At 36.9% G+C, this 64,090-nt stretch overlaps 2 protein-coding genes across 2 annotated transcripts; one reads left to right on the top strand and one right to left on the bottom strand.

Annotated features, from left to right (window-relative positions):
- Positions 1 to 7,349: 7,349 nt before the first annotated feature.
- Positions 7,350 to 29,625, bottom strand: LOC121368076 (potential E3 ubiquitin-protein ligase ariadne-2-like). The gene is made up of 15 exons (XM_041492607.1): positions 29,583 to 29,625; positions 25,415 to 25,674; positions 24,419 to 24,486; positions 22,256 to 22,319; positions 21,432 to 21,582; positions 20,612 to 20,733; positions 19,598 to 19,707; positions 18,552 to 18,669; positions 17,641 to 17,691; positions 16,951 to 16,996; positions 15,499 to 15,626; positions 14,032 to 14,175; positions 11,449 to 11,517; positions 10,388 to 10,471; positions 7,350 to 8,419 (listed from the first exon to the last, which is right to left on the bottom strand). Exons 2-15 carry the CDS (start codon positions 25,649 to 25,651, stop codon positions 8,348 to 8,350), a joined length of 1,464 nt encoding a protein of 487 aa, XP_041348541.1. The 5' UTR covers positions 25,652 to 25,674; positions 29,583 to 29,625; the 3' UTR covers positions 7,350 to 8,347.
- A 1,140-nt stretch (positions 29,626 to 30,765) lies between these two features.
- LOC121368075 (RNA helicase Mov10l1-like) lies at positions 30,766 to 61,617 on the top strand. The gene is made up of 19 exons (XM_041492606.1): positions 30,766 to 30,813; positions 36,406 to 37,307; positions 37,793 to 37,873; positions 40,276 to 40,393; positions 41,368 to 41,466; positions 41,804 to 41,950; positions 43,764 to 43,855; positions 44,581 to 44,642; positions 45,380 to 45,742; positions 46,548 to 46,657; positions 47,444 to 47,521; positions 48,665 to 48,820; positions 49,918 to 49,983; positions 50,634 to 50,798; positions 52,517 to 52,690; positions 53,846 to 53,995; positions 54,776 to 54,883; positions 58,332 to 58,472; positions 59,803 to 61,617. Exons 2-19 carry the CDS (start codon positions 36,496 to 36,498, stop codon positions 60,616 to 60,618), a joined length of 3,738 nt encoding a protein of 1,245 aa, XP_041348540.1. The 5' UTR covers positions 30,766 to 30,813; positions 36,406 to 36,495; the 3' UTR covers positions 60,619 to 61,617.
- The last annotated feature ends 2,473 nt before the right edge of the window (positions 61,618 to 64,090 follow it).

Raw genomic sequence — 64,090 nt, 5'->3', positions numbered from 1 at the left:
TAATTAGATTGCTTCAACCCAGCCAGTGCTTGCATTGGTGATTGGTACACCAAAGACCATGGCATGTGTGACTTCCTGTCTGTGGAAAAGTGTGTGTATGTGTGTGTGTGTGTGTGTGTGTGTGTGCATACACACACACACACACACACACACACACATATATATATATATATATATATATATATATATATATACATGGGCGTATGGGGACTCTTTGATTTAGGGGGGCTGGAGGGGTTGATTTGCCCGAAATTTTACCCAGATAAAAACTGCCCGAATTTTTACCACTGTTTTGCCCGAATTTGGGGAGGGGGGGGGGGGGCGCAATTGACCTCACTGCCACCCCCCCCCCCCCGGGTCGTACGCCCATGTCAAAAATTTATAACCAAATAAGTTTCAGAGTGTATTAGATTGATGATGTAAACTACACCAAAACTTTTATTTATTGTTCCATATTTACAAAAAACCACAAATAAACGTCACTGTATACAAGAAAGTCACATGACATGCTGTCAAAGTTGAAGGTTGTCAAAGATGGATTTTACACATTAGAACATTCGTTTAATAGTGTGTGAATCCACCCCTGGCGCGAATACACTCGACACATCGTTGCCTCATGCTGTTGATCAGACGTCTGAAGAACTCTTGGGGAATGGCCTGCCACTCTGCCATAAGAAGTTGACCCAGATCATGAAGGTTGGCCAGAGGGGCATGGTTATCCCGAACTCTCCTGCCTAATTCGTCCCAGGCGTCCTCTATTGGGGCCAAGTCAGGCGAATATGCTGGCCAATCCATCCTGGCGATACCTTGTTGTCTGAGAAAGTCCGTTACCACCCTGGCGCGGTGGGGTCTGGCATTGTCATCCTGCAGAACTGCCCCGCCGCCAATCTGCTGAAGGCCTGGGAGAACCAACGGCCGGATAATCTCATTCAGATAGCGGATTCCATTCAGATTGCCATCCACCACATAGAGGGGGGTCCTGTGGTGGATAGAGATGCCGCTCCACACCATGACGCTGCCACCACCCAACCGGTGACGTTGTCTAACGTTAACGTCAGCGAAGCGCTCCCCAGGACGTCTGTAGACACGAACCCGACCGTCGTTGAACTGGAGACTAAACCTGGACTCATCAGTGAACATCACTCGACCCCACTAAACACGTTGCCATCGCTGATGAAGCGTGCACCAGTGACGTCTGGCCGTTCTGTGACGTGGTAAGAGTGGTGGTCGAACAGCCTGGCGACGGCAGCGTAGATTATTGGCTCTCAGACGATTGAATATGGTTTGATCAGACACTCGAGCTCCAGTCGCAGTCCGCAGATTGTCACGTAATCGGCGTGCAGTGGTTGTGCGTTGACGTAGAGCCATATTGGTGATGTAGCGGTCCTCTCTATTTGTAGTGCTTCGGGGTCTTCCCGAAGGTGGACGATTTCGAACAGAATTCGTTGCTTGGTACCGTTGCCATAGTCGGCCAACGACACTCTGACTGACACCAAGTCTCAGAGCAACATTTCTTTGCGTATTGCCATCCTGAAGCAAAGCAATAGCCCTTCCTCGATCTTCGATAGTCAGTTGAAGTCGTACCATTGTCGAATTTGGAGTGTACACCGTACACGAACGCAAGCTCCAATTATACGGAAATTCAGCATTGGGAACATGGAATACACGTGCAAAGCGTGCAAATGAAGCGCTTTGTGAAAAAGCAAGTTATGGGCACTTAGCAGACCTTTCGCTTTCGCCCTAATTTACGTGCAAATGTAAGCATGTTTTCGCCAGTAGAACTAGTCGACAGTGTCAATGACAGTGGATTTTAATTCATTTATGGGTCGCTTAGACCCACTTTCGTCAAAATGGAACAATACCATGCGTGACATTATGGTCTAGCTAATATAATTGACATTCAGAAAATAATGTCGAAAATATCGTCTGACCCTTAAATTCTTTTGAGTAGTATATATATATATATATATATATATATATATACACACACACACACATATACATACATAGAAATGGATAAAAAAAAAAGAGGGGGAAAATACCTTTTAAAAATAGAGCAGAACTCGCCTCCTTAACCATTACACATCAGAGGTACGTTCGTTTAAACAGGAAACGAAAAAATGTAGCTCATGGTATTAGAAATACCAGGATGACCAGACACACTTCGAATGTAAGGAAATGGATAATCTAAACAATAACAGCTAAGTAATGCATGATATTTATTATCAAACACGACTCTAATGGTGGAAAGGGGCGGGACGTAGCCCAGTGATAAAGCACTCGCTTGATGTGCGGTCGGTTTAGGATCGATCCCCGCCGGTGGCCCCATTGGGCTATTTCTCATTCCAGCTAGTGCTCCACAACTGGTGTAACAAAGGCTGTGGTATGTACTATCCTGTCTGTGGGATGGTGCATATAAAAGATTCCTTGCTGCTAATTGAAAAAGAGTAGCCCATTAAGTGACGACAGCGGGTTTCCTCTCTCACTATCTGAGTGGTCCTTAACCATACGACTGACGCCATATAACCGTAACTAAAATGTGTTGAGTGCATCGTAACATTTCCTTCCTTCCTATTGTCATGTTCACCAGGATTGACCCTACAAATTTTACCTTTAAAGTGGGCGGGATTTAGCTCAGTCGGTTGAGTGCTCGCCTGATGTGATTACGTCGCAGGATCGAACCACCTCTGTCGATCCATTCAACTGATTGGTTTTTTATCTCTCGTTCCAACCAGTACGTCGCAACTGATGTAATGCCGTTCAATGTGCTTTTCTGTCTGTGGGAAAATTATATATAAAAGATCCCTTGCTGCATTAGGAAAAATGTACTGGGTGTCCTCTGATGACTAAATGTTACCACATGTTTGATATCCAATAACCGATGATTAATTAAGCAATGTCTCTAGTGGTGTCATTGAACAAAACAAACTTTTACACTTTAACCTTTAATAACAAACACCAGCCGCAACATACGTTAATTCCATCAATGATCTAAACTGGAGGAACAGTATGACCGAAACAAAATATGCGGTGGGGGTGGGGTGGGGGGGCTGGGGGGGGGTCGTACAGGAAACTACTATAGTCCGTCCCATATGAAACGCCTTCCTTCATGCTATGGAGTTTACAAGTTATTTTTTTGAGCCGATTGATTTGTAAATTGCACACACAAATAGTATTTATTTGTTATTTCCAAAACACTTTTTCTTTTCTTCTTACGGCAAACCAAACTGAAATTATTTACAAAAAAATATATTTATAGAATGATGGGACGGACTATAGATAAGATACTACAAGGGGCCGTACAAATATTACGCAACGCTATTTTTGTCAAAATTAGGCACCTTCTCACCCCTTGTAATGCTCAATTATGCTAGACAATACACCCACAAAATATAACGTAACGCTTGGACACACGCACACTAAACATTCACAAACAAGTCATGCTATGGGTGCAACATAATTTTAACGTGCTGTTTTAAGATTTGGGAAAGCTCAGACCTATATGCATTTCAACTCGATTGATGTGTTTACTTCAAGTCATAACTACCAGCGTAAAACAGTGTAGCCATGTTACAGCATTTATAAACAACAACAATAATAAAATAAAATTAAAAACACAAACAAAATATTTTAGTAATAAGTTTGTTTGGTCTGGTTCGTTTAACGACACCACTAGAGCACACTGATTTATTAATCATCGGCTTTTGGATGTCAAACATATGGTCATTTTGGACCCACTGATGCAGATAGATCCTAGACCCACTCCCCAACCCCCCAAAAATATATAAAAACAATAAAGCCAACTTTTAATGACGGACAAATATATTTTCACATCAGATATACAGAATCCAAAACATGACCTTTGGTATGTTAAAGTATGATACGTTGTTAGTTAAAACATGTTACTATTATACTTGTAGAAAAGACTACTATCACAACAATTTTTTTTATTCAATACACCCTAACATATACAAAGTTCTGTTAGTTCCAAAAAAACAAAAACATTATGCGACAAGACATTATTCATAAAAATGGGGTTTCTTGTTGCACTCTTTCTAGTCACGATATTAAGAAATACATTATGTACATGGAATTACATATCTTTTAAGAGATCATCTGTCATATTTACTTTGAGGTTTTCAAAATTTATATCTATAATTTATGGTTTTTGGAATAGCTTCACTTATATTTTCTTAGTGAACCAAATAAATGGGTCAACTCTTTTTGTAAAATGCATACACTGTACTGCAATTTAATACACTATATTGTAGACGATTCCTTTGGTGTGATAATTATTTGATTTTATTGCAATTGTACATTTTTATATTTTGTTCGATACAATAAATACTAATCGACAATACTTTTTAAACATAAAAAAAGATATATTGAAAATGAGAGTGCATATAGTTTTAAAATTTTTTTTTTTAAATACAAACAATTTATTATATTATTATTGTTAGTTTTTACACCAAATATTGACTAGTACCATGTTATCAATACACACACATACAAAAAAAAAATTAAATAAATAAATTAAAAAAAAAATAATAATAAAAGAAAAGAAAAGAAAAGAAAAAAAATACTCCTAGCATAAACAATACAAGATATTTACATACATGTGAAATCTCTTTTTTTGTACACAATCATTACTACTATTAATAAATATCCATTCTGAGGTTCATAGGCTGGCAGTGCAATACTTCTTTAAAGTAATTCTACTTCCTGATTTGATTATAAATGAATTATTGCAACACAAAAAGCCCCAACACAAATATATCCCCTGAAATACTACAAATAATACTGCTTGTTAATAAGGCTCAGACCTGAACATATTTTAAATATTTAAGTTATTTTTGGCTTTATCCCATGATGCATCATTCTTTTATACCCATCTGCGTATATGTAACTGAAGTTAGGTGCAAATGCAGTTTTTACCATATGAATTCTCTAAAGTACTTTATCTGACCTAGAAGCACAATGTTATTAAAAAAAAGAAGAAAAAAAGAAGAAGACAAACCCACCCCCCAAAAAACATGATAATAACTCTTATAAATAGCATCACGATGAAAAATTGGTTTTTAATCAAGATTGCAGCTGTGTTTGTGTGTTGCATAAATAAAACATGTTAATTTTTTGTAATTGTTTTGTTTTTGTTTGGGGGAGGGGGGGTAGGGTTAAATGATGTGGTAGGAGTAGATTGGAGTTTTAATTAACCAGACAATCAATTTCTCTTTCTAAGCATATAACATACCATGTTGTTAATGTCCACTGCCAAAGGTCTTTAAGAAAAACTGTAACGATGACAAACTGGTGTCAAGGATTTTGGATCAATTTGTATAACTGTGTCAAAGAGTAAACACTGTGTAAGAGTAAACTTAAACTTATATGATGAAAGATTTTTCAAAAATGTAAATTACTCTTTTCTGAGATTTTCTGTTAAGGACCTTCTCCAAAGTGGAAATTAAAATTAATATAATATATACCCACCAAAAACAGTAGGATTCATAAGGCATAAACAGTACAAAGTAAAACATTATAAGAATTATCAAAAATTTTCATTAAGGACTTCAGTGCACAAAAATATGCTTAAGGTAAAATATATATTTGTTCATAAACAATATATAAAGGAAATCATGATTTAAAAAAAAAAAAAAAGTTAAGGAGTAACATCAACAAGCTATGACGTTTATAAGTTTGAAATATCCAGTGTTGCCATGATCATTTAATGCACCCAAAGATACATCTCATATTTTGGCGACCATAACCGATTCATCCGTGTGTGTGTGTGTGTGTGTGGAGAGAACAAATTATCTATATTATGTTAAAAAAATGATGCAAAGCTATTTGTGATCAAATCTGGATGGCATACATGTATATTCTGGAACAACTTTCCTTGCCTAACCATTCTGCTTTATGCAACCAATGAAACTCTCAGACAACTCTTGTGTGACGAGAGAACAATAGAGTGAAATGATTTCAAAGTGTTTGTGTGCAGGATGGGGGAGTCTACACTGGGCAAACAAAGTTTTTAGGAGAATCACGTCATTTAGTGGAAAAAAAAAAAAGCTTGGAAAGCAGCGTGAGGTTTTTTTTTTCAATTTCAATTGTGTGGTTTCTTACCCCAATGGTCAGAATATATCCTAAAATGTACCTCAACTATTTGTTTTGGATTTAACTTGATTTAACACTGGGCCAACCAACCGAATCGCAAAAATCACCAATTAACTTTTGTGTTCATCCATAATTTCAAATCCTGTTAACATCCAAAATTCAATTTAACACTGGGCCCAACCAACTGAAAAACAAAGATCACTCTCCACTCAATTTTGTGTTCACCCGTAATTTCAAAACCAATTTTTTGCTCCAAAATATATTTGTTGAATAAAGCAAAATGTCTATCCAATGCAGAAATCATATCACAAATTTATGTACGGCATTGTAAAGTTTAAAAAAATTACTTATCAAATATAACACAGCTGAGAAAAACATTAACTGCATGCACATTTTTAACACTTGCCCTGCCCATCTGCCAACAACCTATATTAAATTATGCTAGTACATGAATTAAAATTGAACTGAAATTAGTTTAATCCATTCTCACCTCTTGGAAAATAGTTAAGCAGAGAAAACTTTTGCTTAGTTTGTCATCTTGAAACAAAAGAATAGCTGGTTGCTTTAAACACCAAAGACCCCATTTAATTCAGCTTATTCTAACAGTAACATAGCACTATGTACACCATGATGAAAACCTTTCTGTCCAATAATACAAGATCTATATAATCCTAGTTTGTTAAATTATGCATCTTCCATTCCTAGTTTTGTATTAATGAAAGTATCACAGGTAGTCTCCTAATCCGTATCAGATTCTATGCAGAAAGAATGATTGTAACAATATAATGGGTAGCATAGCCAGTATAATGATGTTAGTTTTATTTCTCAAATTTGACTTGATGTCCATGGCTTTGAATTTGGGCATTTTAGCATTGTTTTACAGAAAATTGGTTATTTTCAGTTTCATTTGGTTAGAATTTAAAATAGGAATCCCATACATGTACTTGTATTTTTTCAAATTAATACATCTATTTTGCATTATGAAATCTTATAAAGGAGGGAAGGAGAGGGAAGGGTTGTTTGTCAAGAGATACTTATCGTTTTCAATATATATCTTTATATAAGATTGGGAAAATGTTTACTCCAAAATTAGGAATAGCCTTTGGGTGCTGATTATTGGAGTGTAGAAATATAGCTGATAAAACCCTGCAGATGTGAACTAATCATGTAAACAAATAAATATGGCTGTATATTTTCTAGCAGTGACCCCCCCCCCCCCCCCCCCCCCCCCCCCCCCCCCCCCCACCCCGCCCGAATTGATGATAGTCTTTAAACAAGAACATTTTCAATAGCAATTTTTGAGTGAAATTTGTCTAATGTTCTGAAAATGGAAACATTTATGCACTAGTTTATTGTTGTCGGGACATGCTAAATATTCATCATTTAAATGCTGATGTCATTTTCATTAAAAAAAAAAAGATACTGCGTCAAATACATGGCATTTAAATATCAAGTAATGGCTAATGGCCAATTTCGGTTCAGTATAGTTTATAAAAAACATGTATTAAGCTTAAACTTGTATGATAAAGAGATTATTACCTTCAAGTGTGTCAGTATCATTAAGGTAATAAATTAGGAACAAAAGATAATGTATATTCCTATGATATTGAAACACTATACTGTTACCTTTTCAAAAACATTTTAATTCAAAAACATATTTCCAGTATCTCAGTTAACAAGTCTTAAAATTATGCCATACTTTAACAAGAACGTGTTAACGAAAGTTATCAGCTGAAAATAGTTGGCAAGAAGTGAAAAACTGCATTAAAATAAAACCCACAACACTATCCTTAGGTTACAAGCAAATGGAAGACATCATAACATATGGTATAATTTGTTGTGTAAACCGAACCACCTGAGAATGAGCAGTAGTCTGGAGGCACACACACAAAAATTTATAACAAAAAATCCCATAATGTACTGTAAAGACTGTGCCTTCTATACTACCTTGTTTTAATGTCGAATAGCTCATTTCAAAATTACAGCAATATGAAAAATAAAAACACAGGATGAGACAAACTTTCGACTACAAAAAATGATCGATCTTCATACGAATCAAAACGGCAAAAAAGGAAAACGAAAATGTCACTATATCCTAGAAAGAAATTGATTAGTACAACAAGCAGTCGATGAGTATTGAGCGCAGTTAGGAGTTGAAACTTTTCCGATACCACTTCATCAATGTGAGGGAGAAGACCCGAGTTGTGCCAGTACTGTGTGGTGTGTGGGTGGGTTGTTATTTAATGAGGAAATCCTTCAGCAGGGTGAGGCGCCTCTTCTCAGCAATATCCATCTGATTCTCCAGGTCCTGGAAAGAAAGAAATGCTTTATTTAACGACACACTCAACACATGTTATTTACGGTTATATGGCGTCAGACATATGATTAAGGACCACACAGATAATGAGAGAGGAAACCCGCTGTCGCCACTTCATGGGCTACTCTTTTCGATTAGCAGCAAGGGATCTTTTATATGCACCATCCCAGACAGGATAGCACATACCACGGCCTTTGATTTACCAGTCGTGGTGCACTGGATGGAGCGAGAAATAGCCCAATGGGCCCACCGACAGGGATCGATCCCAGACCACCGCGCATCAAGTGAAAACTTTACCATTGGGCTATGTCCTGGCCCCACCAGGTCCTGGAATACACAACAAGTCAGACAAAACTTCAAATTTCAATATTAAACTGAAAGAACACAAGGTGGACATTCAATACACATGTAGTTTCACCAGCATTTGGTAACAACTGGGGGCAGGATTTAGCTCAGTCGGTTGAGTGCTCTCGTGAGGTGCTTCCGTCACAGGATCGAAACACCTCGGTGGATCCATTAAACTGATTAGGTTTTTTCTCATTCCAACCAGTGTACCATAACTGGTCAAGGCCATGATGTGTGTTTTCCTGTCTATGGGAAAGTGCATATAAAAGATCTCTTGCTGCATTAGAAAAAATGTAGCAGGTTTCTTTTTATGATTTACCAAAATGTTTGACATCCAATAGCCAATGATTAAGTAATCAATGTGCTCTAGTGGTGTCGTTAAACAAAACAAACTTTAACTTTGGTAACAATTAAAGTCCGAACCAAACTGTTAACAACTACAATAAATTACTCTCCTATCTTTAATTACCTTTACATTTCCCCAAAATTTTGTCCAGACACAATTTGTGAAAAAACAATTACAGGGACTGTAACGATGTTACAAATATCAACTTTGTTGAAATCGCATAGGGAAAATACATACAGTTTTCTACCATCTGCCATTTAACTTTTTTATGGAATACTCTTCAAGAGGGGTGAAAGCCTCTGAAGTATGTGAAATAATTAATATGAAATCAATGTGCTCTAGTGGTGTATTTAAACAAAACAAACTTTTTAAAAAATTTAACGTTTGCTTTTATATAATAACATGTTATGACGTTGTTAGATTAAGTCATATCCTTCCACCCCTCTTGAAGAGTATTCCATAAAAAGGCAAAATGGCAACCAGCACAAAATTACATGTTTTTTCCGTATGCAATCTCAGGTAAGTCGATATAGGTGACATAGGGAATCTGTGTCACTGTAATGGTTTTTTCAAGATTTCTGCCCGGACAAAACCTAACAAAAAATAAAGGTAGGAGAGCAGTTCGGACATTAGACTGGTTTCCCTATCATTCCTTTCACATGAAGTACAATAAGTAAACAACCTATAGCCCTTCACACAAGGAACACCTTTTTGGCATACTATGGAATTTACTACAAGTTATTTATTTCTGAGCTAAGTATTTTTTAAACTGCACACAAAAAATAGTATTTATTTTGTTATTTCCAAAACACTTTTACTTTTCTTCTTACGTCAAACCAAACTGAAATTATTTTTAAAAAATGTTTTGGTAGGGGGATGAGACGGACTATAGATGTTCCAAAGATCTATTATAATCGAAAATGGATCAGTCTGACTATAAAAAATACATGTAATTTTTAAATTGTTCTTATTAACTATATGTATACCTGTATTATTATACATGGATTATTATTATATTATTATTATTGACATCCAATAGCCAATGATTAATTAATCAATGTGCTCTAGTGGAGTTGTTAAACAAAACAAACTTGCTACTTGTATTATTACACAAGTAAATGTACTATTATTCAAGTACATCTCATGCAAAAATACTTTTTGCAAATACACCAGCTAGGACCCATTACTTTTCTAAAAATATGTGTATTTTTCTGAGAATATAAAAGTATGTTTTGTATGAACAGAAAGGGTGTGTATCAAATACGTACTCCCCTGTCTGTAATCTCTGCCCTTTCCACCTTCCACGACAAATTCTCCACTTCAGCTTCTAGTTGGGCTTGTTGATACTCAAACTAAAAAATAAAACACTTTACATGTGAAATGGTACTAAACCAAAACAAACAAGCATTCTGAGAGTACTGCTAAAAGCAATACATGTTCCCTACAAATTTTCATATCTCCTAAATTCAAGGGAGGTAAACAAAAAAGGGTAAATTGCCATAAAAGTCAAATCTGATTTGTAATAGAACATGATAAAGCTATCCACAAAATGTCAGCTCAATATATATATTATAAAAAAAAAACTACATGTGTGACAGATAGACAGACAGACAGACAGAAGAATGGAGATGACCAGTAAAGGAATAATAAAATACTTTGTGCTCTAAGCTGCAAATGATATTTTAACTAAGAAAACAACATTCATATAGAATTGTCTTAAAACAAGTAATTTTTTCAATACATTTCAAAATATAGCATTGCCACAGTTCATAAATTTGGTTTTACATAATATATATTATTATCAGACATTCCACAAATGTTAAGTTTGTATCAATAACATAATTCAAGTCTGCTTTGTCAAAAAAAAAACACAACCCTATAATTTAATTTATCCTGCAACCAGTTTCTACTGGCCGATTATTATGACCGATTACAGCAAAGTCATACACGTATACTAGCAGATTATGACTTTTGACGTCACTCATATGATGTCACACCTATAGCTACATTACAAAATCGTTCATTTGAGTTCATTTGACATCAAGCTCATTGTACAATGTAGCTGAAATAACAGAAACATTAGCCTTTCCCCTTAATTTTATGGTCTGCAGGATAAAGTTAAAAACTAGTAAATGACATAGGATATCAGGATTATCCTGTTCAGGCCGAATGAGAAATTCCCATTCTTACCTTCACAGGATAAAGCTGATATGCTACATCATCAACTAGTTAGTCTCCATATACATGCACAGAAGATTTAACGTTATTTTTGACACCCAACCATGATTCATAGAAACAGACATATAAACTGTGGCCAGGTCTTGCTTACCAACAGCTTTTTTCCACCTTTCTCCATGTAATATGCATACGGGTAAGTATACTGTAAGGTATATCGGCACTGCAATGAAAGAATACAAATATGATAAAATATCAGACATGGCTAAATCAAAAACTGGAATATATAACACTACTGGCATCTTTCCATATGATAATAGTAGCAACATAACATACAATCTTCTTAATGAAGTGATAATTAAGATTCTTGTAAAGTTAGCTGCACAAAAGCAGCAACAAAAAATACATTTTAGTATATGAACGAACTATTTTTTAATATATACTACTCAAAAGAATTTAAGGGTCAAAAATTTATAACCAAATAATTTTCAGAGTGTATTAGATTGATTGTTCCATATTTACAAAAACCCACAAATAAACGTCACTGTATACAAGAAAGTCACATGGCATGCTGTCAAAGTTGAAGGTTGTCAAACATGGATTTTACACATTAGAACATTCGTTTAATAGTGTGTGAATCCACCCCTGGCGCGAATACACTCGACACATGTTTTTTAAGTGACCTATCCCAAACGATTTCATAATTTGTGCCATGTTGTTGCTGTTGATTTCAGCGTTGTGTTAAATGCTTGTTGTGATTTCTGCTTATAAAATACCTCGGCTAAGAATGCCGACTTCACCACAGTATACTCCATTTATTAAAAAAACAAAAAACAACCCAACAACAAATCCTTTAATAAAATTAATATTTACGGTCTTTTTAAAATCCAGCTAACTTATTAAATGTCACCTCACAGTCTTACAAATTTATATCTAAAATTATCTAACAAATATTATTGTAAACTAATTTTATTCAGTGTACATTTAACTGCAATTTGTATAATTTAAATACTGCATGTTCATTTCCGGCGATCGCGATCTGCATGTGTGCTCTCGACCATGGGTACGAAATTAACAAAGACAAAGGAATAAACAAAAACTGCAGTTGGTATTCATTGATGCGAATAACTATTGTTTTTCTACAAATTTACATCAAGATTTACTTTTGCGTAATCGTATTGTTTAATGTCCGCAACGATGTCTCTTGACACGCGGGTATCAGCTGACTCTGAAGCGTGACGTATATTCGCACCGAGAGCTGTCCTCAGTTCAGCCAACGAACGTTCTTCCTAACGTTCGCGAACTATTTGATTGGTGTTCGTCGTGTCCATTTGGTTTAACGTGAAGCACACAAACCAGTCTAACAAACGTTTTGTTTTCACTTGGTCTAGCTGAACTCAGCCGTTCAGTTGGCTTACATGTCTTTTGGCCCTGAACTGGCATGTGTATTCAAATTGACACGCACTGTCGGTCTGTTTTTATTACTTTGGTTCAAAGATTTTACAAAGTGAAAATAACAAATTACAGATCTTCCAGACATTGCTGCCATACATGTTGAATGAATGCCGTTAAAATTAATAACCGTGATTATTAAAATAAGCAAACATTATAAGGCATGACACCGCTTCTCGTTACCGGTCGCGAGATCGCTATTACACTAATTGAATGTTTGAGGTGTCGGATAGATTATGTAACGGTTTGTTCACACCAGAAGACAGAAAATGGCTTAGCCAAAATTTTAGCCACTTGCAAATTTTATTAGCCATTTTTTGTAAAAATTAGCCAATGGCTAATTTGGCTACCGACAGCGTGAGCCCTGAATAGCCCTTCCTCGATCTTCGATAGTCAGTTGAAGTCGTACCATTGTCGAATTTGGAGTGTGCACCGTACACAAACGCAAGCTCCAATTATATGGAAATTCAGCATTGGGAACATGGAATACACGTGCAAAGCGTGCAGATGAAGCGCTTTGTGAAAAAGCAAGATATGGGCACTTAGCAGACCTTTCGCTTTCGCCCTAATTTACGTGCAAATGTAAGCATGTTTTTGCCATTAGAACTAGTCGACAGTGTCAATGACAGTGGATTTTAATTCATTTATGGGTTGCTTAGACCCACTTTCGTCAAAATGGAACAATACCATGCGTGACATTATGGTCTAGCTAATATAATTGACATTCAGAAAATAATGTCGAAAATATCGTCTGACCCTTAAATTCTTTTGAGTAGTATATATTTATATTAGTACTATTTGCATTATTTTTGAATATATTAAATAGGAGTATTTATCTAACAACAACTATGGTTATTTCTTAGCAGATCAATCACACACCTCAGGTGGATATTTTACCCCTGAGGTATATCTGCTCCTGCACTATTAACAAGTTTAAACTCCATATTTCTTTAACAACACACAAGAACACTGTTATTGGAATTCAAATATCAGCTACAGGATGTCAAACATTTAGTCATTATGATGTTCAGTCCTATAGAAAACTTGCAACATTTGTTTTTACATTAACAGCATGGGATCTTCTATATGCACTTCCCCATAGACAAGACAGAACATACCACAGACGTTGCTATATACCTGTAGTGTGGCACTGGTTGGGATGGGACAAAACCTAAACAGAGAACGGATCCACCGAAATGGCTTTAATCCTATGAGTAAAACACCTCAAGGTGAGCACTCTACTGATTGAGCTAGATCCTACCAACTGCAGTATTAAAGGACAAACCTTTTTCAGGAGGGTTGCTGCGTCGAGGAGGTACTGCCAGTCAATCCAGGTTCCCTCATTGTTCATCACTTTCTCCTGGATGCGAGACTTAATCTTCAACAATGTCTGCTCTTCAAGTTTCAGACTTTTGGCATGATTCTCCCACTGTCAGACAAAAGCATATTAAATAATTTATACAAAATCGTTAAGACATTTTACATAAACACTAAGTTGTTGTTTCGGTGTGTTTTGAGGGGTTCTTTTTGTTTTTGTTTGTTTTTATCTTTGTATTGGTCCAGAAATGTTGATAATGTAAGGGATAGAGTCCTGAATCACTGTCAGACAAATAATGTTGACCATAAATAATATAAAATAGTTATAATACTAAAAGAGAATTGTTAGAGTACATGTAAATATGTTCTGCATGAGTGTACATTTTTGCAATAAACATACATATTATGTTGTTATAGCAGGGAAAAAATAGTTATGATGTGGTTTAAACAATATTTATTCCCAATTATAATGCTGGTTGGGGATTGGCCAACAGGCAAAATGCCTATATCAAGGCCTCTCCCAACAATTTGAAAAAGTAATTCAGGTTTACACAACATGACAGACCAATGGTAAACTCAGTGATTCCAAATCTTAAAGGCATATTCTCAAGGGCAAGTTAACAAATCTGTTTGCAACCCCAGGTCTACCAAGGATTATAAATAAAAGTAATCTTGATTACTACCGAGATGGAACAAAAGGTGGGTTATTTCTATAGTCACGTGACAACCCCCCCACCCCACCCCCATATATGATGTAGGTGTAGGATTTAGTTTTTTTAATTTGTCATAGTTATCATCAAACACTAAATTAAATATAAAGATAAGTAAATATTCTTGAATCAGTAAATGTGTAAGTACTGCTAAAAATAGTGGGCTCAGCAACTATATAATGATCCTACCTGCCAAGGTACATATTACCGTGTCCGTTTCAAATGAAATGCATTCTGACAACAGAACAACACAAACACATTGGTTGGATTGACCAAAATATGGATAATTTATCCAACTGATTTAAAGTAATGTGTACTATGATGGCAAACAATTAAAGTCTGTTTTGTTTAACACCACCACTAGAGCACATTGATTTATTAATCATCGGCTATTGGATGTCAAACATTTGATAATTCTGACTCATAGTCTTAAGAGAAAAAACCCACTACATGTTTCCATTAGTAACGAGGGATCTGCAGCAATCCAGACAGAACAGCACATACCACACTGATATACCAGTCGTGGTACACTGGCTGGAATGAGATAAGACCAATGGGCCCACCGACAGGGATCGATCCTAGACCGACTGTGCATCAAGTGTGCACTTTACCACTGGGCTACATCCCACCTTGATGGCCAAAAAAAGTTGTAAGCACTTAAAATATTTCGCAAAGGCTAATAAGTGAAAAGGAACATGGAGTTTCTGGACACACAAATAACCAACCCGTTCATAGTAGAAGAGATATTTCTTGAGGGCTTCTCGTGCCTGCACCAGAACAGATTCATTGGCAATGTTGGGATTTTCTTTGTACCGGCTACATTCGTAATATTCACTACCGTGTGCCTTCCAGTCTGAGAAAAAGAAGAAAAACAACACATACAAATTACTATCATGTTAGATATATATAGGTGCAATATCAAGTATATTTTAATTAACTATTTAGAATATACTTTTTTCTTCTCACTGTAGCACACCATTCTTTATTCCATCCAACAAATCTTTGCTTCCGAGAAATATAGTCTGTTTTGTTTACTGACATCACTAGAGCACATTGATTAATTAATCATCGGCTATTGCATGTCAGACATTTGATCATTCTGACTCGTAGTCATCAGAGGAAACCCGCTGTAGTTTTCCTCATGCAGCAAGAGATCTTTCATATGCACTTTCCCATAGACAGGAAAACACATACCACATCCTTTGACCAGTTGTGGCGCACTGGTTGGAACAAGAAAAAAACAAATAGTTGAATGGACCCACTGAGGTGATTCGACCCTGCGATGCAAGCACCTCAGGTGAGCACTTAACCCACTGAGCTAAATTCTGCCTTGCTTCTGGGAAATGGACATAAATTTAAAATTTAACATAGGGTACAATGTTTCATGCAAATAATTGTTTGATGATTACAAAAATTATAAAGCTTAGAAAAATTGTTTCCATAAAACCACCTAAAACTGAATATTCAAAAAAAAATTATATCTATTTTTTTGTAATTATTACCCCAGCGGTCATTCACAATGGGGGAAATATTTTTCATATTTTCTCAGTGAGAAATATTCTGCATTCGTTTAACATACAATACTACTGGATGATGTTATGCTTATAAACGGTAAACCAATAGCCATGTTGATACTAAATATAATGCCATCATGATTTAGCAAACACAAAATGACATTACATAGTTTAACGAGTTTGCATTTACGACTTTCGGTTTTCATTGTTAAATTTGTAATAAAATGTTGTTTTAATAAAATGCATAACTGAATAAATAGAACTTTGGTTTTAGAAAATTATCTGTGAACATGATTAAAACACTAAGTTGTAGCAATACTTAAAACAGTGTGTAGAAAGGTTTACATTTTTTCTCTATATACATGTATGTATATCAAAAATAAAAGGCTCCAAACTTGATACAAGTTATTATCAAATTCATGTCCCTTGTGAAAAAATTATTTCACTTGGGACATAAATTTGATAATAACTGGTAACTGTTTATCATCCTCTACATCGTAACTTTAAATTAATTACGACATTAGGAATTGTTAAAATTCTATTCTAAAAAGCAAAGTTTTAGAAATATTGTCCCATGACAGCTAAATCTCATGCTGTTGTTACATGACAGACCCAAAATTTTAAATCTATTATCACAGTTTTAAAAAATATGAAACTGCCTACCTCCTAGACACATCCAACAAAAGTCAAACTTGCACTTAGAACATTGCTGAAATGTTAAAATAATGTGATTCATTAAAAACATGATAAAAAATTACTTGTTTATTACTGGTCTAATTAAAAACACTTTCCAAGTTGAGCTTGAAAGAACGCAACCCTCGCAATTAAGAAAATGTCCATGGCCCCCCCCCAAAACCCCTAAATATAGTCCAAGGCAAAATAGTGCGGAAATCTCCACGACATTGCCGAATGCCGTGGGCAACTGCAGGGGTTGAGCACGCCCAAAATTAGGTATTAATTCTCACTCATTCTACAAAGGTATCAAACGAAAATATCAATGACGCAATACAGAAGAAAATTTCAAGTTAATAGTTAAAGTTTGTTTTGTTTTACAACACCACTAAAATACATAAATCAAGTTTGACATCTAGTCTTACAGAGGAAACCCACTACATTTTTCTATTAGTAGCAAGAGATCTTTTATATGCTCCATCCCACAGACAGGACCCTTGATATACGAGTCGTGGTGCACTGGCTGGAACTGGATATAGTGCAATGGGCACACCAACAGGAATCAATCCTAGACAGTGTGTGTATCAGGCGAGCACTTTACCACTAAGCTACATCCCACTCCAAAGCTTTAAGAGCCTGAAGTGTACGTTGATGGCCATTACATAACAAAAAAAGACTTACCATATGATTACAACCTCCATTTTTCTCAATGCATACATGACATTTTGGACACTGCAAAAAAAAAGAGGGTAAAAAGTGGTATATTGAGTGTTCAACCAAATATTGCATACCAGGACTTTAAGCTAACTGATAGATTACTTTTTATTCGTCTGTAATAGGAATTGGATATAGGCTTAGTTATCCTACCCCCACATTAAAGTAGTGAGCAATATTGCTGATACCAGATTTTCCTAGGAAGGGAGTTCAACAAAAAAAGAAAAAAAGACACATACACTTTAGGTGAAACAATCTTTACTTGCAAAAACCAGTTGATCGAAATATTACATCCTTCTATCAAAATTAATAAACTGATTATATGCAATAGTCAAAACCTGGATTTTGGGGCATTTTGAAGTTTGGGAGAGATAGAGGGATACACACCCCCACCCCACCCCTCTGCACCACTCTTGGATCCCCACCTGGAAGAAGGCATAATCTGTAAATATGATATTCATCGCAAATATACATAACAGATTATATCTCGAATATACGTTACTAGTCGTGTAATACCGACTAACTTATTGCAGGGCTTTGCAGACTGGAAATATGCTATTTAATATTTAACACTGACTTAATGTAGTAGAATTCAAACAGCATTTCATTAAAGCTGTGTACCATGTCCATAAGCAGGCCTATTTTTTCGTCCTATTCTACCAACTGTTTCATGGTAAACAACAAAACTGTCTAAGGGTAGCACATATCACAGCCTTTGAAATACCAGGCGTGGTGCACTGGCTGGAATGAGAAATAGCCCAATGGGCCCACTGTGCTTTACCACTGGGCTACGTCCCTGTAAAGAGTCTAGTGTTCTGCTGTTTGTCAGTCTTGCTGGAATAATGCAATAATATGAAAGTAGTAATCACGTGACGTACATCTTTGGTGTGTGCACTGATATAGTTGGCAGTCTCCGAGTCATCGGCACATTTGGTCAGCCACTTTTTGATTGTATTACACTTGGTGGGTGCATGGTATTGCATACCACATCGGAAACTGAAAACAGCAGCAAAACGAAGATCTTTTACACAGTATTTACTTATTACACAAGTATTCTGTAACTGACTGTTTGATAAGAAAATAAAGCAATATTTACCACATCGGAAACTGAAAACAAAAATTATTTTTTTTACATACTTGTTACACAATTATTTTGTAATTGACTGTTCGATAATAAATTAAAGCAAAATGTTTTTTTTATATAATTTCGCTATTTTAATGTTTTAATTTTACAAAAAAAAGAAACAGTGTACTACTTATTATCAGGATGATAGACCACAAGCAAAATGTTTTGAAGAAAAGATTTGTAATTATACTTAGTGACAATTGAACATGCAAAATGTTCTACACTGTTTTAGCTAATGTGACATTTTATTATAATATATGAGAATTTACAGTTAATGATAACAAAGGGAGATAACCACATCCCTATTATTTTGTTAATATCACTGCAGATAATTGTTTCTGAACTTACTAAAATGCTGAACAACATTCAGAAAAATTTCACACCAGTGAATGGCGTTTTTTAACCTATCAAAAAGTTTAGTCATATTCGGTATATTTTAACACTGTGGGTAATAGTTACTGAACCTACTAAAACGTTGAGTGACATTCAAAACATTTTAACACTGTGGTTAATGGAGTTTTTTAACCTATCGGAAAGTTGAGCGACATTCTGAACACTTTAACACCAGTTACTAGTTAATGCCGTTTTTACACCTACCAGAAAGTAGAGCGACATTCTGAACATTTTAACACCAGTTACTAGTTAATGCCGTTTTTACACCTACCAGAAAGTTGAGCGACATTCTTAACATTTTAACACCAGTTACTAGTTAATGCTGTTTTTACACCTATCAGAAAGTTGAGCGACATTCAGAACATTTTAACACCAGTTACTAGTTAATGCTGTTTTTAAACCTACCAGAAAGTTGAGCGACATTCTGAGCACTCCACCTTCTTTGCAAATGGCTCCTTGGCTCTCACTATGATTGGACAGTTCACTCCTGGACAAAACCGCAGCTGAGGGTGGTTCTGAAGTGAATGCATAGAGATAAAACCCAGTCCACTGTTTTCTTAATTGTTAATATTTGCAAACATGTATCAAACAAACTTGAATCAGCTAACAGAAATCCCTTTTGTATATGACTAAATAATTTTTATGTACTGTAATTTGTTTTAAGTACTCATTACTGTATTAGCTGAAACGGTAAGAACACTAAACAGGGTTTTATTTGTAAAAGACCCATGGCTTTGACTTTGGGAATTTTAGCATTGTTTTACTAAATTTTGGGAATTTTCAGTTTCATTTAAAAAAACATCTTAGTACGCCTTGTTAGAATCGAAAAGACTAACAGTATACATATACTTGTATTTATTCAAATTAATATCTAGTCTTATGTACTGTTGTCAAAATATTCCTTTATATAATAAAAAATGAAAATTATTTACATTGATTAGGAATTTGTTACTCCAAAATTGGGAATAAAAAACTATATAGCTTTTGAGGAATGGTACCAATTATCAGTTTAGAAACATAGGTGATAAATCCCTGCTAAATTAAAATACTGGAGATTAAATGAGCAGAAACTAATGATTTATTGAATAAAATCAGGCTCTAAGGTCATCTCTAAATATATATATATATATATATATTCTGTAACCCAAACGGTCTCCCCCAAAAAACAATTCCCACCCAAACATTAACTCAAACCATAATTATTTCTTCTTTTTCACTTTCAATTTCTAAATATGTTTTTTAAAACAACAGGTGAACTAAAATAATGACACAATAAGAAAAACAGTATGCTGGATTAAGGTAATGAATTTAAGACTAGCTTTAGAATAAAATATTAAATTCTTACATCAACATGTTAATGATAAATAATAAAATAAATACCAGAGCATATTTGTCTGAACGTTTTGAAACACAACTTACTTTGACCAGATCATTAAATGAAAGCTTGGAATATCTGTCACGAAATGTCGGGTCACTTAAAATACTGCAGAGAAAGTCTTCTGGAACCAACACTGTACAGTCATTTCCCATGCATTCAATTCCTGAAAAGTTAAACATTGTTTTATTTAACAACTCCTCTTGAGCACATTGATTAACTAATCATAGGCTACTGAACGTCAAACGTTTGGTAATCCTGACATGTAGTCTTTAAAGGTAACATGCTACGTTTTTACATTAGTAGCAAGGGATATTATTCTGTTATTATAAGCACTTCGCACAGTTAGGACAGCATATACCATAGCATTTGATATACCAGTCATTTGGTATTGGTTGGGACGGAAAAAACAAAACAGATCCATTAAGGAAATTTTATCCAATGATCCAATCATCTGAAGTAGGTGACCCATTACCTCCAATAGCATTTGACCTTTTTTTCCTCTTTTAATCCCCCCACAACTGAATTGACCTTTTTCCTCTTAGCCCCACCAAATATATATATTGCTGGAATCTACTCCTGAATCCCGGTCCTCGATTCACGAAAGCACAGTTAAGATGCATTGATTACAAACCCAGTTTAGCCTAATCTTCAAAAGGGTATTCAATTCTTTGATTCAAATCAGGATTCCCAGCATTACAGGATTACATTTTGTATCATGGAACTTGTGCTTTGAAAAATTATATAGTGGCTAAAAAAAAAAAATTGGCACGACATGGCACCAATATGTAGTGAAGCCTTCTTTAATATATTAAGTACCTTAATTAACTACAGTAAGCGTGTCTGTGACAAAAACCACAGTACCTGTTGTGAGGCCTTCTTTAATCTGAACTTGGAAATGCATATCCCAACATGACTGACAAAACATATGACCACAGTTCAATGCGTGGAAGTTCTCACGCGACTGTTCACTGGCACACACTTTACACATTTGACTATTTCCCACAATAACTTCCTGGAAAGAAAAGAAATTGTAAATGTACATTGTTTGTTTATTAATGTTTTTATGTTTTTAAGCATCGTGTAGTTTCAGTTAGAGAAATTTGTAGTATTTATCAAAACAATTATTAAAAATTATCTAATTATAAATTAAAATTTATTAAACACAGCTTTGTTGACCTCACCTATTATGGGGAGCTATTGCTCTCACTCCGCATGACTCCCCTGAGTTTCGTTCAAGAAGGGTGATTTTTAGCTCCCCTTAGAATGAGAATTTATAATGGTATTACTACGGTAATATCTTAAATAGATCCTTATAATTTGTTAGCAGAGCAATTAATAACTCAATTAAATTTCTTTCATGGCAGCATCTGCTGTAAAACAAATTGTAAATGGTTAATTTGTTTACTGAAATGGCAGGTTTTCAGTAAATCATAAATATGTCATGGTACTATACTTCTCTATACCAAGCCTAAAATATGTGACGGGGTTGGTGTGGGGTGTGTGTAATAAAATCATGGCAAGAGTATTAAAGGGGTTTTTCCAGTTATATATAATTGGCACTTTTTAACTGTAAAAAACACTAAAATTTATACTTAAAGGGATATGTTTTTCAGGTAATTTCCTGCCCCACCCACCCAGTCCCAGGTATGACCCTATTGCCACTGTTGATAAAAATGATAACATACCTGTGATTGCTTGGAGCTTTTTATCTTGGAATCAATTAGTAATTTCTCTGGATCTTTGTGATGACTGCAAAACCGAAATAAAAATTAGATAATGTCTCTGTTTTTGGTTACACATAGCATTGATAAGTACTAAAAAAAGAGCAATAAAATATACACATGAACTTCATTTGTTTTATACAAATTTAAAAATCTGAAAAGAAGTAAAACAGCTTATTGAATAAACTGGGCCCATATTTTCGAAGCTATCTTAGCCTACGAAATCGTGAAATTATCGTAAGCTATGACGTCACTATGGCGTTCGCTGTAGTGACGTCACAACCTACGACGCTTTTACGATTTCGTAGCGCTAAGATGACTTCGAAAATAGGGCCCCTGAACTACAAGGGTACTAATCCATGATAAATGTAGCATATGCTAAACAGGCTACAAATTTATATCATGTTTATGATATTGGGAGAATCCTAACACCCCCATCCACCCTTAAATTCAATGCCTGCTTAACATTTGTATCCATAATTCTAAATTGAAAGACTAAAATTAATTTCTGCTTCACTATTAGTGATTCATGGGAGACAACTCTTGACAAAGGATCCAAAACAAAATTAATTTGCTATTCTGAATACTACAGATTTATAATCCAGGCAACCCAATTTGTTTGGAATAACCATTTACAAAATGTGTTGTTGTGTGCCTAACACCAACTGTTAACCAGGACCAGTGCTTATAAAACGTTTAGTCCAGACTCGATCATTAATGACGTCACATGCATGCAATTTGATGCTGAAGTCTCAAGACTCTATTAAGACTCGAGTCCAAACTCTAAACATTTTATAAGTTATTTGTTTGTTTTGTTTAATGACACCACTAGAGCACATTTATTGATTGATTGATTAATCATCAGCTATTGGATGTCAAATATTTGGTCATTCTGACACAGTCATCAAGGGAAAGCTGCTACATTTTTCCTAAAGCAGCAAGGGACCTTTTATATGCACTTTCTCAGACAGGAAAGCACATACCACAGCCTTTGACTACAGTCAAACCTCGTTAATCCAGACTTCGATTATCCAGAAACCCCACTTTCCAGACAGATGAGCGACAAAACGAAACGACTACTTTGCAAATTTATTCATTAGTCCGGATATTCAGCTTCCGGATCCGGACGGTCATAATCCAAAACAAAGTGTCAAGAGTAAAGAAAATTTGCTTTGTTTAACCGGTTACTGCTAAAACAACAAATGCCCTGCCTTCAATAAACGCGACCAGTTAAGACCAGTCAGGCAATCCACATGAGCTCCAATGGCTGCAAGGGGTTTTACACACTTATCGGTTCGATGCACTGCGTTAGATATACCGCTCTATGATCCTGTTGTGTTTTATAATCTTTAGAACAGTCAATTAAGGGTAATTAACTTTGGAGTTACTGTTACAATTGGTCGACAAAAGACAAATGGTCAGAGTTAATGGATATCACATGTTCTGGCTGGGGCATAAAGATCAAACATTTAAGGTGTTGACACCATTTTCTAACTGTCATTTTGAAACCGTTGGTGATGAAAACAATCTCGAACTTGTTCTTAAAATGCAAAGCTCTTTTACGTCAAACTGTGCTATTAGACAATGCCATATTTCAGATTACTTTGTGAAATATTGCCTATAGGTTTGTGCACGTGTGCATGTGATATTGAAGGTTAAACAAATAAATGATTGTATTTCATGCTTTTTTTTGCTTTTAAAAAAAATCTTTTGTAATCAAAGGGAGACTACTCTGGACATGATTCAGTAGTCCGGAAATTCGTTTATCCAGTCAATTTGTGGGAAAACCATTCTGTCCGGATTAATGAGGTTCGACTGTAGTTGTGGTGCACTGATTGGAACAAGAAAAAAACCCAATCAGCTGAATGGCTCCACCAAGGTGGTTCGATCCTGCGACCTCAAGCGAGCACTCAACCAACAGCTAAATCTCGCCCCCTAAAACACTTTATAAGCACCAGTCCATATAACCATGCAAAATAATATTAATGATGTTCTAAAAAATTTGCAGAACACAAAATGGATTATGCAAAACCAGACATGCACAAATAACGCACATGTAAACAAAAGAATCATTTGCAAAATTTGGGTTCAAAGTGGGGGTTTTTTTTAGTTATCAATACAACATACTGTTCAATGATGTCATCACACTGCCAATCATGAGCCAACAGTAGCATCTTAGCCAATGATGGTGCAACCTGGAGTGGAAAATAAAAATATAAATGATATATTACTGTATTTAAAACATAAACAGCCAGAGCCTTGGTTATTAACTCGTCTTTTACAAAATGACGTTGTTAATGGCTACAAATTGTAAGAACTTATGCATGCATGTATTTGTGTAATCTAAATACCAATCAGAAGGAAAATTGGAACAGCCATCTTGTAATGAAGCTAGATCGCTGGGGTGGGGCTGGAAGCACGCCCCTCCTACACTTCTTACTATAATTTCCAAAATTATTACATGAATGTACAAATGTACTATAATTGATGGTCACTGATGAATCTGGCTTCAAATGTCAAAATTTGTATTTGATCATAGTCAGTAAAGGTCAATCTAAAACATGAATGTACAGCATACAAAATGTTCTACAACTGATTGTCACCGGTGGATCTGCTTTTGGGTCATTCTGCGTCAAATCACCCAATAAAATAGAAAATTGCAACACGACCGATTCTAACTTTGATAAAAATTGCTGTACATATTTGTTTTGGTCTCAAAAGTCTACATATCAAATTTTAGCTTCATCGACAATTTTTGGAAATATGGCCCCTTGAAATTTGACATTTTTGGTCAAAACGGGCGTGGCTACCAATCTTTAGACACCAAAATATCTCAGCAACCAGTGGGCTGATCTTCATAATGTTGGTGTTGCTGGAAAGGGAATTCCACAAGGAAACATTACGTTAATTATAGGACCATGTCAAGGGTTCATGATCTTTTGTTTGACCTTGAATATCATGTGACCTTGATATGACCGTTAGTCAGAATTATCAAAATTGGAATCGGTCGGGTTATACCCACTGGATGAAATGACACGGAATGACCCTTTTGTCAAAATTTGTAGTTGATCATAGAGAGTAACGGTCAATTTTCAAACTTATTAACATGTATGTACAGCATACCCTTAGTGCTGTGCACAATGCTTCTATCTCCTCATTAAGTAACCTGTCGACTCCTTCAATCTGCAGCAATTCGTATTCAAAATATTCTGGGTCATCAGTTTTTTTTGGCTTATCAAGATCAAGGTCATCAGTCTCATCATAATATCCAATGAACGACTCATCGTCCGTATCATCCATGTGTTCTGACATGTCATCACCCTCCTCATCCGAGTTCAGACTCTTCATGTCCTCTGACATCCTGGCAATATGTCGCAGCAGTACTGTAATTTATGCAGCGAAAAAAATAATAACAACAGACAATTAAAATCCTGTACTACATGTTAATACATATACATGGGGCTAGCTGTGGGTAAGCAGAATATTACGCCAAATTATCTATTAAATTTCAAAAATTCATCTAATCTTCTGTGGCAATTTCATCCAAAAACAACCTAATGGATAAAATTTAACACAGCAAATCCAAACCTCTGAGAATTGAAAACCTGCGAGACCATTTATCGGTTACGCAGAAATAAATCCATGTAACCCATTTCATTTTTGCGTCACCCGTTATATCCATAAAAAAAGGTGCTCGAAATTTTGTGCAAACAAAAAATAGGTTACGCAAAATTAGATCTGTGTGAACAACGCATGAATGAAACACACTGTTCTCGCAATTTTCAGAGGCCTAAAATCTAGTATCCTGGATACAGGGACAATCATTAAAGTAAACAACTCATCAAGTATAACCAAAAAAACAATAAAATAAATATCATTAAGTGTTTGTTCCAGTGCCATGAGTACATACATAGAGGATTTGTCATGAGTATTTTTTAATATGGGAAAATATCACCCGAGTATATGTTAATCGATATTTGTTGAGGCTCTGCCGAAACAATATCAATTAACTAGACGAGGTTGATATTTTACGTATTAAAAAACATGAGTAGCGAATTCTATTTATCTTATAACACTTCTTAAATAAGATTTTAATTAACACACAGTACTAAAGTCGCCGCCATCCGTAATATGATATCATCACGATCAGCACAAATTAGTTTAACGTCACACATTTTAACTAAATCTTTGAAAACGTTGCGCTCAGGTACACAGGTATTGTTGGCTTGTAAGTAAATGACCTATAGGCTATACACAGCAACACATTACCTAGAGACCTTGCAAATTTGCATACCATTATTAACCAGGTTAATACACTAAAATTATCACATGGGTTTATGACATGGATATCATGGGTAAGTTATAGGATAAATGTATGTACAACATGTATGTATGTATGTTCACTTAGCGTTGAATTCACCTGCCAAGACAAGTTTTTAAATAGATCCCTCTTTTGGCATATTGTGTACAATGCACATTTATGTAACAATTAGTTGCACAAGCAATACTTGTTATATGATCAGTAATTCCTGTGTCTGGACCAGTGTATTTAGTATTAAAGAAAAACAACTTTTTTTATTGCTGAAAAAAGAAATAAAGTATTACTTATTAAAATGTTGTTAATTTTTGACAGCCCTGTGAACAGACCAGGAAGTGTTTTTTCTGTATCTGTTGATAAATGTGATGTTACTGGTTCATGTATGCTTGTGAGCATTAAAACAATGTGAGGTGCATGACTAATTGATTATTTAAAGATGTCAATTTTCAACTGATCGTGGCAATACTGCATTATAAAATATGAATATCATGTTTGTTTTCTTCAGTGAAACTTAAACTTGACTGTAACTTTAACATACATGCAAAGTCCAAACCACATTGTTAACAAGTACATGTATGATAAATTACTCACCTACCTTTAATTACTGTTATATTGTCCAAACACAAATTGTGAATTTTTATTTACAATGACAGATTCCACATATTGTATTGTAACCAATGTGCTTGTACCATGTCACCTACACTGACTTTGCTGAGATCTCTTAGGATAAAAGACATGCAATTCTTTGTTGGCTACCAGATTGCATTTTTATGAAAAACTCTTTTAAGAGGGGTGGGAGGATATGACGTTAGTGTTTTCCCTAACTTGTTTTAGCATGGTGCAGCACCATCTTGCCTTAATCAGCACCATGCTGCCCTGAGATTAAGCAAGTCTTTTTCACTAATTAATTCTAAAATTGCCTTTCTAAAACACCCAAAAAGGTATTATTAATTAATAAAATATGTCTTTTATATCTTTTGCCATTCATTTATTAAAGCAAGCACATAAATTACATTAATGTTTATTTCAATTAATTTGTGTGTATTTTTAATGAAAAACAAGTGCCCCGAAAATGCCCCAAAAGTGATTGGTCTACCATGCCTTGCCAAATTTGTAGGGAAATCACTAGACGTAATCTAATGTCATGACATGTGTTACGATATAAAGCAATCGTCATGACGTCAGATTAATTATGTCACATACATTGGTGGCTAGAGTCTATGGTTAGTCTAATGTGTGGTAGCCAGAGTACTCTGTTATTCAAGAGCTAGATGGACGCTTGGACGGTAGTGAACGCTCTCTCAGCTAGAGATATCATATGGGTTATAGTGAAAACGGAACCATGCCAAAACGGCCCCAGGCGAAAAAGGAACCAAATTAGACAAAACAGAACCTGTGTTGGCTAAAACGGCACCAAAATATGTGGACAAAACGGAACCTGCCTTTGCTAAAACGGCACCGAAATCAAAACCAAAATTAAGGCATACACTTTTTAATGAACTTTGTTAGTTGCCTTTGATGACAACTTTATATAACTTGATAAGAAGTCCAAGCCTTCAAACCATTGTATTTTGAGTTTAATTGCAGGCTATTATATAAGGGAAAAAAGATCTATGACAACCGGATCCCCTTACTTGTTTACTTAACGCACAGCCTCCCAATGTGGAGAGCTGCTATTCATTGAGAACTAATTAGCAATATATGCTCACTAAGGTTTGTCCATGTTCAATCAAATTGGTATTAAAGCAGGTGTAATTCTAGTAATTTAAATGCTTGACAATCAACAGTCTACAGTAATAACAACTCAAAAGATTTGGTAAGGTAAGTGTTAATTCCTATCGTAGCACAATCCACGGTTTCACATGTTGAATAATACGATTTTGACCAGCTTTATTCGGCAACAAACTAAGTCATGATTTTTCGTTTCTCTCTCTGTCTGTCTGTCTGTCTCTCTCTTATGTGTGGTTCCGTTTTAGCCAATACAGTGAGGTTCCATTTTAGCCAATACAGTGAGGTGCCGTTATAGCCACAATCGGTTCCGTTTTCGCCAACGAAAATGGTTCCGTTTTAGCCTGTCCCTATCAATGACTATTACTATCATATAGATCTCTTAGTGAAAATACAGAATGGCTGCCTACATTTGTACCTCACATTAGGCAAAGATTTCTGCTCTAATACAACAATAATAACACTGATGATTTTCGAGTTCAACGATAACAAATAGTTCACATAGTAACCACTAATACACACACTACAGGAAGAAACCCTGTATACCTACTGTGTTGTAAATAAAGGTAGCAGAATAAATTATCGTAGTTAATAACAATGTGGTTTAGACTTCAGAATACTTTACAGGCCCGTATGCAGAAATGTATATGGGGGTGCGTAATCAATGGCCCAAAGTTTCCGGGCCAAAGGGCCGGAGTTGCTAGGGGGATCTGGGGGCATGCCCCCTGAATTTTTTTAAAATCTAGAATGCAGGAGATGCATTTTCCTGCATTCTGGGAAGTAAATTTGTCACATTGTCGGACTATTTCTTCTTTTTTTTACACATCCATGGATGGAGCTCGCCAGACTATGGGCCTCGATTATGGGGGGTGCGTAAGGGCCTGCTTTATAAAATAATAAATTATTTAATGGATAAATTATTATTTTTACAAACATTTATTGGGGGATGGGAGGAACTCTTGCCCAAAAGGGGATCTCATATGAAATTATGATAAAACATCTGATACTTAGTGTGCACGATTCCAAAACGATGGGACCACAATGGATTGTAGTTAACCTTAGTCTTAGAATTATGAAAAAGGAAACAATTTCATCAAAGTTGAATGACGATTTTCTGGTCAAAATTGTCGTGGTTTACACTTTTTCGAAATTATAGTGATTCTATTAATAATATAAGTATTTAATACATTAGATAACAAACAAATATTGCTTCTTCTACATCGACAGTTTTATAAATTTACCCACACTATGCGATCTGATTACACAACAAAGACATAGCCATCAAAACGGATGTGACGCAAGTACTTTTAATATTTCCTGATATACCAATCTCTCACATTTTATTACGCTACGGTTGCGATTAGAAATCAGTCTAGTACACGCACTTGCAAAATACCTAACTCGGACCGTGATCTGGATCAAGAATCACAGATGGTATTCAATCACACACGCCCGCACGACGAACGCGCACACACACACACACACACACACACACACACACACACACACACACACACACACACACACACCAAGACAAATATGCAAAGGATATATATTTCTCTCTTCAGCTAACATAAGCCGTTTTGCAAACATTTTAAAGTGAACAACAAATTATATCTTTAATTTTATTCTATCAAATGCGAAAAAAAAAAAATGGATCTGATTGAATAAAGTACTTTTTTGGAACAAATTAAAAATGCATATAATATATCTCTTTTTTTCTAGGCAATATTTTGTTGAATTTAAGTCAGTGAGACAATTTATAAATTAATTGTCGTGTAACTCTATCATTAAATTGACCCGAAGGAACAGAAAGGAATGCTTGTTTAACAACATGTTAGAACATTTTAAAGTATTGTTATTATTTCAACATCAGGTTAATGAAGAAAGAGAGAAAAAACCCTTTTCCGCCAAATAAGCTAGCTGGGTCTACTTGCCCCAATAAAGCATCAAGGGATCTCTTGTGCCCTCTCCCATAGACAGGACATTACATACCGCAGTCTTTGGTGTATCATTCTTAGAGCACTGTAGCTGGTTGGAACAATTCATGGATCATGACCCCTCCCCCCAAAAAAACAAAAAAACAAATCAACAACACAAAACAAACCAAACCAAACCAGGGTGATCAATTATGCAAAAATCATGCCCCCCCCCCCCCCCCCGCTCCGCCGTGCCTGTAGTGATGGTGGTTGATGGTGGTTATGATGATGAAATAAGTAAATAAATAAATAAATGGCCGACAGACAGACACGCACACGCGCACACGCGCGCGCGCACACACACACACACACGCACCTGTGGACAATCGACTAACAAGTACGTCCGTGCTTTGAACTTCTGGTAGTCCGAGATACTGTATGTTCTGGAAATTACGAGATATAAATTATAGACCGTTACCACGAAAAACAAAGGCGTAACTTACGAGTCACAACGTTGGGACAGTGAACATTTTAGGGAAAAGTTTGAACAGTGCATGGTTAGTCATAGTTTTAGTAATGAAAGGCTAATTCCAAGCATTCCATTATTGAAACAATGTTAGTCATTCAGTTCCAGTTTTCCATGTCAACTTAATCTTCGTGCACTTCTTAATAAGCAATAATTATAAAACTAGCATGGTTATACCCTTTTCCGTGAACATCTTTATTCCATTAGGGACCGCGGACACTTTTTAAATATGACAAGAATGATATTGATTTTTTGCTATAATGAAGAAATACCGGAAAAATATCCGCCCGGTCCCCCCTTCCCCTAACCCTAACCCTAACCCTAACCCTAACCCCAACCCTAGTCCTAACCCCAGCCATAACCCTAACCCTCAACCCTAACCCTAACCCTAACCCTCAACCCTAACTAAAAATAATAATGGAGGGGACCGGGCGGATATTATACCGAAATACCTTTAAAAGAATACAAAAAATTCAAAAAAAAATAAAAATTCAATTAGTCCTGACCCCCAAAATAAAACATTTGTAATCAGGGTAGGTAACTCCGTTTTGCAAAAAGAAAATAAAACCCCAAAATGTTTGGCACACTCAAAATTGTAGGAATGTATTCATTATTTTCAAATAAAATACCTTCAGTTCCATTAATATAACCAGTATAATCGACTAATTGGTCATTATAATACCCACCGGCCTCGGTGGCGTCGTGGCAGGCCATCAGTCTACAGGCTGGTAGGTACTGGGTTCGGATCCCAGTCGAGGCATGGGATTTTTAATTGAGATACCGACTCCAAACCCTGAGTGAGTGCTCCGCAAGTCTCAGTGGGTAGGTGTAAACCACTTGCACCGACCAGTGATCCATAACTGGTTCAACAAAGGCCATGGTTTGTGCTATCCTGCCTGTGGGAAGCGCAAATAAAAGATCCCTTGCTGCCTGTCGAAAAAAATAGTAGCCTATGTGGCGACAGCGGGTTTCCTCTAAAAACAGTGTTAGAATGACCATATGTTTGACGTCCAATAGCCGATGATAAGATTAAAAATCAATGTGCTCTAGCGGCGTCGTTAAATAAAACAAACTTTTTTATAATACCCAGCCACCACCAAAAAGGGTTCAACATAAGAAAACGGCCATTTTTGTTGCATAAGCATATCATACAACATGTGGAATGTAATAAAACTCATTTGTGCATTACAAATGAACATTACCATCATCGTCATGTGCTACATATAACTCCTCATTCGTTACACACATCACAGCATTTAATTGTACAGAGTAAAGAGCATCAGTCGGCCATGGAAAAAGTGATATATACAGGTCAATGGTCAATATGTAAGAAGACAAAATGTGTACCATTAATGTTGTATCTCTGTCAAAATGTCAACGTGTGTGTGTGTGTTATATGAGAGATAGAGAGAAGTGAGACTGAAAGAGGGGGAGAGAGGAAAAGAAGGACAGAACAAGAGAGATAACAGATGTATGTGTTAGGTTTTGGGAAATCGAGTTTCTTCATAATTACAAAATTTGGAATAATTAGAGAGAATGCTTCATTGTTGTTTGTATGGTTTTTGATTTTTTTAAAAATAAGTTAGTGGCATTAATTTTTTTTACAGCACCCATGCTGTGTTATTGAGACAATTATATACACATTTAGTGCTGTCATTGTCAAAGGTGTGCAAACAGTGGTTTAATTGGTGAAACGAAAAGTCGTAGAATACATGGTTAGGATTTTAAAAAGGTTTTTTTACACATTAAGTATAATGAAAAAGTTGACATTTTTACCTGGGTACCCCTTTAATTGATTACAGTCAGTGCTCCACAACTGGTGTAACAAAGGCTGTGGTGTACTATCCTGTCGGTGGGATGGTGCATATAAACGATCCCTTGATGCTAATCAAAAAAGAGTAGCCCATGAAGTGGCGACAGCGGGTTTCCTCTCACAATATCTGTGGTTCTTAACCATATGTCTGATGCCATATAATCGTAAAATATAATGTGTTGAGTGTGTCGTTAAATAAAACATTTCCTTCCTTCCACTTTAATATTAATATTAATAATAGTTGATATTTTGACTTGACATTTTTTCCAGTGACATTTTGTCCTACATCCGTTAATTATAAAGATGTGGTTATAGGGATTATTTTTATGTGATTCCCTAACAACAGATGTGTCAGGGCCACAATAAATGTATTCATAATAACAAATCATTGAAAATGTAAACAAATATCCGCCATCTTGGATAGTAGTAAACCGACAAACAGGAAGATGTTGTTAACGGGCGATCACAGTTATACAATAAATCAAAACATCTAAATTTTGTCATGTACTGCAAGAGTAATAAATTAAATTTAATTACCTCGCAAAAATAAATACTTGCAATAATGACAACACCACTATTTTTCAATAATTAAATGCGATATCGCTACTTTTTCACTTTGCCACTGAATAAAACGTAAAGTGGCAAGTAAAACGAGTTCTATATTTGTTATAAAGTTTTATCAATGTATTTTATACCTGATACAAGTACTGGTATTCTTCCAATATTAAACAAATGTTTTATAGACGTTAACTAACATGTGCTTTTCAAACCTTGCATTCGGCAATGGTGTAACAGATGTGAGTGGCGCTACCAGTCTTCCGGTGCAGTCTCTAATTCCATAGCTGATGTGACTGAATTTTGGTTAGCCCATCGCAGACCTTTGCAACTTCCTCCCATGCAGTTTAAATTGTGTGATTGCAAAGCAATTTTTTTTTTGTTACTCTTGAGCCACACATACATGTATATTTATATGTAGCCCGAGTACTCTGACTATAAGAGAGCTAGACAGACATTTGGTCATAAATGCGCTCTCATTACAGTCAGAGACCAACCTATGTATTTTTTTGGCAGTTCCTGACAACCAAAAAGGTGGCAAAAATTCCCGCTGTAATACCACACCAATCCTATGTTTGACGTCAAATACCTTTACATCGATCATTTTCGAGTTAACTGATAAAAAAAAAATCCACATATTACTGTAGAATACTTTATTTTCGCGGGATCAAATTTTCGCGATTTAATGAAAATGGGTCAATTCGCGAACATTTATTTTCGCGAATCTCCCAACCCCCATCAATAAAAAACCCGAAGTACAGATGTCAATAATTTTGTTTTAAAAACGGAACTTAGTTTTGCTGGTTGTTACGCTAATCTGTAGAACTAATCCTACATGTACACACGAGTGCTATACACATAAAACAATAGTTTTCCTGCTTTAACCAATCAAGACTTTATTGTCCTTATAATTGTTATAAAAACAAAAACCGAAAACAAACGAAATGAAATTTGCAGGCACAAGCTACTAGTACTCAGTAACTTAAGTATGATTGAAACAATATTTATTGCCGTCAAAATACTATTTCAAAACGGTTTGTGATTGGCTAACAGGCCAAAAATAAAAATAAAATTGTGAAACATTTGAACATAGCCCAGTCCGGATTTTTTCACTTCCACATTTTTAATATACTGTGATAATGCATGTTTACTTCCGTCGTTGAACATGTGTAGACTCTGTCCGATTAACTGATCGCTAGCACATGCGAAGGAAAACAGCATAAAGCTTTTTAGTGTTAGTATTGTTTTATTATCATGTATGTACTTACAATCGTGTTCTTGATTTAAAGTTTTAAACAGCTTTTGTGTTTTGTGGTTTGTTCCGTGACAGGAGGGAGCACCGCTTTGTTACTACTAGCCTCGTACATCGGAAACTAATGTGGTATAGTTGAACAAGACTACATATTATTTATTTTTTTTGTCGGCCTTTATAAAAAGTTTATTTTCGCGTGGAATATATTTTCACGGATTTCATTCACACGCGAAAAACGTGAAAATAAATTCCACGCGAAAATAAAGTATTATACAGTAATCACTAATACACATACTACAAAAAGAAATCCGACAGCACCCATGTTCAGCTATGCTTCGTGACACTCCGTCGACATAATTACAAAGCTCGGCGACCTATTTCGAGACGTAGATCACATGATCGCCCACTGGGCTATTCCGCCTAGTAGACAGAATGGCTGAGTGGGCGATCATGTGACGCAACGTCACGATATAGGTCGGCGAACTTAGAATTCTGCTGTCCGGAGCTTAGCTCAATATGGGTGCTGTCGGATTTCTTTCTGTAGTATGTGTATTAGTGATTAATATGTGGATTTTGTTTTATCAGTTAACTCGAAAATGATCTATGTAAAGGTATTTGACGTCAAACATAGGATTGGTGTGGTATTAGAGCAGTAATCTTTGCCAACTTTTTGGTTGTCAGGAATTGCCAAAAAATAGGTTGGTCTCTGACTGTAATGAGAGCATATTTATGTCCAAATGTCCGTCTAGCTCTCTTACAGTCCGAGAACTCGGGCTAATTTATATGCAAGAATCAGCAATTGTAATCTATAGTCGGAGTCATTAGTCCCTCTCATCTAGCGAAAATCTTTTTTCGTACTATGGAATTTACTACAAGTCGATTGATTATTTTAAATTACACATAAAAATAGTATATTTTATTATTTACAAATATATTTTTTATAGAATGATGGGACAGACTGTCGCAATGATCACAAGATGGGGCGGGATTTAGCTCAGTCAGTTGAGTGCTTGCTTGAAGGCACTTGCATCGCAGGATCAAACCACCTCAGTGGATCCGTTCAACTGATTGGGTTTTGTTTCTCGTTCCAACCAGTGCACCACAATTGGTGAAAAGCCATGGTATACATGTGCTTTCCTGTCTGCATATAAAAGATCCCTTGCTGCATTATGAACAATGGAGTGACCAAATGTTTGACATCCAGTAGCCAATGATTGTGCTCTAGTGGTGTTGTTAAACAAAACTTTTTTCTTAATGTCATTCAAAATGGTGACAGTCAACTTGCAAGCTGTTAGATCTAGATGTTCATATAATCATGTTCTTTGCTCAAGTTTGGCTTCTAAGACAGCTAGGAAGCGATGGTGCTGGGGTGCCCACCTTTCCCTTTGACTGGGAATCCAGTGACTACACTACTATTAAAGTGGAACTTTCTCGTTATTTACACTCTGATAATTTCCTAAATAAATTATTTGCTTAAGCACAAAAAATAATTCATAAAATAATAAATTAAACTTATATTTTGTCCTCCTTTTTGGTACTGCACATACTCCTGGAGGCTGCCACTTTTTATCATGTGATCAGTATCATTGATAATTTAAATTATGACATCGATACTTTGTCGCACTGAAGGTGCACACTTTTGCAACAGAATACAATTACATGCAATAAGTAAAGTTTGTTTTATTTAACGACGCCTCTAGAGCACATTGATTTTTATCTTATCATCGGCTATTGGATGTCAAAACATGCAATAAAGTCAAATGTTTGATCAGAGCAATTTCAGTTGCAACAAAAATTCCACCGCAGGCTAGTGCACACAATGCAACACTGTCTATATTGTATATTGCACCTTGTTGCAAAGGTCTGCGATAGGCTTTAACTGGTAACAACTGTCTTACCATGTTTATTTTATGGCAGTAAAGATAAAATAACAATCATTTGGCAGCATATAGTTCAGTTATAGCATCACTGAATTTCTTATCCCTTTCATTTTAATTTCACAGATGTCCATGGGTGCAATCTTGGTTGAGTACCAAGATGATAACTGATAACTGTACAGACCAGTGTCATTTGATTTCTTGACTGAGAGAAACATGTTTTCTGTGTTGAGTCGGCTAATTGGTCATCTGTTACAAAGTCAGGACAATGATGACGATGACAGAGAGAGCCCAAGTCTTGAAGCCAGTGGTAATCAGTTGCCATGGTTACTCGATATTGACAGCACGGACACTGGCAGCTGTAAGACCCGTTGTTTTGAGGGCACTGTCACCCACGTTTTCAGCGGGCAGGGTCTGATCGACGGAGAAATATATTTTAGCTTCAGTGCTCTGTCTGCAGGCAAAAGCGAGCCCAAAGTTGGTGATGTTGTTTACATTGTTGCTAAGCAGCAGCACGAGAATGGTGGTTGGCATGCAGAATCGGTGACGATAACCTCAAAAGGGTGGGAAGACGAGGAGGATTCTAGCGCCGATGAGAAGAAAACTGCTTTTATTGGAAAAGTCACGCACGTTGGAGAGGAAACTGGATTGATCAACCACAACATCGAATTCGACGTTGATGACTGCCTCAACGGATACACACCTCACAGAGGTGACTGGGTGACAGCTCGGTTCGAGGGGGACTTACAAGAAGAAGAAACTGGAAACAATGGAGGAGGAGAAGATGATGATAATAAGAGGTACGCTGTGGATGTTGAACCACTGCGATCGTGGACCTTCGAGGGAGTGATCTCAGCGGCGATGGAGGACCACGGGTATATCGACGGAGAAGTCTACTACGAACAGTCGGCATGTTTGAACGGGTACCGGCCGAGCAAGCGAAACTTCGTCAAAGTGACAGCCATTGAAAGTCATCAGGGCAAATTGTCCTGGAGAGCTGTCAGTATAGTACCACTGTCCACTAACAGGTGAAGGCTGGTTCGGAAAATATCATATTGTGGGGATGGGAGGCAGGGGCCGCCGTTAAGTTCGAGCCCAGGTCCATTCCTATTCTGTCCCGAACCAGACCACTGCCTACCCAGAGGCCAGGCCCGGGATAGACATGCCCAAAACCTCAGTGGTATAGGGGTATGTTAAAAGGTGTTTTGTTCTCTCTCTCTCTCTCTCTCTCTCTGTCTCTCTCTCTCTCTCTCTCTCTCTCTCTCTCTCTCTCTCTCTCTCTCTCTCTCTCTACCAGCAAAATTAGTTGTATTCCATGTAAAAATGTGTTAGTAATTAGTTTGCACCCCTATATATAGCTGTTTGGCAGTAATTTTAATATGAATAAATGTTATCCTGGTTCAGACTTTTTTTAATTCAGGCAAAGACCAGTGAGGCCCCATACAATAATGAGAGTCCATGTGCCTATACTGCCATTAATATTTTTTTAAAGTATAATAATGTTTCATTGCAGAGTGCCTAACTATGGTCAGTCGAAAACATTGCAGTATCAGCAGGGCAGTGGTTGGCTTATACCAGGACAGAAACCCAAAATGTAAGTGCCATTTAGTAGAGTACTCATATACATATACATATACATATACATATACATATACATGCAGGTCATGTCAGGTCATAAGGTAATGCAAAATGCAATCACACTGTCTTGTGCAGCTGTTGTAGTACACGTCTGTCAAGGGCGCAGGTGTCAACTTATGCCGGCTCCTTCGTCCAGGACAGGAAGGGGGTTGGGATGGGTGGGAGAGGGGACCACCCACACTTGGCAGGTGTCAACTTATGCTGGCTCCTTCGTCCAGGACAGGAAGGGGGTTGGGATGGGTGGGAGAGGGGACCACCCACACTTGGCAGGTGTCAACTTATGCTGGCTCCTTCGTCCAGGACAGGAAGGGGGTTGGGATGGGTGGGAGAGGGGACCACCCACACTTGGCAGGTGTCAACTTATGCTGGCTCCTTCGTCCAGGACAGGAAGGGGGTTGGGATGGGTGGGAGAGGGGACCACCCACACTTGGCAGGTGTCAACTTATGCTGGCTCCTTCGTCCAGGACAGGAAGGGGGTTGGGATGGGTGGGAGAGGGGACCACCCACACTTGGCAGGTGTCAACTTATGCTGGCTCCTTCGTCCAGGACAGGAAGGGGGTTGGGATGGGTGGGAGAGGGGACCACCCACACTTGGCAGGTGTCAACTTATGCTGGCTCCTTCGTCCAGGACAGGAAGGGGGTTGGGATGGGTGGGAGAGGGGACCACCCACACTTGGCAGGTGTCAACTTATGCTGGCTCCTTCGTCCAGGACAGGAAGGGGGTTGGGATGGGTGGGAGAGGGGACCACCCACACTTGGCAGGTGTCAACTTATGCCGGCTCCTTCGTCCAGGACAGGAAGGGGGTTGGGATGGGTGGGAGAGGGGACCACCCACACTTGGCAGGTGTCAACTTATGCTGGCTCCTTCGTCCAGGACAGGAAGGGGGTTGGGATGGGTGGGAGAGGGGACCACCCACACTTGGCAAGTGCAAGCAAGGCTAGCTCTGGAACTGGCCAAATTCGCCAATTGCAAATTTTGAAAGCAGTTGGCAAAATAATTTTATGTAATAATTGACATTTTAAAGAAAATAACTGTTGATTTCTGCAATTTTTAAAGTTTAATAAACAATTTGGTGAAATGTTTTTACTCACCCAGAGCTAGCCCTGGCAAGAGAGCACAAGCAGCCCGACCAGGGTTGGTAGTGGGCGAGGGTAATGTACTTGCATTCAACTGTGATGTACATATAATTTTATAAAGCTTTATATATTGTAGTTCATGGTTGAACAAATCCACTATCTTTTGGTCCCGGCAGGTGAATATTTGGTCTGAGCTAGTGGAAATTGTCAGCTTATTATGGTAATACATAGGGCACTAGCCAAAGTTTCTGTATGCCACGGCTAGTGACTTTTTTAAACATTTGTCAAACACTGTAGCAAGCCCCATTCTTATAACACTTTCAAGTGTTGACTCAGGTCTTTAATAATGTCTTGAGACTTTCACATAATTATAGCAACACATACCAGTTGCATTCATATGATGTCATAACAGAGATTTATAAACATGGGTCTTGGTTTTTTTTTTTGCAATGGCCATCTATATACCAAGACCATATGGCTATACGTTCTTGCTCAGTGGTTAAATACTTAAAGGTGGATCAATTACTTCTGGTGGACCTTTTGGGTTATTTGCCATTTTGTATACCATGACTGGTTTATAAAAAGACAGTGGCATGTGCTATCTTGTGTTAAGGAAAGTACATATATAAAAGATCAATTTTTGTTAATTAGTAATCAGAATAGCCATGTGGAGATAACAGGATGTTGCTTTACTTCTGTCGATCAAGTGACATAATTACTACTGGTTACAAAAGTTAAAGTTTGTTTTGTTTAATAACACTACTAAGGCACATTGATTAAGTAATCATTGGCTGAGGGATGTCAAGACATTTATTAATTGTGATACATGGCCTTCATAAGAAACCTGCTACAGTATTCCAGCAGCAGCAAGGGATCTTTTATATATAAGCAATTCTACCTACATATTATGTGTGTCATGAAATAAACATTTCCTTTTTGATATCTGTGTGTACAATTCTAATCATATTATATATACTGATGGAAAGAAATAAGGGAACACATGGTATTTGAGACCAAATGTAATTCACTGCTGTTGTAGGTATAAAATACACAGATATATTGTGGTACTGCATGTCAGTACTGTGGGGTTGACGTCCAGTAACACGGTTAATTTCCTGATACTTGTGGACGAGGATTTTGGTTGTAGTCAACATTTGATGTTACTACTCGTGTGTTCCTTTATTTATTTCCATCAGTATATATTGCAGTAATGTTAATCCAGTCCTATTGTCATTCTTTAATCAGTATGATTTTGAACTGGACCGTGTATCATTTTGTCAGGTTTGCCGCTAAAGTGAAATTACCACAGCATTTACCCCAGTACCCTGTCAGCAGCCATCTGAGGAACTGTGTTTTGGACCAAGAGGAGCTAACACAGATAGCACCCTACCTGGCAGAGGTGAGAAACTTTAGAAACTATTTTGGTGCAGGTTTTTTTTGTTTTTTTGTTTTTTTAAGTCTTCAGTTGCCACAGGGCTCAAACTTAAAGACGGCACAGAAGGCAATTGCCGTCATTGAGATATAAATTGCTGTAGGTAGAGATCATCACCAATGGCACTTTTGTGCCGTCAGTAATTAAAGCTCCTCAACAGTGGCAAAAATGTATACACCTGGTGTACATAATATGTCAATATTTTAATATTTTCACATTTCACTCTACATACAGCAAAATAACTTTAAAATTTTTTTGTCATAGGCAGGCTCAAAATTGCCGTCAGTGGACAGTTTCACCCATAGCAATTCATTTAAAAATTGCTGTTGGAGACAAATTCTTAAGTTTGAGCCCTGTTGCCATAATGGGCGAAAATATTAAATTCTTTGGATGCCATCTTTGATGACACAATTTTTATAAGGTAGTTGTGCACTTAAGGTGATCTTAGCATTAGGATCGCTTCATGGAAAGGGGCTCAGAAGTCTTAAGTTGAATGAACTGAAATGTGATTAGTTGTCATCTCTCATTTTAAGTAGCGTATTCATTTCATTCATTTATACTTATTTTTCATATTTATATCCAGTTAGCTATCTGGGCTGTCTGTCCAGGACAGAGGGTTAGTGGTAAGTTAGTGAGAGAGAAGTAGGTATAGTGGTCTTACACCTACCTATTGAGTTGTTAAAACTTGCTCTGGGTAGGAGCCGGTACCGGTTTATGAACGTTATGTATTTCTAAAACATTTAAGTGACTATATGTGAGTAAAAATTATAAAAGTGTACCCACTCAACATGTTTTTTGTCAAAAATTAATCCAGTAGTCTTAACGGTTAATTGCAGGGTTGTCTTCGTAAAGGACAAAAAATTCTGTCAGTCCCTTGAGTTATGTCCCTTTTCTCTGAGTACCATTACTTGGCTTCATTTGGTATCTGTCTGTTTTTATAGAATCTTTGCTTGGCTAACTACATCCAGCGTTTCTCCACATTGCTACATCTTGAAGAAATCCAACAAGACATCAACATCCAGGAATTTGATATGAACCGGGTAGGTTTGCTGTCAGTCTGAATTTTTGGTGTGCACAAATTGCAAGAAATGCAATTATTTTATTATCAGTATCAGATGTGTTGATAACCAGTTTGAAATTAGTTAACTAACTTTCATAAAAGAAAAAAACCCTAAATTTTAAACTCAAAACTCATTTTTTTCATATACATATTAGATAAACCAAATGTTTGTATTTAACTAGTAAAAGTTTGATTTAAGAAAAAAAAAGTTTTATGGAAAGCCCTGTGATATGTATGAGATATTTAAAATTGTAAATGTAGGCATGTCTAAGTACCTGTGGTTTATATATATGGTTTTTAATAATATGTTATTGTAGGTGTGTCTGAGACCGTGCGGTCAATACTTGGCCCTGCTTGTTCCGGGTCTGGCCGAGGGTCGACCGTCCGTCATGATGGGTGACAAAATTCTTCTCTCATGTCCAGTTGACCCGGGCGGTCCCAGATACGAGGGGTTCGTTCATGAGGTGAGTTCTCTCTCGTTATGCATTGTACTTTACAGGTTAACTTATTAATATTATTATTATTAAATTAAATTGTTAACTGTGGGCTACATGGTTTATATGATTGTGTTTTAAAGGTTAACATGATGTTTTGCCATCTGTAAAATACATCAACGTTCATTATATCACTTACTTATATATTAATTTTGAAAACTCAAACTCCCGAAACTCGAACTATTTCCTCATCCCCTTCAAGATCGAGTTAAATCGAAGTTTGACAGTATATGGTTTAAATCTATTTTAGTATATAGTTTGAAGTTCTAATAACAAGTAAAAAGTGTTATTCCTACTTGTGTTCCAAACATTATTCAAAAACAAGAATAACATTGTTCATATGTGACTTTATTCTAGATCATTTTCAGTGTACATTTTACAGCTGCCAATGGGGTAAATCACACAAATTAAGTCACTATTCAAGGGAGTTAACTCAATGGGTTTTTTCCTTATGAAAAGCAATTTTAATTAATGATTTTCAATAATGTTTATATAAATGAAATAGCCTTTATATGAAAGCATATTACGTAATGTCATCTCCTGAATTTTGACTACAACTTGGCAAACAAATTTTTTGTCTGGTTTTAATTTTACTCTACTTATATATATTCAGGGTTTCTGCCAGAGGATAAAACGGATGTTGAAGATTTTTTTTTAAGTTAACCTTTTGACAAAATTAATTACTCTTATTATTACTGTATGATTTTCTTAATCCTAACCCTAAATTTAACCCATTTTCTTTCTGGGAGAGGTCTCCCATGTTGACTGGTTGCATTCAGTTCCATAGATCGGCCTCGGTGGCGTCGTGGCAGGCCATCGGTCTACAGGCTGGTAGGTACTGGGTTCGGATCCCAGTCGAGGCATGGGATTTTTAATCCAGATACCGACTCCAAACCCTGAGTGAGTGCTCCGCAAGGCTCAATGGGTAGGTGTAAACCACTTGCATCGACCAGTGATCCATAACTGGTTCAACAAAGGCCATGGTTTGTGCTATCCTGCCTGTGGGAAGAGCAAATAAAAGATCCCTTGCTGCTAATCGGAAGAGTAGCCCATGTAGTGGCGACAGCGGGTTTCCTCTCCAAATCTGTGTGGTCCTTAACCATATGTCTGACGCCATATAACCGTAAATAAAATGTGTTGAGTGCGTCGTTAAATAAAACATTTCTTTCTTTTCAGTTCCATAGCGCCATACCCAAAATTTCCTTTCTGGCAGAAACATTGTATAAAGATAACCTTTAACCCTTTTAAAGGGAATAAAGATACCAGGAAAAATGTGTATAGCAGCAGTGGATTTAATCTGCTATCTAGACAAAATGTCAAATTACCCATATGTTAAATACTGAATGGTCATAGTTTAAATTATGATGTGGTACCATACGAAATTTCTGAAATACGTTTGGAAATACATGTAGTATCAGAAATTCCAAATGTTTCTGATGATACTTACACAAATGAGATTAGTTTGTTATGAATAAATTGTAATATATTTGCCATGTAATTTAATGTATGTTGCATTCACTGAGGTAAGTTATTAGGTTATCGAAGTACCACCATAATGTTACACAAGTTGTAAATAATACCTCTTTATTGTAAGTTTAGAACAACACAAATCCACATCATTTAAACTGTTTTATTTAAAGTTCTTTTTTATTGCCAATTTTTATTTTATTTATTTTTGTAATATGAATAATGGTATTTATCCATTTATAAAATATTATGTAAACCCTGTACTTAATAAATATTATTTGAAGCATACTAAAGCCTCTTTGATTAAATATTTAAGGTGACTACCAATGAGGTGCTGCTCAAGTTTAACGCTGACTTTCACTCTCGCTACAATGGAGAGGACTACAATGTACAGTTTACATCGACCAGGTTTCTTCTCTTGTTGTTGTCTTGATAAATATATACTGACATCCAAAAGAAACTTTACACGTATACAATTTGAATAATTTGATAAATATTGTTTGTGAATCGAAAAGAACCAATTTAGAAACCACCTTACAAACACTTTGCATGTATCACGAAGTGCATTGTCTCATTTAGATGTTGAACTTCATGATACTTTCATATCCCACTATACTGTTTATTTCTTTCTATAATACAATTTCAAGCCTTGTAAAGTTTCTTTTGGACGTCAGTATATATATAATTAATATGAAAGTCAAATATTTCGTTCCTCTCTTAGTCCCAGTAAGTTTGATACATATAAAGATTTGATATTCGGTCACATTACATTATGCTTTTGGCTGATCTGTCAGTTTTTGTGATATTTTAGTGATTATGAAAGCAAAAGTTACTACTATAAAGATAAATGTGCAATACATGAGCGTTTATTTGACATATTCACAAGCATACAAAGCATATTGATTTATATTATTATTTAATTGTTTTGTTACCCTCCTCCTAAACACAAAATAGTTTATTTTGCAAAGGATATTGTTATCTTTTTTGGGGTGGTGTGTGTGTGTGTGTGTAAAACCTGTTTGTATACTTATAATTGTGAGTGCCAACTTAATGCATTAAGAAATCTTTAACTGTGTACCTGAACTGTTTGAGTGTATTTTAATATTGACTGCTGTAATATTTGTATTTGTAAGGACTCCTCTTCGAAGATGTCATCAGGCTGTCAGACTAGCTGTTCAACACTTAAAAGATACTGGTAGGTACAGGTAGAATTTTGGAAAACTTTCAATGCAAGATTGCTATTGATTTTTAAAATTATTTTGCTATTTATTAAAAAAAAAAAAAAATGTTTTATTTAACGACGCACTCAACACATTTTATTTACGGTTATATGGCATTGACATATGGTTAAGGACCACACAGATTTGGAGAGAAAACCCGCTGTCGCCACTACATGTTGCCCATTATTAAATGCATCTCACTGTATTTGAAGCAAATATTGTAATGTAAAAACAATTGTATAATGTACAAAATATAGATATGAAGTGAACTTACAGTAAGATATATTTATTTAGTTTGAAGTCAAATTGATGATGTTGGAAATTGTTTGCTGTTGTTTCATAAGCATTCATATAACTTCCAGTTTTGTAGTCTTACATGTTCATTATATTCTGTAAAAATGTTTAAGAATTATGTACAAAAGGATTTAAAGTCGGCCTTTGTTGATGATCAAAGCGTATGGTGTAAAAAACTAAGATGCAGTACTAGAAGACATATTGAGTTCAAATCAAGACTTAAGAGTTTGTTTCCAAGTAACGTCAATTAAATCCCATCTCAGGCGTGAAAATATGAGAGAACATTTTCCATTTTCAAACTAGATACTTTAGAAGAACATGATAAAATTTAAAAAATTTATGTTATATACATATTGTATATCATAATGTCACATTTTAGTTGATATTAATATCTATATATATATTTTTTTTTTTCCAGTTTTATTTCCATTATCACTGAATATTAAACCACCTCAGTTAGAGCTGAAGCCAGCAAGTGGTGGTATGAATGTTGTCAAACTTCCAAATTACAAAACAGCAACACAAAAGCAAAACAAAAAGCTCTCTGCTAGTTGTGGCCAGACTAATGATTCGAGTGATAGAAACTCGTCAGATTCACAGAGCAGTGAGGCCGTCTCGGGTCAGACGTCTGGGAGTCGATACATCTCGGGGGTCAACACCTGGGTTCAGGATCGCATTCCATTTATCAATCAGTGTCTGAACGATCGACAGAAAATGGCCGTCATAAAGATTCTTCTGGGACAGAGTCGACCTCTGCCATATGTGATCTTTGGTCCACCAGGTTTGTCACTGAAAACATTATTTTTTAATATATTTGTTTTATATGTTTTGGCTTCCTAATTTGTGATTGAAAATATTGATTATAATTTAAAGATTTTTTGCTTTCATTGCAAACTTTTGCATACATGTTACATTATATATAGTTAGTAGACTATAATTTTCAAGGGAAACAATCGCCTTCATTTCTCATCACATCTGCATCTTGCACTTGGGACACACCCTCCTCTGAAAAACAAGTTCTTAAAATGAATCTGTCAACTGTCTTGATTAAATTAATATTTCTAGATTTTTTAAAATGTTATAGACTATTAGGTTCCTGACATTTTAGGATCAAGATATTGTGGTAGGTAAATAACAGTTAGTTGGAAACATTACTTTTTATTTGTTACTAGCAAACAGATGTACATGTAATCGTGATAAAGACTTTAATTATTAACTATCCATACATAATATTCCAGATTTCTTCACTGTTTCAGTAAACACAGTATGAATTGAATAATGTTTTCTCTGACCTATGCAATATTTTACGTACTGCATATCCTTGTTTCAGGAACTGGTGAAACAATAACAGTGGTGGAGTCTCTTTTACAAGTGGTCACACAGTTGTCTTCTAGTCATATTGAATAATGTTTTCTCTGACCTACGCAATATTTTACGTACTGCATATTCTTATTTCAGGAACTGGTAAAACAATAACAGTGGTGGAGTCTATTTTACAAGTGTTTACACAGTTGCCTTCCAGTCGTATTGAATAATGTTTTCTCTGACCTATGCAATATTTTACGTACTGCATATCCTTATTTCAGGAACAGGTAAAACAATAACAGTGGTGGAGTCTATTTTACAAGTGTTCACACAGTTGCCTTCTAGTCGTATTCTTGCAAGCACACCCTCGAACAGTGCTGCCGATTTACTGGTGAGTATAGACACTTTTACATTACATCTTCACCTTTACTGGTAAAACCACTAACCCTAATTATAAGGCAGTGTAAAACATTTTTTGCTGTTACAACCATTTTAACATTAACTTTCACATTAGAGGCGGGATAAAGCCAAGTGGTAAAGTGCTTGCTTGATTAGCGATCGGTCTAGGATCGATCCTCATTGGTAGGCCCATTGGGCTATCTCTCGTTCCAGCTAGTGCACCACGACTGGTATATATCAAAGGTCGTGGTATGTTCTATCCTGTCTATGGGATGGTGCATATAAAAGATCTCTTGCTACTAATGGAAAATTGTAGCTAGTTTCCTCTCTAAGACTATGTCACACTTACCAAAAGTTTGACATCCAATAGACAATGATTAATAAGTAAATGTGCTTTAGTGGTGTCTTTAAACAAAACAAACTTGAACTTTGACATTACTGGTTCTGGTAATCCCGATGTTTGGAGCACTTGCATGAGGTCACAGGATCAAACCTCTTCGGTGGATCCATTCTCTGATTGGTTCTTTTGCCCCATCCTAACTAGTGCCCCACAACTAATGTATCAAATGCTGTGGTATATGCTGTCCTGTGTGTGGGAAAGTACATATGAAAGATGCCTTGCTGCTAATGAAATCCAATGACATCCAATAGCCAATGATTAATAAATAGTGTGTTCTAGCAGTGTTGTTAAACAAAACAAACTTTAAACTTCAATGGGTAGAAAACAAAACCAGCGCTATAAATTTCAAGATAGTCTGCTTTCTTTTTTTCATGGTAGGCTGAGAGGCTGGTTCAGAGTGGATTAGTGAAGACATCCGATATGGTTCGACTCAACGCCTTTCAGAGATCCGGAGAGGTATGTATAATTTTAATGTTGGGATAATGCAGAGATGAAAATACTCTGTTCTTTGATGAAAAGCTCACACTAACCCTAATTTTTTTAAGAACCTGCAAAATGTTTTCCAGACTCTTTTTTTTATCCAGTTGTCATTTTTATCCCTCTATAATAAAATGACTTAGTTTAAAAAAAAACAAAAACCCCCATATTATTGGTGATTATATTGGACAGTTCAGTGAATATTTTAACATTCCTGTAGAATCATTGTAGACCTAAATGCTAGGTGATTTCTGTGAAATAATATGAAATGAAATTATTTTAACTGGAGTATCAAAAATCACAGAATCGGCATTTACAAATTGTGCTAATGATGTGAGAAGTAATAAATCAAATTTGCTCATGATTTTGTTACCAAGTCTATAAATTTAATATAAACAGTACCTTGTTACGTTCCAGTAGTAATAGTTTATGTGGCATCGGTTTTCTTTCTCTCTCTAGACCAAGTGTCAAAATAATAATGTGTCATGTGCCAAATGTTTTGAGGTGTCATTAGTCAGTTATTCTCATCCTTTATTTGACACAGGGTTCAGTGGTAAAGCACTCCCAGTCTGTCTAGGATCGATCCCCATTGGTGGGCCCATTAGGTTATTTCTTGCTCCAGCCAGTGCACCATAACTGGTTTGTCAAAGGCCGTGGTATGTGCTATCTTGTCTATGGGATGGTGCATATAAAAGATCCCTTGCTACATGTATATGCCAAAATTACCAAATTTTTGACAGCCAATAGCCGATGATTAATTAATCAATGTGCTCTAGTAGTGTCGTTAAACAAAAGAAACTTCTTCTTGTTCCCCTCACTAAAATGTTTCCTGGATTTGTCTTTGGGGCAGTGAAAAGAAAATCAATGCAAAGTGTAGGCCTCTATAGCGTTTTGGGGGATATTAATAAAAATTAATAAATTTTTATAAGCCCTAGATTAACAACTGCATTTAAAGAATATGGCATGTCAGAGGAGACAAGTGTAGGCCTCTATAGTGGGTTTTTTTTTTATGTTAATGAAAAATTAATAAATTTGTATGTGCCTTTTTTATTTTACAGAGGTTTGACGACACTACCTGACTGGATTTAAACTAAATATATTTTGTTTTGTTTCTTACAACAGAGTATTCCTGAAAGTGTTGAATGTTATTGCTGTGATGGCACCGACCTGGCACTGACGTCGAAATACCGCATTGTGGTTTGTACGTGTGTCACTGCTGGATCCTTTTTGGCTCTCGGGTTGACTGCGGGATACTTCACACACGTCTTTGTGGACGAGGTAAAATCAGAACGAGTAGACTGTATGCAGAACTAAATAACAATGTATTGCAATCAGTAGTTTCAGTTGCTGTTTTTGTTCTCTTTCTATTCTGTTGACTTCCATGATCTCCTTTCTACCTGATCTGGCAGTTCCTCCTGTCTTTCAACTTCTTTTGGCAGCAGAGGACGTATAACCTAAACTTTCTGCATTTCCCCTTGTTAGGATGGCGGGATGTAGCCCAGTGGTACAGCACTCGCTCGGTCTGGGATCGATCCTCGTCGGTGGACCCATTGGGCTATTTCTCGTTCTAGCCAGCGCACCACGACTGGTACAAATTCATATCAAAGGTCGTGATATGTACTACCCTGTCTGTGAGATGGTGCATATAAAAGATCCCTTGCTGCTAATCGAAAAGAGTAGCCCATGAAGTGGCAACAGCAGGTTTCCTCTCTCAATATCTGTGTGGTCCTTAACCATATGTTTGATGCCATATAATCGTAAATAAAATGTGTTGAGTGCGTCGTTAAATAAAACATTTCTTTCCTTCCTTCTACCTGATCTGGCAGTTCCTCCTGTCTTTCAACTTCTTTTGGCAGCAGAGGACGTATAACCTAAACTTTCTGCATTTCCCCTTGTTAGTGTTGAGTGCGTCACTAAATAAAAAATGTCCTTCCTTCCCCTTGTTACAATGGACTGGTCGTTGGCTACAATATGCTACTCAATTTTAAATATCCTATTTCCAGTCCTGTGATCACCTCTTTCTTTTTAATTTTTTAACTTTTATTATTATTATTTTTATTTTTGTTTAAATTGTGTTTATTATCTCAGAATGGGTTTTTTTTGTAGTGTCAGGAATTCACCTCTGTTAGGTTTAGATAGTTTTTGCTTTGCTTTGACCTAAATCTAAGTCCTATCATCTGAACTTTTTGTTTCTGTTTTATTTTTCATGTTCATTTTTGCATAAACTAGTTGGGTAAGATGGTATCAGAAATGCATAATCTATAGTACATGTAACTGTCAGTTACTTCTTTTCTCTAAACTTTAATTTAAATCATGCAGATGTTTGTATTACTTGCTTCTTGATTGATGACATTTTCTGTTGTTGTTTTTTCCAGTGTGGTCAAGCTACGGAGCCAGAGTGTCTGATTCCACTGGGTTTGGTTGCTGGTGCCGATGGTCAGGTAGAAATATGTTTTTAATAAAACCATATCAAACATCAATCTCCACTGAAGACATAATTATGTATTTTGTAAATTGTATTTTTTTTAATGAATTTCTTTCTCTCAAGTGCCATCTCATTTCTTCCTACTCTGATGGTTCCTTCTGTCTTTCAAACTCTTTTCCAGTCTGGGGCGGGATGTAGCCCAGTGGTAAAGCATTTGCTTGATGCGCAGTCGGTTTGGGATCGATCCCCATCATTGGGATATTTCTCGCTCCAGCCAGTGCACCACGACTGGTATATCAAAGGCCGTGGTATGTGTTATCCTGTCTGTGGGATGGTGCATATAAAAGATCTCTTGCTGCTAATCAAAAAGAGTAGTCCATAAAGTGGCGACAGCGGGTTTCCTCTCTCATATCTGTGTGGTCGTTAACGCCATATAACCATAATTAAAATGTGTTGAGTGCGTTGTTAAATAAAACCCTTCTTTTCCATTCCATCTCCACCTTCCAGTCCTTGTCTCTTAAAACCATGGCAGGTGCTTGTCTGTTGGGGTCTGTCTGCATTGCACAACTGCAATTTCCCATTGACTTTTTCTGTGAATAAGCATTCATAGTTGTTTTTAAATAATCAGCGATCAACATTATTTTGTTTTTCTTTTGTATTGTCCAGATCATTCTTGCTGGAGACCCGCGCCAGCTGGGACCAGTGTTGATGTCGACATATGCCAAGATGTATGGTTTAGATCTGTCGTTTCTGGAGCGCATCATGACTTGTCCGCCGTACACGAGAAACCCTTCTGCTTTTGCTGACAATGGTGGATTTGATTCATTAGTGGTAGGCTTCACAGACAACATTAACTATTATGGAGTGTTCATAAGGGCAAGCAGTTGGTGACAGGATTTAACTCAGTTGGTAGAGTGCTAGGATGAGGTGCTTGGGTGGTAGGATCGAACCTCCTTGCAGGACCTGTTGGGTTATTTCCTGTTCCAACCAGTGCCCCATGACTGGAATAGATCAGTTTTATTTATCTAACGCCAGGCTCTGTGCTGATAAAATGTTTTAGAGTCTGGACTCAAGACTCTAATAGAGTCTGAGACTTTAACGTCATGGCAACACCATGCAAATTGTATGTGTGTGATGTCGTGATTAGAGATTAAGTCTGGACTCTAAAAGTTTTATAAGCACGGGCCCAGGACCTATGCTGATAAAATGTTAGTCTGGACTCAAGACTCTTAATAGAGTCTACACAACACCATGCAAATTGTATGTGTGTCATGTCATGATAAGAGATTGAGTCTAGACCCTAAACGTTTTGTAAGTACAGGCCCTGGTAGAAAAAGCCAATCTAGTGAGCAACCACAAGCAACTTTGCTTCCGCTCTCGGCTTAGTATGTTAGGTCTGATATAAACCTATGGTGTTTTGTGTCCAGGTGGTCTTCTTTTAATTATTAACAGTTATCTCTATTATTACATTACAGTTTATTTAGTGCTGTCGAATATATACAAAATGAAACGTCATGTGGAAATGCAATTGCTTTGGCATTAGTAGATCAAATACTTATTTTAGCCAACACTATTTGATGTCAGTTATTCTCATGGCTAGCTTTGGCACTCGCCAAATTTGCAAATTTTAAAAGCAACTGGCGAAATTTATTTTAATTTGGCGAAAAAATTACATGTAATTATTGACCTTTTGTTACAGAAAATATCAGCATTTCTGGTATTTTTGAAGTTTAATAAATAATTTTGGGGAAAATTTTTCTCACCCAGAGAATACGTTATGGTTTTTCTTAACTCTGCCAACTTTATGCCAGCACAGCATTGAATGGTCAGATGAAAAGCTAATCGTTTTGGTTGGAAACTTAAAGTCGGAGTGACCCATAAGATTGGCTGGCATATGTTTTGGCTGACTATATAATATGGATGTTCTTTTGGACATGTAATAATATTCACTATGTTTAGATTTCTGATGATGACTGAAGTCAGAGGTACCAGTAAGATTACACTATTCAGTTTGATTCAATCACAGTTATTGTAGTTCATCAAAGATAAAACAAGAACACAACGTTTTTCCATCACTAACTAGTAACCTAAGAAAATAAATATTTATTTTAGAATAAAGGTTTTCAATGTAAGTAGCTAATTCTTGGAAGTACAACAGATTGATTTCAATTTGTAAATGTTTTAGATTATTCTGTTTCAGGTTACGATTTAGTGGCGGGACGTAGCCCAGTGGTATAGCGCTCGCTTAATGCGCGGTCGGCGTGGGATCGATCCCCGTCAGTGGGCCCGTTGAGCTATTTTCCATTTCAGCCAGTGCACCATGACTGGTATATCAAAGGCTGTGGTATGTACTACCCTGTCTGTAGGATGGTGCATATAAAAGATCCCTTGCAGCTAATCGAAAAGAGTAGCCCATGAAGTGGCGACAGCAGGTTTCCTCCCTCAATATCTGTGTGGTTCTTAACCATATGTCTGATACCATATAACCGTAAATAAAATGTGTTGAGTGCGTCATTAAATAAAACATTTCTTTCTTCTTTCTTCTTCAGGTTACGATGTTAGCGGACAACTACCGATCCCATCCGGCCATTCTGGCTCTGCCGTCGAAGCTCTTCTATTACAGCGAGCTGAAGGAGTGTGCCGACCCCAGTCTCACTCACAGATTCTGTGGCTGGCATAAATTGCCCAGAAAAGACTTCCCCATCATTTTCCATGGAGTAAAGGTAGGTTCACCATCCACTGTGCATTTTAGGGGGTAGGGTGTGTGTCAGTGGTAGAGCAGTCATCCAAGAAGCAATGGGTCATAGGATCAGTCACCTTCCATGGACTTGGGTTTATTTCCATCCCGACCAGTGCCCCATGACTGACAAATCATGCCTTTGTTGGGGGAAGCAGGTTTCCTTCCTCTCTTTTTTTTATTAAAAAAATATTGTTTTATTTAATGACACCACTAGAGCACATTGATTTGTTAATCATAGGCTATTGGATGTCAAACATTCTGTAATTGCGACATATAGTCTTAAAGAGGAAACCGATTGGTAGCAAGGGATCTTTTATATGCACCATCCCACAGACAGAATAACACATACCACGGGCTTTGATATATCAGTCATGGTGCATTGGCTGGAGCGAGAAATAGCCCAATTGGCCCACTGATGGGGGTCGACCCTAAACCAGCCATGTATCAAGCGCTCGCTTTATCACTGGGGTACGTCCCACCCTCTCCTCTTTTTAACGCAAGTATCAAAATAACCATTACTTTTTTGTTAAAGTGTTGCTATTTAAACATGGTTATTTCGAAACATAGATACTCCTATTGAAAAGGGAACAGGATGTAGCTCGGTGGTAGGGTGCTGTAGTGTGGTATGTACTGTCCTGTCTATGGGAAAGTGCCCCTTGCTGCTTTGTCATTAGGAGGAGCCTTATGTGGTGGTAATGGATTTCCTATGTTTCTATTAGACAAATGTCAATACGATCATACGTTAGACACCAAGTAGCCGTTGTTTTCATAATATGCTGAGGTGTTGTTAAAGATTCATTTCATTTCATTTACTAAAAAAAAAGAAGTTAAAATTTGTTTTTGTTCAATGACGCCACTAGATCACATTGATTTATTAATCATCGTCCCAAATGAATTTTTGTTATGCATTTTTCCAGAAACAGAAACATATATACTACCTGTCATGGGGTACTAATCCGTATTAAGCAGTTACTTTTTTATACTTTAGTTTGTGTGACTATGCTATTTTTATAGGAGGAAATTCCTATGGTTAGGGGCTAGGTTTTAGTTGGTGTCAGTTGCATTTAGTGAGAGGTCAGGTTAAGTGTTCATAAAATGACAAAACGATCCGATTTTTCAATTTTTTTTTGTTTTTCAGGGTGAAGATGTCCGAGATGGTGGAAGTCCATCGTGGTATAATCCAATGGAAACCGTTCTGGTCGTCCAGTACCTCCAGGCCCTGTTAGAACACGGACCGTTTCACCTAGATACAGACAACATTGGCATCATAACCCCATACAGAAAACAGGTCAGCACGGTTTTAGTGCATGTAGTAAATATTTTAATTTATTTTGAAGCTTTTAAGCCATCCCATTGGCTGTTGGGATGTTCGGACTAGTCTGCTTACATAGATATGCCATTGGTTTGAGGTCAGGTTAAGGGTTATAAAAGAGAAAATTATCCACGTGCTTATATCCAATTAAGGTTCAAGCATGCTGTCCTGGGCACACACCTCAGCTATCTGGGCTGTCTGTCCAGGACAGTGGGTTAGTTGGTTAGCGGTTAGTGAGAGAGAAGAGGATGTAGTGGCCTTACACCTACCCATTGAGCACTTAGGAACTGGCTCTGGTTTGGAGCCGGTACCGGTCTGTGAACCCTGTACCTACCAGCTTACAGTTCAATGGCTTAACCACTGCACCACCGAGGCCGGTCGCAAAAATTACCAATTTGATGTTTAAATATCAGACAAAGGATCCTGACAAAAAATCCTGGCTAAATCCCCAGTTGCTCAATGTGCATTGTGGTTTATGACACCAGTAGAGCTAATTTATCAATTAATCATCGGCTGTTGGATCAGAACAGATGTGAGTAAAAACATTCATTAATGCATCAATGTGTTCATTATTTATCTTTGAAAGTAGGAAGCTGTTTGGAAAAAGTAGGTGGCAGTATCTAATGAACACAGTGAGATGCATAATTACAATTATAAGAAGTAGGTGGCAGGGACAACTTTGGTAAAATTGCCACCTTCCATCTTTTAATGTGCTAAAGCAGCTAAATGTTGATATGGGTTAATAAAACATTGCAGGTTGAGAAAATACGCCTTCTGATTGACAAGCTCAATGTACCAAGGGTCAAGGTCGGGTCGGTGGAGGAATTTCAAGGACAAGAACGTCTCGTTATCATCATTTCTACAGTAAGTACAAACACAGTGAAACCCCGTCCAGTGAACATACTGGTTGTAAGACCATGCCACTGTAAAGACCAATATGTAATTCGTTTTGTAAATGTCAGATTTTGTCATTGACATTTTATTTCATGGGGACAGGACATAGCTCAGTGGTACAGTCTTCGCCTGATGCGCAATCTTTCTAGGCTCGATCCCCATCTGTGGACCCATTGAGCTATTTCTCGTTCCAGCCAGTGCTCCACAACTGGTGTAACAAAGGCCATGGTATATACTATCCTGTCTGTGTTATGGTACATATAAAAGATCCCTTGCTGCTAATCGAAAAGAGTAGTCCATGAAGTGGTGACAGCGGGTTTCCTCCCTCAATATCTGTGTGGTCATTAACCATATGTCCGATGTTATATAACCATAAATAAAATGTGTTGATTGTGTCATTAAATAAAACATTTTCTTCCTTCCTTTTATTTCATGAGTTATGAGAACTTTGGAGGATAAAATACACCATCAAAATGTACCAAGCAATCGTCATTATTAATATAAGACTGTCAGTTTTATATTAGGATCACCCCACTATTAAGAACAATTTAAAAAGATCCTCGTATGGTCATGATAGCAGAGTTTTGCTGTCTATTAAATAGAACTTGATATATATCATATAAATATACTAGATTATTGCATGAACAGGAGTGCCATATGTAATTTATGCAGTGAGTTTGGGAATTCTTTTATTCCTCTTGCGAGAGTTGCATAAATTCTGTATTATACTTACACAAATTGGACGAGCAACCATTTTGTGTAGTGTTTGTGTCTCCAGTGAAATAGTTTTCAGTTGTCACGAACTTTATTGAGTGACAATGAGAATTGTTTCAGGAGGGACATAGACGTGGTGTGGGGTGGTGGCGAGTTTAATATCCTATTTATTACCGTAATAGATCTTAATTTGTATCACTCTAATCGTTTGGTTGGTGTTCATGTAAGATTGTAGTGCGATAATGTGATGGTATGTAACAAGATATGTTTAAACTATAAACTATGTTTTACATGTATCTATGTTCATTACTACTGTTCGATTAATGTGCTATATATATATTCACTTATGTGCAGTGTTTAACACATTAAATGATTTCATAGTAGCGATACCAACCCTGGCACTACTATATTTGTTTTCTGGGGTCAATAAACTTTATTTGAAAAAAAAAAAAAAAAAAAAAAAAAAAAAAGATATTTTTAAACATATTTGTAATAATAAATACTTCTATTTTGTGTTGTTTCTAAAACTGCTGGCTAATTGTTTGAACAACTGGTTCCAAAATATCAATATATGAATTCTTGTATATACATGTATGGGCTTATGGCCTTGCATACAATAAAAGAATTGTATTGTACACAAATGTGATAATTTATAAATCCACGAACTGTAACTTGTAACAAGTGTTAATTATGATTGTAATCACATGTTTGATGTTAATAATGTTCAACACGGTCATTTAGACTACAAGGATGCTGAATTACAATGTTTGTGTGTCTGGGTGTATGTGGTGTGTCTGTGTGTGTGTGTGTGTTTTGATGGTAAATGTGTGTGTGTGCGTTTGTGCATTCATGTACCTTTATTGTTCCAGCCAGTGCTCCACAACTGGTGTAACAAAGGCTGTGGTATGTACTATCCTATCTGTGGATCCTATAACTGTAAATGAAATGTGTTGAGTGCGTCGTTAAATAAAACATTTCCTTTCCTTTCCTTTCATGTAACTTTACATCTTGTCAGTAAATTGCTAAAATGTTGGGGGTGGGTTTAATATTATATATATACTACTCAAAAGAATTTAAGGGTCAGACGATATTTTATGAATGTCAATTATATTAGCTAGACCATAATGTCACGCATGGTATTGTTCCATTTTGACGAAAGTGGGTCTAAGCAACCCATAAATGAATTAAAATCCACTGTCATTGACACTGTCGACTAGTTCTAATGGCGAAAACATGCTTACATTTGCACGTAAATTAGGGCGAAAGCGAAAGGTCTGCTAAGTGCCCATAACTTGCTTTTTCACAAAGCGCTTCATTTGCATGCTTTGCATGTGTATTCCATGTTCCCAATGCTGAATTTCCGTATAATTGGAGCTTGCGTTCGTGTACGGTGCATACTCCAAATTCGACAATGGTACGACGTCAACTGACTATCGAAGATCGAGGTAGGGCTATTGCTTGGCTTCAGGATGGCAATACGCAAAGAAATGTTGCTCTAAGACTTGGTGTCAGTCAGAGTGTCGTTGGCCGACTGTGGCAACGGTACCAAGCAACGAATTCTGTTCGAAATCGTCCACGTTCAGGAAGACCCCCAAGCACTACAAATAGAGAGGACCGCTACATCACCAATATGGCTCTACGTCAACGCACAACCACTGCACGCCGATTACGTGACAATCTGCGGACTGCGACTGGAACTCGAGTGTCTGATCAAACCATACACAATCGTCTGAGAGCCAATAATCTACGCTGCCGTCGCCAGGCTGTTCGACCACCACTCCTACCACGTCACAGAACGGCCAGGCGTCACTGGTGCACACTTCATCTGCGGTGGCAACGTGTTCAGTGGGGTCGAGTGATGTTCACTGATGAGTCCAGGTTTAGTCTCCAGTTCAACGACGGTCGGGTTCGTGTCTACAGACGTCCTGGGGAGCGCTTCGCTGACGTTAACTTTAGACAACGTCATCGGTTCAGTGGTGGCAGCGTCATGGTGTGGGGCGGCATCTCTATCCACCACAGGACCCCCCTCTATGTGGTGGATGGCAATCTGAATGGAATCCGCTAGCTGAATGAGATTATCCGGCCGTTGGTTCTCCCAGGCCTTCAGCAGATTGGCGGCGGGGCAGTTCTGCAGGATGACAATGCCAGACCCCACCGCACCAGGGTGGTAACGGACTTTCTCAGACAACAAGGTATCGCCAGGATGGATTGGCCAGCATATTCGCCTGACTTGGCCCCAATAGAGACGCCTGGGACGAATTAGGCAGGAGAGTTCGGGATAACCATGCCCCTCCGGCCAACCTTCATGATCTGGGTCAACTTCTTATGGCAGAGTGGCAGGCCATTCCCCAAGAGTTCTTCAGACGTCTGATCAACAGCATGAGGCAACGATGTGTCGAGTGTATTCGCGCCAGGGGTGGATTCACACACTATTAAACGAATGTTCTAATGTGTAAAATCCATATTTGACAACCTTCAACTTTGACAGCATGTCATGTGACTTTCTTGTATACAGTGACGTTTATTTGTGGGTTTTTGTAAATATGGAACAATAAATTTAATTTTTGGTGTAGTTTACATCATCAATCTAATACACTCTGAAACATATTTGGTTATAAATTTTTGACCCTTAAATTCTTTTGAGTAGTATATATTTTTATTCATAATTGTTTTGTGTCTAATAGTTTGTTCATGTTTCGTCCAGGTTCGCTCGTCCCCCAAGCTGATGGGGTTCGACCTGCGTCACACTCTGGGTTTCCTCTCCAATGCCAAGCGCTTCAACGTGTCCATCACACGAGCTCAGGCTCTTCTGCTCGTTATTGGAGATCCACACACACTGGCTCAGGTAAACATCATTCATCCATTCATTCATCCATTCATTCATCCATTCATTCATCCATTCATTCATTCATTCATCCATTCATTCATCCATTCATTCATTCATTCATTCATTCATTCATTCATTCATCAATCCATCCATCCATCCATCCATCCATTCATTCATCCATTCATTCATCCATCCATCCATCCATCCATCCATCCATCCATCCATTCATTCATCCATTCATTCATCCATTCATTCATTCATTCATTCATTCATTCATTCATTCATCAATCCATCCATCCATCCATCCATCCATCCATCCATTCATTCATTCATCAATCCATCCATCCATCCATCCATTCATTCATTCATCAATCCATCCATCCATTCATTCATTCATCCATTCATTCATTCATTCATTCATTCATTCATCAATCCATCCATCCGTCCATCCATCCATCCATTCATTCATTCATCAATCCATCCATCCATTCATTCATTCATTCATTCATTCATCCATCAATCTATTCATCCATTCATTCATTCATATATCCATTTGTCTATTCATTAATACATTCACTGGAAAGAAATATATTTTGTAACTTAAAAGTCTTAGAATCGTATATCAAATTTGTTTTTCATGTTAATTCTTCTGCTTCTTTTTTCTTTTCTGCATTTTTTCAATTACTAATCATAAATTTTGTGTTGGCTAATAACCAACTCAACTTTTATGTTAAAATGGCCATTTTCCAAGTTCATAGATACATGTTTGTTAGTATATAGCATTTAATTATTTCTTATTCATCAAGTTAATGACTATGAAGGCCTCATGGAGACTGACCTTTCATCCTTTGTAGTAAGGGATTATATAACGAGTATGTAACAGAGAAATACTATGAAATATAACATCTACTAAAGGCACTGACCCTAGCCATATGGCAGCTATTAACAGCTTTTTTATTGTCGAGTAACACATTCCTTACAACCTTTTGCTTAAATAAACAAAATGCTCAAAATGCATATTATGTGAAACAGAAAATGTATTTACGTCAAGAACATCGAGTCATTGATTTTAATCATTAATGCATGCATTAGTTGGTAAACATTGAAAAACTAAATCTGTGATGACGAGTTGTAAAATTAAGATTATGTTAATTGTACTGGGCTACTTTAGGAAAACTGTTAAAAAAAAATGTAAGCAAAATTGCATTCATGACTGAAAAACCAAAACAAAAATGGGATTCAGAATGTGTGTGAGGGTGGTTTGAGGGGTTTTTTTCTGTTTTTTTCTTCTTCTGTTTTTTTCTTTTAATCTGATTAACTTGTCTCTTAAAATACATTATATGTTTAGGATACATACTGGATGGAATTGATAAAATACTGTGCTGACAATGGTGCCTACGTAGGCTGCGATTTACCCACATTGGAAAAAGAAAAGAGTGAGGAGGACTGCAAGAACAGTACAGAACAGGACGCTTCATGTAGACAAACTGATGACGAAAAGTCAAATATGGTGAAAAACAAGCATCCCCATGTCTCCGATGCTAGTGAAAATATGAACCACCTGTCGAATCCTGGTGATGCTGGGAATACAGAAAACGATGAAAAGCAGAACACAGCAAAAGATCATCATACAACTGTACTAAATACTGGTGAAAATATGAACAGCTTGTCAAGTCCTGGTTATGTTGGGAATACAGAAAGTGATGAAAAGCAGAACACAGCAGAAGATCATCATACAGCTGTACTAAACACTGGTGAAAATATGAACAGCTTGTTAAATTCTGTGCCCAATACTGGTGGTAATACAGACAGCTTGTTGTGTTCTGGAGACCACGTGAATACAGAAAATTATAACACTTTACACACTTCAGCCACTGAGCATGGGAATGGCGCAGGAATAGAAGGTTTGGATCTCTTAAATAACGACGTTTTAAATAAAATCCGACAAGCCAGTGTTCTAGAAGCCAAGCTGAGAGGCGAGAGTTTCAGTGTGACGAATTCAGGTGATGGCAGCATGGGGGTTGTGTCAAAGGTTGAATTGGAAGATATTTTGTCGCTTGGTTCGCTGAATGGTGGAAGTCGTCGGGTACCGAGTGACGCAGTGTGGTGTTCAGACATTGAACATGTTTTACAGAATGGCAGCAATAGTTTTGAAAGTACTTGAGATGCAAGATATGATAATGAGTGTACACAAACATGCATGCACATATGCATAGACACAGACACAGACACACATGATCGAACATGCACACACACAGACACATATATACATACACAGACAGATAAAAATACAGACACATACACACAAAATGGAATATGCACATGGACTCAAACACACACACCACACAAATATGTGTATCTCGCACACACGCACACCATATTTACCTAAGTGCACATTGCATCATACACACATGCATACACACACACACACACACACACACACACACACACACACACAAACATGCACATACACACACACACATGAACATGCACGCACAAACACACGCACTCACAGCTCTTAGCAAACCAGCTAGTAGGAGAAGAAAAACTATTGTCTGTGATTATTTGACTTTCTAATATTTACATGATTGTATTAATGAGCCAGTGTAAATAAGGAAGTGGGCGTATACATCGGTGATACAGCTTCTGATCACAGTGCTAAGGGTTGAAGGATCTATTCACTTCAATAGACTCATGACATTCTAAACGGTGCTCCACAGCTTGTACATGTCCATCAATAGCCGTGCTGTGCAGAGCACAATAGTCACACGAACCATCCTGTTTGTGTGCTGGTTACGCAACTTCTGATTGACATGAACCATCAGTTGGTTTACCGGTGAATTATTATGTTCTGAAATTTAAAGTTTGGTTTGTTTAACGACACTGCTAGATACATAATTCATTAATCATTGGCTGTTTATCAAAATTAAGTTTTCCACCCAATAGCCAATGTATTTTTTCGTGCTGGGAATTCGTTAAACATCGATTCTATTTCTAAAATTAAGAGCCACAAACTTATTAGAATCACCATATTTTATTCATGCAATCCAGGGGCGGGACGTAGGCCAGTGGTACAGCGCTGATCCCCATCGGTGGGCCCATTGGGTTACCTGCATTTCTCGTTCCAGCCAGTGCGCCACGACTGGTATATCAAAGGCTGTGGTATGCACTACCCTGTCTGTGGGATGGTACGTATAAAAGATCCCTTGCTGCTTATCAAAAAGAGTAGCCCATGAAGAGGCAACAGCAGGTTTCCTCACTCAATATCTGTGTGGTCCTTAACCATATGTTTGATGCCATATAACCGTAAATAAAATATGTGGAGTGCATCATTAAGTAAAACACTTTATCATATAATATCAAAGTATGTGATATTTTTTAGATCACATACTTTAAGAATTTGATAACTTTGCAAATTAGATGTAAATTAGTCAAGGTCTCGGCACTAGGTTTATTGATATTTAAGCAAACATACTTGAGTGGCAATCCATGATTGACGTATGCATTCACAGTCATCAAATAAAAACATTTTAATGGCAATTTGACACTGAAAGCTGTCCAGCGTTCAGAAAACAAAAAACGCTAGGCATAACTTTATTTTGATGTAAGGACATCCAAAATGACGTCATTCGAGATTGATGTCATTTCCATTCAAAAATACACTGTGCCACATATTTTTACATCATTTGAATATTTAGTAATGGCGGACTGGAATTAAAAGTTGCGTGTACAGTTTACAAAAACACATCGTATTAAGCTTGAGCTTATATGATAAAGAGATTATTACCCTCGTGTATTTTGGTATCGTCAATATCATATATTAGGAATAAAAATAATGTATTATGCTCGCCAGAGGCTTTCATAATAATTTTTTTATTCCTAATATATGATATTGACGATACCGAAAAACACTGGTAATAACCTATATTTATAAGTCTTACTGTTATGTTCCCACTTTTACTGGCAATACGATCAGTACATGTATCTGTTTTTAAGCTCAGTCCAAATTGGTGCTTCATTGTTGGCACTCCAAAAAGTCATGGTATGTGTTGTCTTGTCAATAAAAAACTTGTGCATATCAAAGCTCACTTGTTGCATTTTAGTAGGAGTAGCCTACATGTATGTGACAGCAGCAGGTTTTTTCTACCTCTCTGGACCAAGTATACTATTAAACACCAGAAAACCATAGTTTAAAATGTGCTGTAGTGTTATTAATACAGATATTCCTTTTCTTTCTCTTCCAAGCTGCTGGTTGTGGCTTTACTGCGATGTCTCTCTGGATCAAGTGTCGGTCCAAATAACTATAATTATGTGGCACAGCAGATGGGGGAAGCCATAGTTTAAAATATGGTAAAATGTCAAACAAATATACCTTTTCTTTTTGAAGTGGAACACAGGCATTGCAAGTGAGGGGAGTGTGGAGCCACTGGCCCCCACCCCTAAGTCTGAAGATAATGCATTGACACTCCCAGTTAAAAATAAAATTAATATATAGTTGCCTCCCCTTCCACTCTTCCCCCTCCTCTCATCCATCTCCCAGTGAGTGTGTTGAATTTAGCTCAGTGCTGGCATGGTTGTGAACCTAATGTGAGACAGTTCGTAGAAGTGATCCCTCTCAGTACTGGTAGCCTTGTAAGGTTTCTGACCAACTTTAATGCTTCCATGTCGTGTGAATCAAATACAATGACGTGTGTAGGAATGTTGAAGGGAAAAACACCCACCTTGTTGTTAATTGAAGTCTGCTTCATAGTAATGGGCTTCTTCTTCTGTTAGGGGCTGTTCTAGGGTTGATCGCTTGGATTTGGGGAGGTGGGAAGCAGTTTGTGGGCAGGGTGGTTGTGTTGCATCCACTACTAACAATATAAAATTTACTTTATGCCATATATACACAGAGTAGAGTGGGACGTAGCCCAGTGGTAAAGCGCTCGCTTAATGCACAATCAGTTTGGGATCGATCCCTGTTGGTGGGCCCATTGGGCTATTTCTTGTTCCAGCCTGTGCACCACGACAGGTATATCAAAGGCCGTGGTATGTGATATTCTGTCTGTTGGATGGTGCATATAAAAGATCACTTGCTACTAATGGAAAAAATATAGCAGGTTTCCTTTCTAAGACTATATGTCAAAATTACCAAATGTTTGACATCCAATAGCCGATGATTAATAAATCAATGTTCTCTGGTGATGTCGTTAAACAAAACAAACTTGTATACACATAAAATACGTGACCTTCTAACAGTGCCATCGATTGGTCTTTGCGTTGCTACTTCAGGAGCTCGGTTCGTTTGTGTTTGGCATTGGCACTCCCAGTCAAAAATAAAATTTATAGCTGCCTTCCACTCCCCAGTGCTGGAATGATCACAATGCGTGGTCGGTCTAGGATCGATCGCCGTCGGTGAGCTATTTCTTGTTCCAGCCATATCTGGTATATCTAAGGATGTGGGATGGTGCATATAAAAGATCCCTTGCTGCTAATCGAAAAGAGTAGCCCATGAAGCTGCGACAGCGGGTTTCCTCTCCCAATATCTATGTGGTCCTTAACCATATGTCTGATGCCATATAACCATAAATAAAGTGTTGGGTGTGTCGTTAAATAAAACGTTTCCTTCTTCTTGTTGTCAAGTCTACAAGATGATG

Source organism: Gigantopelta aegis, chromosome 3 (assembly GCF_016097555.1).
Source record: "Gigantopelta aegis isolate Gae_Host chromosome 3, Gae_host_genome, whole genome shotgun sequence".
Lineage (NCBI taxonomy): Eukaryota > Metazoa > Mollusca > Gastropoda > Neomphalida > Peltospiridae > Gigantopelta > Gigantopelta aegis.
The sequence above is the reverse complement of the archived record's forward strand: the minus strand, read 5'-3'. Positions and strand labels throughout refer to the sequence as shown.

Excerpts from the sequence above, each read along its gene's own strand:
- LOC121368076 (XM_041492607.1), bottom strand. The coding sequence starts at position 25,651 with ATGTCAGAGGACATGAAGAGTCTGAACTCGGATGAGGAGGGTGATGAC. Across the intron at positions 19,708-20,611 it reads CATTTAATGATCTGGTCAAA|AACCACCCTCAGCTGCGGTT; the intron begins GTAAGTTGTGTT and ends CATTCACTTCAG. Across the intron at positions 15,627-16,950 it reads TTGTTGGATGTGTCTAGGAG|ACTGGAAGGCACACGGTAGT; the intron begins GTAGGCAGTTTC and ends TCTTTTTCTCAG.
- LOC121368075 (XM_041492606.1), top strand. The coding sequence starts at position 36,496 with ATGTTTTCTGTGTTGAGTCGGCTAATTGGTCATCTGTTACAAAGTCAG. Across the intron at positions 41,467-41,803 it reads AGGAATTTGATATGAACCGG|GTGTGTCTGAGACCGTGCGG; the intron begins GTAGGTTTGCTG and ends ATGTTATTGTAG. Across the intron at positions 47,522-48,664 it reads CCTTTCAGAGATCCGGAGAG|AGTATTCCTGAAAGTGTTGA; the intron begins GTATGTATAATT and ends TTCTTACAACAG.